This window comes from Furipterus horrens, unplaced genomic scaffold (assembly GCF_987537825.1).
Source record: "Furipterus horrens unplaced genomic scaffold, mFurHor1.1.pri manual_scaffold_10, whole genome shotgun sequence".
NCBI lineage: Eukaryota > Metazoa > Chordata > Mammalia > Chiroptera > Furipteridae > Furipterus > Furipterus horrens.
The window spans coordinates 2,176,010-2,237,764 of record NW_028327180.1 but is presented as its reverse complement, the minus strand read 5'-3'; the positions used below and the strand labels follow the sequence as shown (position 1 = coordinate 2,237,764).

Below are 61,755 nucleotides of genomic sequence, written 5' to 3'. Positions count from 1 at the left end.
CATAGAAGTGAAACCAAACGGTATTTGTGTTTCTCTGAGGGAGTGATTTCACTGAGCATTGTACCCGCTAGGTCCATCCATGTCACAAACGGTAAGATTCTGTTCTTTTTTTTTTATAATTGAGTAATATTATATTTATATAGGTACCACATCTTCTTTTTTAAAAGATTTTATTTATTTTTAGAGAGAGGGGAAGGGAGGGAGGAAGAGAGAAGAGAAACATCACTGTGTGGGTGCCTCTCACGTGCCCTCAACGGGGAACCTGGCCCGCAACCCAGGCCTGTGCCCCGAGTGGGACTCGAACTGGTGGCCCTTTGGTTCGCAGGCCAGCACTCACTCCACTGAGCCACAGCAGCCAGGGGCTGCAAGGGCTGTACTGTATCTTCTTTATTCAATTGTTTATCAACATGAGAGAGACTCTGGGTCCCTTGGAGATGAAGAAACTGCTCAGACACAGCATCTGGGGAAGGAAGGGAGGGGGTTTTCTCTGAGGACAGTCAGCCCGTTTCTTTATTAGCCAGGGTTTTTATCTGCTTTCTCCATGGGCAATGCATGAGGAAAACCTGCAGCCCTTCCCCAAATGGTTGGGGGTCATAACAAAGGGAAATGCAGATCCATACAGGGTTGAAACGCCCAGGTATTTTACGCAAGTTCGAAAACATTTCCTCTTACTTAATCGTTCTGTTCTTCACATCCCTCTGACAAGGATTTGGGGCTATTCAGAGAAAAACAGCAGGTTCCCTTTTCCTTAAAAGCCACTTTGCATTTCTGTTTTATCTTTAAAATCCCCTGGAGGGTGGGACTCATCGGAAGCATGAGAGACAGAAACCAGCTGGTTAAGGCCCAGGGTGGCGGCCCATGCAGAGGACAGAGCCCAGGCCTGCGCACGCCTCCCCGTCGGGGACGCTGACGACTGCATCCCTCCCGGGGCTGTTGTAGACAGCGCATCACTGACCCTAGCGGGGCTCGTATCTTTTCACGTCCGAGTTTGTACTTCTTCCCATAAATCCCCAGAAGCTAACGCACGGCCTTTCCTCTGTATTTACCTTTCCCGTGAGAGTTACGTTCTCATTTGATTTCTTGTTCCTAATCAGTGCCCTTCCTTTTCAGCGGACAGGGTCCCTGTAAGGTTTCTCGTAAGCCTGGCTTAGTGGTGATGAACTCCCCAGGGTCTGCCTCTCCGGAGACCTCTCTGTCTCTCCTTCGATTCTGAGGGACAGTCTGCTGGGTATTATTGGGTGGCTGTGTTTTCTTTTTTCCCCCCAACCCTTTGAATATGTCACGCCCCTTCCTCTGGCTGCGAACTTTCTGCCGAGGCATCTGCTGATAGTCATGTAAGGATTTCTTTGTTCCTAAATTGTTTTTTTCTGGCTACTTTTAAGATTCTCTTTGTGTCTCTCACTTTGACACTTTAGTGATAACGTGTCTTGATGTGGGTCTCTGGGCTCATCTTATTGGACACTGTTTGGGCCTCCTGCACCTGCTGGCTGTTCCTTCGCCCAGGTGAGGGGAGTCGTGAACTGTTTCTTCAAGTACATTTTCTGCCCCTTTTTGTCCGGGACCGCCCCCCCCCCCCCCATGCTGGTCTGCTGGGTGCTGTCCCGTCAGTCCCTTAAGCTGTCTCTCCTCGTGTTCGTGCTCCACTTTTGCCGCTCGGAGTCCCGGTCCTTCCCGTGCTCCACCGCATCTGCTGCGGAACCCTCTGCTGGCGTCTCTCACTCGGCTGCTGCGTTCGGCAGCTCCCTGCTTCTGTTGGGCACCTTCTGATGCTCTCAGTTTGAACTTCTCACTTTGTTTTTTCATCGTTCTGAGTTTGGTGAGTATCTTTAGGACCCTTTTTGGGGGACTTTATGAGGGAAGTCACTTACCTCCACCTCTTGAAGGCTGATTTCTCAGGTTTTCTCTTGTTCTTTCGCTGGGAACTTAGCCTTCATTTTCCTTGACTCTGTGTTGGGTTCTATGATTAGATACAACTGCCACCTCTCCTGGTTCTGTAGGAGACTCTGCCCTGGCTGGTGGTGGCTTCTCAAACCTCTGGGACTGCCCCAGCCATGCACCTTACTCCCAGGGGGCGGAGGGTGTGCCCAGACCTGCCAGGGTCCCCGAAGGGGAGGGCCAGCACCCAGATTCAGGCTGTCTGGAAGCCAGGACCGCCCTCGGGCAAACGCACCTCTCAGGGCGAGGCTGGGGGATGGGCTTCCACGTGCACCCTCTGCGCCGAGTCTTGGGGCGATGGCCAGTTAAGAACACTCCTCGGTTTGCTTCTCACTGAACCGGTGAGCCTAACCCCCATTGGTCACTGGAGCCAGGTTGTCACGGACGTGTCCTCTGGCTGCAGCCATAAAACCTGGGGGCAGGATGTGTGCACACGCTCCCTTCCCCAAGAGACACACGCCGCCTTGCAGGGGAGGGGCTGGGTGGGGGACAGGGAAGGTGGAGGGAGGGCGCAAAGATGGCCCCCCCCCAGCCTCCCTGGTCTCCGGAGAGGACTGCAGTCACCCCTAGATGCCTCTGCAGGAGAAGCTAATCGGCCCCCTTCTGGAGAGACCGGGGTACGTCTAGTGTGCTGCCTCTGCGCTGTGCCCGGAGCTGGGGAACGTCTGTCCTGTTTCGTGACTGTCCTGTGGGACCCAGGGGCACAGCCCTGCTGTCCGCCAGAGCCAGAGCCAGGCGACGAAGAGGCGGCCCCTGGGTGGCAGCGCCCAAGCCTGCTGTGCTGTCCCAGAGCACGAGCTCCCCGGAGATGCCGCAGTGACCACCAGAACGACGCCGAGCGCGGAGATGGCCCCGCCGGCCTGCGTCCCCGGCCAGCACCCCCGTGGCCCCGTGTGAGGGTGCCTGACAGAAGCCTGTCCCCAGGACGAGCAGATAGGCCACGTCCGCGGACAGGCGCTGGCAGATGGGCTGGGTGTGTTTCAGCCGCTGTCGGTGCCGTGTCCCGGGGGTGGCTCTTGCCAGGAACTGTCTTCATTTGTCTTGGTCCCAGGGGACCCAGGCACACCAGCTGCACTGGCCTCCAGAGCCAGGTGACCAAGGGGTGTCCCCTGGGTGGCAGCGCCCAAGCCAGGGCACCGGGTGCATGCGCAGGCTCCCTGCTGGGAGATGCTGGCACCAGGGTGGCCGGGGAGGGCACGCAGGGGAGCGGGTTGGTCAGCCCTGCCCGTGCGTGGAGGAAGAGGCCTCCCCTTGGGCTGGGGCTGTGAGGATAAGGGGGACAGTTGGGTGCCTCAGCCCGTGGGGCTGGAGGGTGGGGGCTGCTTAGGGACCCTTTCTCCACTCGTCACAGTTCTGTGGGGCTCGTGAGCCCAAGTCCACTGGCCCCCAGAGCCAGGTGATGTAGAGACGGCTCCTGGGTGGCAGCCACACACGTCGGCACCAAGCGAGGGCACCGGCCCCTTTCCTGGAGACGCCAGCGGCCTCTGTCTCGGCAGAGGGTTTCAGAAGGCGCCACGCCCGGTGCTCCTCCGATGCCCGCCCCTCGTGCTGCCATGCTGGGATAAGCATACAAGCCTCTTTCATGGAAAGTGGGGGCGCCTTTCAGTTGGTGGCTCTGTGCTGGGCCCCAGGGTCGGGGAGGCGGTTCGCCAGGGCCTTGCGGGTCCCCTGGACGCAAGCACTGTTGGTTTTCAACACTGGGAATTTGGGGGGCCTATATCTCAGGTGTGGGTGTTAAAAGTTGGGGGCCAGATGTGGGGTTCAGACCTTCCCTCCTAAGGGAGAAGCTTGCCTCTGAGCCTGAGGCAGCCACCGTGCAGTTTATGGTGAGGTTGCATCTCAGCCTCTCCTGCCGCTTTGATGCGACATTTCCCTCCCTCCTCTGGCGTGTAGTTTAGTTCGGAAGACGTCGTCTGCCCCTTGCTGCCGGGTTTGGTGTGTCCGTGGAAGGAGGTGAGTTCCAGGTCCTCGCGGGTCACCACCGTGAACTCCACGCTTGTTTTTCTCCTTTTTCTGTTGGTGAGGCAAATTATGTCCATTGACCCTCGCGTGCTGGACAACGTTGCATTCCCGGCGTGCATTGCACATTGCTGGGATGGGCTGTCATTTTCATATGTCACTGGGTTTGTTGTCTGTTTTATTTTTGAGGATTTTTGTTAATGAGGAATAGTGGGCTATAGCTTTTCTTTTTTTTTCCTTGAAATATTTTTGTCCAGTTTTGGTATCAGAGTAATGCTGGCTTCATAAAAGGAGTTGGCCTCATAAAGTAGTATTTCTTCCTGTTCCACCTTGTGCAAGACTTTATATAGATTTGGCGTGAAGATTTCTGTATATGTTTGGTAGATTTGCCAGTGAAGTCAGTCATGAGCTTTTTGGTGGGGGAGGGGATCTTAAACTATAAATTAAAAAAAATATATAAACAGATATACTTTTATAGATATCACATATGTATTTATCCCTCACAAATTTATCGGCTTAAAATAACACAGTTTATTATCTTAGCGTTCTAGAGGTCAGAAGTCCCAAGTGAGGCTCCCTGGGCTGCAGGAAGGTGTGGGCAGGGCCGTACCCCTTCTGGGGGCTCCAGGGCACGCCCCGCCCTTGTCTGTCCCAGCTGCTAGGAGTCACAGCGCCCCTGGCTCCTCCATCTTCAAAGCCAGGAACCAGATCACTCCAGTTTCTGCTTTCTGCCCTCACCTCTGTTCCGACTGGGATTCTTTTCCTTCTAAGGACCCCACTGGTTACGTGAGGCCCACCTGGGTAATGTAGGGACTCTTCACCTGAGGGTCATGCCTGCAAATCCCCCTCGGCCACGTGAGGCCATGTGATCACAGAGTCTGAGGATTAAGACGTGGACATCTTTCTGGGGGTGGGCTGGAGCATGTTCTGCCTACTCCACGCGGTTTCAGGAAAACCCTCCTGCTGTATGCACAGCGTTTTCTCTTCGGCAGGGTGGGAGCGATGCTCCCCGTTCCACGTGTAAGCGGAACTTCCAGATAATGCACCCTTACTTCGTGGACTTAGCGCGTAAGCCGGGAGGGAACGAGTCACTCCCCGGGTCTGTAGTCCTGACGCGGGCCCCGCGCCCGGTCTGCGGCAGCCCCCCTCATGCCCAGTAGGTGGTGCCCTTGGCATAAACGTGCTAACACGACATTCAAACTGCGCTTCTACAGGAAACTACAAAATTTCAGCCCCAGAGGGGATCCCTGCATCGTCTTCTGCACGCACCCCTCAGACAGAAAGCACACCCAAGCTTTACCCCCTGCTTGGCTACTCATCTGCACCCTGGTTTAGGACGTTCAGGCCTTACCCCCATAAAAAAAACAAAACCCACTTGTTCCCTTTACTGATAATATTTTACAGTCTGCCTCCTGTCTGCTCCTGCTGAGGACCTGTGTCTGGAATTACCTTATCTGGGCTACCTAAGTGACTGCCTTCTGTTGAAAGAAAAAAATGCCTTCTTATTTTTCATCAAAGCAATGAAGACACCCGTGTAAAAGCCAAACAGCATGACCGTTTAGGGAAAAGCAGCCTCTCCCCCGCCTCCCCAGCCCTCCCGTGCCCGCTGGGGTGGGGTCACAGCGTCATCACGTCCCCCATGTTTCCCGGCAGTGCCGTGGGACCTCCGAGCGACGTGCCCGCAGGTGGGGACGGTTCCGTCCTCACTCGGGCGGCCCCAGGCTCCCTGCCGTTCTCCTGCCGCGGCTGATGGAGGTCAAGCTCAGCCCATGCGGCACCCGTCTCAGCTGCCGTCTTGGTTTCGCGCTCCTTTCTCGTTCCAGCAACGGCAGAAGCCGTGTCTAGATGCCTCGGCCCTTCAGTTCCCGCCCCTTTTCACCTGCCGACTCCTGGCAGCTGTGGCTTTGCTTCCTAAAGGGTCAGGGCGGAGTCTGCTTGCACTGCGGGTGATCCCAGCACGTCCCTTATCCGCAGGGTGGTTCTAGAGTTTGCGAGTAGAAAAGTAGTGACCACTGACTAATACCTGATCTGTGACTCCATTTCCCTCCCTGGGCCCTGGGACCCCACCCCAGCCTTGTGGCACCTGCCTGTATCGTTTCCGTCTGTGGAAGTGCAGCTCGTGTGAAGTCCGTGGCACCGGCCCCACGCCATTTCCTGCAGTTTCTCTCCTGGAGACCCCATCCTTTGACCAACGGACTCCCTCCAGGCCACACTGGGGACCCCTAACACTAGCGTGGGGTGGCCCAGCTCCAGGGGGGCTGACTCATGTCCACACTGACATAGTTCTCCTGAGACAGGGTGTTCAAGCTTTTTAAAGGAGACCTCCCTCCCTCCCTTCCTCCCTCCCTTTCTCCCCGGGGCTCGGGTAGGGGAGGCAGTTGGTCAGAGGCGCTCTGAGCTCCAGGGGCACTGGGCCGGGAGGGGGGCGAGGTGTCAGGCCACACGGTCAGGCACTCACTTCTTGTTGGGTTCACTTCGACCGTGGACAACGAGCCGACGACCGAGTGTCGGCTGGACGGCGATATGAAAATGTGCCTGGTGACAAATGATAGAAAACCATTATTTGAGTTTCTTGGCAATGAAAAGGCTGCTATTTTGCTTTATGTAATTCGCTCTCCTGGAAGGGAAATGAAAAACCGTTTATGCAACACGGCTTCCCACACAATGTCCCAACCATAAATACTTTATCCTGAAATTATGGGACATAATAACAGCGTTATTATTTTAAGTGGGCAGCCTATTGGAGAAGAGAGTCTCGCTAAGTGTGGGGTGGAGAATGTGACCAAGACTTAGCTTTCATACTGAGCAGCTAGGCTGCCGGCTTTTTTAGGGAAGGGATTAGAAGGCTGTGATCTCCCTCCATGCCCAGGGCCCAGCACTGCGCCCGGCACAGAGGAGGTGCTGATAAATCTTTGCTGCTTTACCTCTAGGGGGCAGATTCCTCTTCAGTGCAGAGGGGCCAACTTCATGACCTGAACTTGGAAGTTAATTTCAGCGAGGACTCCTCAGTCTTTTGTAGACGATTTCCTAATATTACTGTTTATTATTTTGGCTTACCTTATTCGTGACTAGCATATATTCAATGAATCTGTTGAAAAGGGGTATTTGTGAAATATTTATAGTCTGTGCTTTCCTGGGAATGGCATTTTGCTGTCTTCCCCTGCAAAACCACCTGGTCGTTTAGAAAATGTTTTTTTTCAACAGCGGTAGATGTTCCTTTTATTCGCTTAGTACTGCAGTCAGGGCACATCAGAGAAGGAAAACTCTGACTCCAAAAAACCTCCGCTGCCTTGCGGCATACCTCTTCAGGGGAAAGGCTAAGGGAGTAAACCCCGACAGAAAATCCGGAGCCGGAGTCCCTAAGGCGGTTTGACATTGTAGTCAACACCGGCAACTCCTGCGGCGCACCTGAAGCCAAGCTGTATTGACTCGTCTTTCCCTTGGACCCTTCAGCTGCGAAGAGAGGGGGGGTCTGCTGCATGGGCAACAGCAGACCCTCCATATCACCCTGCCCAGGCTCTGTAGCTTCAGCTTCACTGGAGAGGACACTCCAACGTCATCGCAAGATGTCGACTCAACACGGGAGGAGACAGATACCATGTCACTCCCGAGTCGGACTGCACAGCCATTCTCGGCGGTGCAGATAGACTCTTAAGAAGCTACACCATCGTCTCCCGAGACGGACGGCTGCCAACGAACGACTGCAGGAGAAATAAAAAAACAGAGGCCAGTCTGTGTAACTTTGCGCTGCCAAATCATGTCAGAGAAGTTTTCAGAACGGTATTCTAATTCTTCCTTGAAGCTCTCTCCGGAGGGATCTGTGGCATTTTACTAGCGGGGATGGGCTCTGGGAGAAAAGAAAACGCAGACTTTTGGAGGGTTACTGCACACCGGCTCTGAACTGTCACTAAACCAGGGGAACCCAAGTGCCACTGTGCCCTGCTAGTCAGGGGAGGGCTGTCGGCGGCCCGGTGGCTTACGGGGTTTGGCCTCCCTGTAAATCACTGCGGGCTCGAGGTTCCGCAGACTCCTGTGGTTACTGCCTAAGTCACCGAAATTGTCAACTGGAAGAGCCATCACACACAAAGCAAAGACATTGGGTAGGAAGGACCCGGTGGCTGCCTGGGGAGCGTCCCCTCCCCAAAGGTCAGCAGCCGCAGCAGGTCCCTGGAGACCTGCACAGACTGTGGCCGCCATCGAAGACTTGGACGTGCAGGTGTAGTGATACAAATCCCACCTCTATTTACTGTGCTTGTTTGGACCCTGCAGAAGTGGGGGGGGGGTCTGGGAGAACAACTACAGAATGTTCTAGGTGTCATCAGGTGCTGACTTCAAGGGCAGCTGTGTGAGTTGTGGTGTCCATTACAGAAGCCAGTCAGCCTTGACCTTGGAGTTCTCTTGCTGCTTATGAAAGTTCAAATGTATGCATTGGGTTGGCCAAAGAGTCTCTAGTTTTTTCTGTAAAATAAAAGATACATTTTCATGTTCACCAATAACTGATTGATCTGGGTATTCTGAGTATGTTGGCTGTCTCCCGCTATTGGCTGCTAACAGATAGAGGCTGGGGTGCTGCTAACCACCTTCCAATGCATGAGACAGCCCCACAGCAAGAATTATTTGGCCAAAATGTCAGTAGTACCAAGAAACTTTGCAAACCACTTCTGACACATTCAATCAGTCACAGCACCTTCTCCACACACTGCATAAATCTTTGTGTTTCAGTTGCATTTTTTAACCTTTCTTGAAATAATAAAGCATAATATGCCAAAAGTGTTATGTATTTTCTTTCACCTTCAATATTAAAATGGCTGCCCCTAAATTCACCAATTTTGATCTTTTTTAATGTATGCTACGTGACAGCTGTCACAACAGAATCTAACAAAATTGTTTCAAATGACGTTAAAGACAGCTGAGCACTACTAGAGCCGTGCTCCAGAAAAACTAAACGAGCCTCTTGGCCAACCCAAAAGGAAGCGTGGGAGTGGATGCTGAGCAGCCAGAGGGGCAGATGGCACCGGCCACTCGGCGGTGGTGTGGCAGATCCTGGACTCTGCTTCGTGGCGTTAGGGCTGGAGTCTGCAAACGGGATTCTGTTAGACTCTGACACGGGGGTGCTAGACAGACCTGGAAATTGGAGAACCAAGAAAGGGGGTCCTTCCTGTTGGCTCTCCGTTGGGTTCTTGTCATAGTATCACAACGGCCTCATGTCTTCAATCCGAGAGTGGCGCTCCATTTTTATAGAAGCCACTGGATTCACTTTGGAGATTTCCAACCTTTGCAGAACTAGGTGTCCTTATGTCCCTCATGGATACCAGCAGGTGCCACGGGGCAGCTGCTTCCTGCAATTGCTAGTTTCATAACACAATTTTTTATTTTTTGGTGTTTCGTTTTCTAGTTAAAAATTTATTTTTACTGAGTTTAATTCTGTGCATTACACTTCTCTGTGAAAATTGCATGTGCTTGTGTCCCCTAACCAAGATCTATACATCAGTGTGTAAAAGAAAACAAAACTGTATTCAGTGATTTTTAACACAGAGTAGACTTAAAAAAAAAACAACAACCCAGAAACCTGAATTGACCAGCCCTTGGGAATTTATGTTACTCACAAACCACTTGTGATCCTCGGTACTTGCCCCGCCCAGGGTCAGCCCTTGGAGACACGTGCTGCTCATTACCACCGGGTTTCCAAGCAGAAGAGCATTTTAATTGACAGAGTCGGTCCAAAGCCTCTCCGGCTGGCCTTTCAGATTTGGCAAGTAGAACCATTCAAAACGAACAGAAGCAGAGTTGGGCGCGGGCTGACTTAGATCAAGCAAGAAGCCCACTAAGGTAACATAGTGCTGACCTTGGCTTTCATTTTTGACCTTTTAGAACAAACAGAGTGAAACCGCAGGCTAACTGCTTCCGGGAAGCCGGGCTGACCGAGCACGGCTGCTCTGGAGAAAACAGTGTTCTTTGGTTTGCTTCCCCGTGGCTGGTGCTGTGAAACAGGACAAAGGGCCCAGGCATGTGCGGATAAGAACACAGAGGGGCCCAGGGGACGGTGGGTCCGGAGCCCTGAGAGAGGCCCCTCCCAGCTCACCCCACCCCACAAGCAGCCGGTGGCAGGAAGACACCCAGCCCCAGTGACCAAGGTGTCGAGGCTGCAGACCTCGCCCTGCGCTCTCGGAGGCTTCCCCTCTAGGTTCCAGGAAGGCAGGAGCGGACAGACAAATGGGAGCCCCAGGGCGGAGCTGCGCTTGGAGAACGCGTCTTCAGGAGCCTCCGAATGGCTCGGATCCTCTTGCCAACTAGCGCGCCTTTGCTTTTCGGCTCCCCCACTTCAGGCAGACGGGGGACATGATTGTTGCCTCATGCAGCTGGCGCTGAAAGGGACCTCCGCACAGGGGGCAGCTTCCGTCAGGTCCGCAGGGCCCGTTGCCAGACTGGGCTTGAGCCCGGGAGCCAGAGCTGATGGTGGGGCGGACACAAGCCTCCCGTTCTCCTGCAGCTCCCCTGGTGGATTTTCTCTGTCCCAGGAGGGGGAAGGACAGGGGAGTCGGGGACAATCAAGGCAGCCCGCGGACTTGGGAAACACGGGTGGGCAGAGGACAGAGAATTGCTGCGGTTTGGCTCCGACAGGGTCGGGAGCATCCGCGGAGCCCGGGAGCCTTCGGGACAGTGGGGAGGGGTGGACATTTAAGAAGCGTTACTATGGGTCATAAATCCCGCCTCGCTTCGTGTTCTCAGGTGCGTGGAAAACGTGGATGACTGCTAATGTGTGTCTGGGGTCTGAGTGTGATGTCATGCAAGGACGGGCTTGTTTGGGGCTCCCTACGGGTTACAGCTTGCTCAGCTTTGCCCTCCTCTCTGGCCCCGTGTGATCAGGTCACAGCAGACGAGCCGGTGCAGGCTTCGTTGTTGAGGGGACATCTTTCAGGTGCAGCCTTCTTCCTGCTTCGATTCACTGAAATGCAAATCGGTTCTCCGAGAACCTATTTTACCCTCACGCTAGGACATGCTTATTGATTTCAGAGAGAGAGAGACCTGGATCCGTTGTTCCGCTTATTGGTGCATCATTGGTTTCCTGTATGTGCCCTGACGGGGACTGAATCCACAGCCTTGGCGGATCAAGGCCACAGGAAACTTTAATTTATGGCTCTGTCGCTGTGTTTACTCCCTCCCCTTCCTCCGGCGGTGACCCTCCAGCCTCCATTTTTGCCTCCAGCTGGCGGCTTCTGCAACTGCTCTGGACCTAACACGAGTGCTCTCCTTAAAAAGAGATGATCAAGTGCTAAAGACAGCTGTTACAGGCCCTTAATAGCTGCTTGCAACTCCCCTGCGCATGTAATGAGGGAGGTTTGATGAAGCTTTGATAAAAGCAGAGCCGGAGGGATTCCCGAATCTCCCTGCGGGCTTCGGTGCCTTTGTTCATGGGTCCTCACAAAGGCGACCTGCCCAGCATTGCTGCTGCATTGGGGTGTGTGTGTGTGTGTGTGTGTGTGTTGGGGCGGGGAGTCCAGGGCTTCTGATCTGCCCTCTTGCTGACGTTACGCCTTTGCCAGCCATTTTTTTTATTACATCACCTTTTAAATTTCCTTTATAGCTTTTTCATCATCTGAAATTAACCTGACACATAAATATACTTGGTTATTTCTGTTTCTCCTCACTAAAAATATTTAGAATATAGAGGTAGCCAGGATGCAAACTGAGCCAGGACAACAACAGGTTTTGTTAATCAAGCCGGTCAGAACAACATCAAGATGCAAATGATCTACTGAATATGCTAACATGGCAAACGCATCCTCGCTGAACTGTGTGGTTGGCAAGTTTAAGAGCTGTGCCTGCCGACGTCCGGGTGGGACTCCTACGGGCCCTCTCGGGGGACCGGGAGTCCCCGTTCACTTGCTCCCAAGGCCCTCACGTCGGCCTGGGAGGGGCCCTTCCCCTCCAACCCTCGATAAACCCGTTGCTCGCTCCCACTTTGGTCTCTGGGCGATTTCTTAGAGCAAGGCTGCTCTGACAAAAATCACAAGCTCTCCCAGCGCAGGGATCTAATTTGTGGAGCCTTTATGTCTCACGCGTCTTAAACTCTGCTTCGTCCAGGGCAGAACTTCAATAAATCCTTATTGGATAAGTTAATTCAGCAGTATTATGTTACAGTTGCCTCTCTGTGCTCCAAAATCAAATAGCATTTCCTGCCCTCAGTGGCGACAGCACCTCTAACCTGTGGGGTGATGGCCGGATCGGGTCCTGCCCATTTTCCTTCCAGCATCTTCCAAGCCCTTTACCCTTCTGTACCCTGGGAGGCTGAGTTTGAAGTCCTCCCATCCCCACGGCAACAGCATGAGGTCACGGTGAAATAAAACCACTTCTGTAGCCCTCTTAGACAAAACTCACTGACAGCCAGACGCAGTGTAAGACCACCCTTCCCATCGGCTTCAGGCTAGCAACTATTTTACGGCCCGACAGAGGGTCGTAGGGGCAGGGGTTGCAGCTGCTGACATACTCTGGGCCGCACACATTCGGTCCACGGGCACAGGGGGCGTCTGGCAATACCGTATGGGAGCTGCCCCGCCCCTCCCGGCTTCTCTGGGTCAGCACCCCTCGCCGTCGGCATGCCGACCCCTCTGCCACATTGTCGGGAAACCTGCAGTGAGAAGTGGGGCGTGTGGTTAGCTATTACTTAACATTTGCTTTATTTTTTATTAGTGAAATCTCCATTAAAAAAAGACATACAGCTTCTGTTCATTATTAAACTAGGAGTGCATTGCCAATAATTGCACTCTCTGGTCTCCGCGCCATTGGGATAAATGTCGCATCTGTTATCTTACTTCTGTACTTAATGATTCTGAAGGAGCTGCTATTTTCACCGCTGTTATTTCACATTTGTTTTTCAGTTACAGTAGACATATAACATTATACTCGTTCCAGGTGTACTGCATGGTGATTAGATGTTTATGTCCCTTACAAAGTGCTCACCTGCTGAGCCTAGTGCCGCGCTGGGTCCACACCCCGTTACAATGCTCCGCACTGTGTCCCCTAGGCTGTGCTTTACATCCCGCGATCAGTTTCAGAACCGCCGGTTTGTGAGTCGGTGCCATCATTACTGCCGTTTTGCATAAGAGATAATGGAGGGTTAGACAGGTACATTAACGTGTCCAGGGTCACCCAGTGCAAAGCTGTCTGGGATTGAAACCCAGCTCAGAGGTCACAGAGCCTAATGCCTGCAGGGTTTAGACAGAACTGGAATAGATGAGCCCTCTGTGTACGACCCAGAGCGAGTAGCAGGTACTGTGGCCACACCAGCAGGCGGAAGGCCCTGGCGAGAGGCACCCCAATTGAAATCAAAGAGCAGACGTCAGAGCAGAGCCTGGGCGCTGAGTGCGTGACGCGGCCCCGCCGTCTTAGCGACCGCACTCCCCGGCTCGTGCGTCTTTGCGCTGACTTACCTACCGCTCGTGTGGCTTTACTCTATGAGAGAGACGCCTGCTGCCGGTTGGGAGATAATTGTTTATCATAGCGCCTTTCTGTGCGCCCTAGCTGTTGGTAAGAGAACAGAAGGGGCCTGCAGAGGAGGCTGAGGGCCCAGCAGAGGCAGCGCCCGACTCTCCTGTAATTAGAACTGTAGTTATAGAAGCAGGCAAGGCCTCTCTGGGCAGACGCGGGAAGCCTGGGCTCGTTGTCGAGGGAACATCTTGACCGTCTTTTATTTTCACTCCTTTTTTAAAGGCGACATCACCCAAATGAAGCTACTCTATTGATTTCTACAAAGAAAGGAAATATTGATTATTGAGGGAGAACTCAATCTAAATGAAATAATTTATGCACTTGCCAAAAAAATCCAATGGATAATTTTTAACAAAAAACTGTTATTGATCTTTACCATAGAAGGATTGAATGCTCTTCACAATTTGCTATCATGTGCTTCATTTTTAGAAGGTACCTAACTTAAAAGCAGTGTTGGTTTAGTTTTTTCAATAAATTTTGCTGTGATAGTAATGAATTATATAGTTTGGTGCAAAAGTAATGTCCAACTTTTTTAAAAGGAAGTTTTAGGTAGTATTTATTAAGTTTCTGCCTCTGCTTATAATTTTTTGATGTCACAGTGACTTTATACCTTATTTTTTCAGCTTATTAAAGTATTGTTTGTAATCGTCCGCAATATTTGCACCCATGCTCGTCCCATCTAATGACCACATTAGAATTGTTTTCCTCTATGAGCTTCATGAAGGTGCCCATGCGAGGACAGCAGTGAAGTCTGCTCAGAGCGCTTACGGGGACGATGCAGGGACTGAAAGAAGTGGCAGGATGTGGTTTTCCCGTTTCCGAAGTGGGTATTTCAGTCTGAAAAACGAGCCAAAAGAGGGTCGTCCAAAAACACTTGATCCTGAAGTTTTGGAAGCTGTTGTCATAAAAAACCCCACCGTTACCTCTGGGGAACTTGCAGAGCAATGTAACGTAGCCCACACAGCCATGCTGCGCCAAAGGAAAAGGATCGGGAAGGTTTCACTAGTTGGAAAACGGGTCCCACACGAACCGTCTCCAGAGAATCTGCAACAGCGTGTTGCTTGTTGTGAATCACTGCTTTCATGACACCTTCAGGCACCGTTTTTAGGTCGGCTTGTTACAGGTGCTGAGAAGTGGGTCCTTTACCATCACGTTACACGCCGCCGATCATGGATCAGTCGAGGAGGAAGGAGAGTTCAGCCAAGAGGAGGCCTTCATCCAAAGAAGGTCATGTTGAGTGTGTGGTGGGAGATGGAAGGGACTGTCCATTACAAACTGTCAGACAACAATCAAACAATTACCGCTAATCTTTCCTGTGAACAACTTTGTCCTCTGAAAGCAGCTTTGAGCCAGAAGCGACCCTCCTCAGTCAACAGAAAGGGTGTCGTCTTCCATCACGATAACGCTCATCCTCACACAGCTCGAGTCACCAAAAATTCCTGAAAAAGCTTGGTTGGGAAATACTGCTTCACCCTCCACATTCTCCTGACCTTGCTCCTTCTGACTGTCCCTTGTTTCAGGGACCACAGCCATTTGGATGGTCTCAGGTTGGCATCAAGAGAAGAGGTTGAAAATGAGTTGAATTCATATTTTGCTTCAAAACCTAAAGAATTTTACAAGCGTGGCCTTTATAGGCTGGTTGACAGAAGGAATGAGGTTCTAGAAAGCAAAGGAGGTTATGTTAACGAATATATATTTTCATAATCATGGGCTTTTTCATTTTTAAAATAGACCTCAAAATCAGACATTATTTTTGCACCGACCTTATAGTCAGCACCTACACAATATGATGGCCATTCTCTGCGGGCTAATGTATAACATTTAACATATACAAGCAAGGACCTAATGCCATTTTTGTTTCATCTTCATATCCATTAGTAAGTTCAGAGGAAAAGACAAATTTTATCAATCTTATAATTCAACAATTAAGTTTCAAGTTCTAATGAATCACATCAAAGTGAGAGAAGCTTCTACAACCTCAAGAAAAGGGACCGTTGAGAGCTGACTCATGCTTTGAGCTGACTAATGACTCCAAGTGCTTAAGCCGTGTCGGCTGGACTGGACAACTGAGCTGGTGTTGTCGCCAATCTGAATGACTCACCGTTAACCCTGGCGTGTCCAAGGGCTCCTACACTGAGGTGACAATGCCAAGAGGAGAGGACCACTTTTTATTTGATCCAAAGGACTCACTGTGGCACTGGATCCGAAGAATATCAGCCAGAAGAAAGTGCACTGGAAACAGGGGTTTACAGAATATTTTAAACTGGAACTGAGCTGCCTCTGATAGTATGTAGTTATGAATGAATGCTATCTGTCTTACAGCACGCTCTTAGGATTTATCTCTCAAAAAATAAATATATGGCTCTTCCACAGGAGGCCTACACGCCGCTGCAGCCATGTCTCTAGTGATTCCTGAGAAGTTCCAGCACATATTGCGAGTACTCAACACCAATATTGATGGGCAACGGAAAATAGCCTTTGCCATCACTGCAATTAAGGGTGTGGGGCGAAGATATGCTCATGTGGTGTTGAGGAAAGCAGACATCGACCTCACCAAGAGGGCAGGAGAGCTCACAGAAGATGAGGTGGAACGTGTGATTACCATTATGCAGAACCCACGCCAGTACAAGATTCCAGACTGGTTCTTGAACAGACAGAAGGATGTGAAGGATGGAAAATACAGCCAGGTCCTGGCCAATGGTCTGGATAACAAGCTTCGTGAAGACCTGGAGCGGCTGAAGAAAATTCGGGCCCACAGAGGGCTGCGCCACTTCTGGGGTCTTCGTGTCCGAGGCCAGCACACCAAGACCACTGGCCGCCGGGGTCGCACTGTGGGTGTGTCCAAGAAGAAATAAATCTGTAGGCCTCGTCTGTTAATAAATAGTTTATACACCTGTGAAAAAAAAAATATATATATATGCCTTTCAATTCAAAATATTTAAGGTTACAATGGCGATGTAAAGCTTTAGTGTCTGATTGTGGTTTAAGCTGACACTTTAGACTCACGGTGACCCAGTCGGTCCCCAGCTCCCCAAACGCCCGTTTGAATGGCACCCAAAGAAGGAGAGAGGGAAGCTTCAGATTAAGACGGCAGATTCAATTTCACTGCCTGCTTCCTAAACCTCCACTGCAGCTCTCGGAAGTCATTTCTTAAGAGACATAACTGGTAAGAAAGGCGGTAACAGGAAAGGGGGAAATTACAATAAAGTTCGGTATTTAAAAAGCAGATCTGCAAATAAGTGCTTGAGCAGCCCCGAGAAGCCGCAGACCCCCTTAGTGGTGGGGGTCCCATGGCAGAAGCCCCGGAGGGCCCGGGAGCAGCCCCAGGCTCCTCTAAGACTGGAGGTGGGTTTGTCTGAGCCAAGGCCGATGAAGAGGCTCGGAGCAGTGAGCTGCTCACCCTTCTTCTGGCCTCTCAGGGGGGCCTTCCACTCCGGCAACTGATGTGTTTCCGTTCTGGAAGAATTCTTCTTAGGTTGTTTTGTTAATGACTTTCCCCCCTTGTATTTCTGTTCTCTCTCTGAAACCTCTGGATATGGCAGGCACCTCACACCCATGGCCAGCCCCCTGCCCGTGCCCCACCCGGCAGAAGTCTGGAATGTTACCCTGGGGACGAAGCAAGAAGGAGGGTCTCTAGGCGAAGAGAATGGGTATTATTCACACAAAAAAGGATTTCTGACTCTACGCCTGGTCAGTGCTGGGTCCACAGCTATTGCTGTCCTCCCCCAGAGCGGGGAGCTCGGTTCTCACCCTCCGGGGCCCTCTGCGGAGGGGACAGAAAGCTCTTTTCTTGGGTATTTGACTGGCTCAAGAAAGGAAGATTTAATAATAACATTAACAACAAAGTTTTTCTCCCAAAGCCTCTCCACCACAGTGTCTCGGAGCACTCCAGCCTTGCTCTCCAGACATAAGCAGATTTCCCCCGGGGTCCGCTCTCCTTGGCAGGCTTTTAGTCTGGAAGATAACCACCCAAACAGATGCCCCAAAGAAGCAACTAGAAACAGTTCAGCAGAAAGGAAAACAGCAAAAACAAAAACCCTGTAACCGAGAGATAAGAGGAAACCGGGCATGCACGCGGCGAGAGCAGAATGAATTAAAAGGCATTCTGACAACCCAGAGCGCTCACAGACCTTAAAAGCCTGGGAGAGATGGGAGAACAAAAGGCTGGAAGAACATACCGAGGATATCTTTAAGAAACGAGGAAAAGAAGACCAAGACAGGAAATCGCTGATACAAGATAAGAAAATAGAAACAAGTCCAGCAAATCTGAAAGAGGAATTGTAGGGGTTCTAGAGCATGGAGGGGGGCAGTGGGTGGGTCACTGACAACAGTGTGAGCACCCCTCCAGGCTGACCGGGCACTCAGGAGGCAGGCACTGAGGTGAAGGAAGGGGTTTATTTGTGGATGCTGCTCATCGGGAAGATGGGGGACCCACGTCCCAAAGCCCATCTCCTGGAACACGGGGGACTCACCTCTCAAAGCCCAGCTCCACCTCTCACGGAGGCAGAGGTGTTTATAAGGAGGGAGCGGGGAACAGACCGAAGATCAAGGGAGGGGGTTGAGAGGTTCTCCCTGTGCGGACGAGCACAGTCCATTCCGATAACGCACGTGACGGTCCCGTGCGCGCCATCCCGGCTCCCCCGTTGAAAGTCAGCAAGTCTCCTGGAGCTGAGACGCCTGAAGGTTGGAGTCCGCATCATCTGACGGTGGTTTCTAGGATCTTAGGCACACAAACATGCTGTTCACCCACAAGCCACACGTTAGTCAGAGTCGGCCCATGCAGGAACTACACAGAAGGAATGATGGGCCGGGTTACGAGTTCCCACCATACAATTCCCCACCGTTCCAATGGCTGCGAGGTGTAAGGACAATGGGGATGAAAAGAAGATGCTACAAACTTCCAGACGGAGGAAGCAAGTCACAGACACAAGATCGGGAACAAAATAGTTTGGTATCTCAACAAAACCACGGGAAGCAGCAGGCACAATTCTGAAAAGAGCATTTCCAACCAGGCCCGTACAACCCACGGAGCTGGCATGTCCCCATGAGGATGAAGTAAAGACATTCTCACATATGCAAGTCCTCAGCAGCTAGACCTGCCCTGTGCCCTTTACAAGAAGCTCAGGCCGGCTGTGCTGTATCTGCCCAAGAGAGTGACCCAGGACAGGGACCGCAGGAAGGGCACCCCAGCACCCCGAAAGCTCACGTGTGGAGCTGTAGAGCATGCAGAAGGCGGGCACCCCCGGGGCAGGGCAACCCCGCCACGTGTGCCCGGGCTCTCGGCACCGTCCGGGAACAGAGTGGGCAGCGCTGTGTGCACCCCTCACGGGGCCTCCGTGCTACTGAGGGCGGAGGAGGGCCAACGGGAAACAGTAAGTACATGATGGGCTGGCCCTGTGACATTTAGGCCCGATCGTGTGACCTCTGCCCACGAGCTTCCAGAAGCTTCCCACTGCACCCGGGGCCCAGCCGGAGTCTTCCCAGGCCGACAGAGCCCCCGCCTTTGCTCCTCTGACGCCATCTCAGCACCCGCAGCGCGCCTCAGGCTGGTCACAGTGGCCTTTCGGTGGCCGCTGGGACATCCCGGGGTTCTAGGTGTGCCTGCACCCAAGGTGATGCTGCAGCTGCTTCAGCCAGAACAGTCCTCGTCTCGGATGCCCCCCCCCCCCCGCCCCAGTCACACTGCCACTCAGGGGAGAGGACTTCCCGGGGAGCAGGCTCCCCCAGTGGCAGGGGCAGCCGGCCGTTTTCCTGTCTGAGCAGCAGTTCTCACCCACAGCTGGGGGGAGGGGGTCGCCCAGGACCCTCGGAGGAGGCCGTCTGAGAGAGGGGCCACGCGGCTCCGTCCAGCCCCTGAGCCCAGCACCCAAACGGGAAACTCACGGGGCGAAATAACATTGGAATTCGCGTTTTCAGAGAGATTATTATGGCTAACTTGTAACAATGCATTTGTGTACACAATGAGAACTCAAATTATCCAGCAGTTCCCCTCCCAGGCCCACGTCTTCGGTGCTGCCAGACACCACGACCGTTCCTGTGTCTTCCTTATGTCTCCGGAACGGCCTCAGGCCTGTGTGGGAAACCAAGCAGCAGCCTGCCGCGAGCCGAGGCCAGAGCGTAAACATACTTCAAAATTAAAGTTAAGACATACAAGTTCCAATATATTCGGTATAGGTATCAACAGACAGAGCTCGGGGAGAGTTGGGAACAAAACTGGAGGCATCTCCTGTAGTCTGGAGCCCAAGTGGCAAATATAAGAAAATTGCTGAGAGCCACGGGGGGTCGCGCCAGGAGCGCGGGTGTTTTAAAGCCGTTCCAGACGCTCAGTCAGAGGAGCTAATGGTTCGGCCAAGTTCAGGCACAGCGGGAATCCGCCGCCCCCGCGGGGGAGGGGCTGCCCCTCCCCCTCTGCCACTTCGTCCAGCGAACTCGGGCTTTTGGACCCCGCATCTGGCGCCTCCGCAGAACTTAACAATGTGTATTTAAGAAGAACAGAGCTCCAAACCGGTAACCTAGGAAACCAACATCGTAGCTGCCTCAACCTGGATCCTTCTTGTGGCCTCTATGTGTATTAATCACGTGGGGGCTTCAAATAACTGTGATCAGGTGCGAAAGAAAACAGGGGGAGTGGAGAATTTCTCCAGAGGCCTGTGCGCTACAAAACACAGCGAAGGGAAATACGAGAACTAGAACTTCAATAGTGGAAATTAATAATTCAGCACCGAGGTTTACTAAGAGACTGCGCACAGCGGAACAGAGGACCGGTGAGCGTGAAGAGAGGCCGAAAGAGGGGCCTCCGCGCGGAGCACAGAGGCACGGGCACAGAACAAAACATCAGGACCCCGAGGAAAGAGCGCGGAGAACTGTGGACAAGGGGGCGAGGGCCGGCGTGCGGACGAGTAGAGCTTCTCAGGGAGTGAGGATCCGGGAGCAAGGGGCCGAGGATCTTCCAGATCAAGGAGATCTCAGAGACGCTCCAACTCCTGAGCAGGGCAAACTCTGCTAGGCAGGAGGGGCCGGCTCCCTTTCAAAGACAGAAGACAAGGCGCAAAGCTCTGAAGCTGAAGGGCTCAAACAAACCAATGAACAGCGCGGCCCACCTTCGAGAAGGAAGCCGCTGAGCGTCGGCTGAATGTGAAGCAGGGACAGCAGAGCTGGGCTCCTCGGAGGAGGTGTCATTAACGTGCTGAAAATGGCCAACTTGGGCCTCTCTTCGGAAGGACGGATGAAGGAACACGAGCGGTTGTTCCTGCAGACGTGCCCTGCGAGGGAGTTCCCGGGCAGCGGGAAAGTGGAGCCAGGCGGAGCCGGGGCACGCAGGTCGGCGTCCGAGAAGACCATCAGGATGGGGCCGCCGGGTTATACGCACAGATGTCCCTACACATGGCTCCAAACAACACTCAGGTGTCTGGTCGCGTTGCACACGTGCAGGGAAGCAGCAGCCGTGACCCCCACTGCCCCAGCGGAGACCTTGGGCCTCAAGAGCTGCGGAGGGCTGACCCTCCGGGGACGCGTGCCTTGGGAGCTGGCGTTGGAGTCCCTGTAGCCATCACACGCCATCACACGTCCTCCACGTGGCCGGTGAGGGCAGCCTCTGCCCTCACTGCCGTGAGCACACGCCCAAGGCTGCGGGCCACCTGTCAGCACTGTGCTCTGTGTCCTGTGACGGGACCCACCCTTTCAGTGTGTCCCCTCCAAACAGTGCCGTGAGTTCAGTGGAGGGACAGGAATATGTGTCCTTGCTCCACCCTGGAGACCCCAGGGGCCTGCCAGCCCCTGCGCCCCCTCTCAGGCCCCCTCCCGTAGCGTAGGAAGCAAGGAGACGTTCAGAGCACCAGCGATCAACCGGAGACAGCGGAAGGGATCCCAGACACTGAGGAGCTGCAGGTGGGGTGGAGGGGCGTTGTTTTTAGTTTTCCTTTGAGGCAAAAATACTGAGAACATTCTAAGTATAAATTACTAACGCGAACACTTCTGTTTATGGAACATTCTAAACACCTCTCCGGTCAGATGGGGAGGCATAGGAATAGATCATTGGTGCTGATTTCAGTATAAAAATAAACTGAGACATGAAAGGTTGCTTTAAAGATGTTCTTACGTTGACTTTAAAAAATCTTTTGTATCTTTAAAGCGATGCATACCAATGAGTAAAGTAATTAGCTTTTCCTCATAGTGTACAAAATTTAATTAATGTGCCAGCCATTTCCCCTCGTCTTCAGTCTCGGTAGAAAGGAGTCGCTCCCGTGATAACCCGGGGAGAGGGTATTTTGATCAGCTGCATTTTAGTCTCATGTCTGTGGATCCTCTGTCCCGCTGAACTGCTGATCAGTTTTATCAAAGCTGAGACCCAGTCTGTGAGAAAAATCAGGGACGATGTAACCACGGCAGTTAAATTCTCCCCTAGGAGAAGAAACAAAAGACCTGGATTTAACTGCGGATTGCTCCTATAATAGCCCCACAGCCTCAAGTACACTGAAAATACAAAGGAACCCTGGTTGAAAATTAAAAATACAGCTCATTGCCTGTTTTAGGGTTCCCTCCACTTTTCTGCAGGAACATGGGGAGGGTTCTGGCGTCAGGCAGCTGAACACAGGCCCTTAGTCCCCTCTCAGGCCTTTACACCCTAATTCTGCGCAGCGTGTGTGGGACGCCTACAGGCAGCCGGGAAGCTACCTGTGTGGGCAGGTGGGACCCACTGTGTCGCCTTTGACTGTTAGGGATCAGTCCCCCCGCCCCCCGCCCCAGGGGGACAGGCAGTAAGAAAGGTCTGAACCTTGGGATTGGAAGGCTCTTTCTCCCTTCCTTCCAGACCTTCTGCCAGGCCTCCCCAGGCCCCTCTGAGCAGGCAGGTAGGGCGGTGGGGACAGGAGAGGTTGGGGCCACGCAGGCTGGGCTGGCGCCGGGTTACAAGACTCGGCTTTCTTAGTGGAAAAGAAGAACGGTAGTTTCTGGCTTGAGAGGCGGGGACTGTAGACAGGAAGCGGCCGCTGTTTGAATGTCGCGTGACACAGACACACCTGTACTTCCTGTGACCCGTCTCCGGCCCCAGGACCCCCGGCTCACACTTGGTGCTAACTTCCTATTGGATGCAACTTTGCCAAACCCCTAGGATGCAGTGTAACCGGGTAGTACCGCGTCTCTAGTCTTACATTTCGGGTCGACAGGTGTGTCTTTGGGGTTATCTTTCTCACTAACAGAGGCCGTGAGTGTGCTGCTATCCCTGAACGTCAATGACCTGAGTTCAGTGAACAGTAGAGTTTGCTGTGTGGAGCTGGAAAAAGATGACAAAGTGTCTTTCGAGGGGGCGGAGAGAAGAGGTTCTCGATGGTAGAGCTGGAAAAGAGGCTTTAGAAACATACCCCCTCCCCCCGCCGCCCCCCAGCTCCAGACGGGGGATGTAAGCCAAGGCGCGGGTTGCCTCCGCCTCCAGAACTAGCTTCCTGCCCACGCCAGGGGCCTGGGTCTGCGCCCCGCCCCCGTGCCAGGCACGGCCCTATTACCACAGGAGGCTTCCCCCCAGTTCAGCTGCTGGAAGGAAGTCCCAAAGGGCAACGTAGAGACCGAGGAGAGGGCGGCTCCCGTCCCAAGCGCCACACAGACGTCCTCCACTGTCCGAGGCTTGGGGAGTGAGTTCCCTGATGTGGGAAAACGAAGAACTAACTCATCGCGGCTGTGAGTTTGTCCTTCCTGCTTCCCCGGGCAGCCTTGACTCTTCTTCTGTGCAGATGGCCTGGCACGTGTGGGGCGCTTGCTCTTGTGGCCCGGAAAGGTTTGCCTGCTTGGTTTTGATTTTGATTTGTGGGCCGCCAGGTGTACGCTGCGCTCACACCTATGGACTGTGCGGAGAAAGCACAGCCGTCTCAGGGCGGATGGGGCCGGGCAGAGGCCCCGCCTTCTGCTCTTCACATCGGGCCACTGTACCTGGAGGGCTGACACGGAGCCCGAGCAGGGAAAGCCTCTGGGGGCCACGAAAATGTCAAGTGCAGTGGAAGAAGCCGATGACTAAGAGGTGGCCTTTCTTTTCTGTGACCTTATTTCTTGTTTTTAATTAAAATATTTTTCTAAGTGTATTGATTTGAGAAAGACATTGAAAAGCCACCTCAATGCCCGGCGCCCCTGTAAGAGGCGCACAGCTGTGTCTTAGGGCACCATGGGGCCCCCCTCCTCCCGTCTGCGTGGGCTACCACCATCCAGCCTCGCCCAGGCCCCTCCCTTCACCCCTGCACCCCCTCCTCACCCCCCTCACCAGGCCGATTTAGCACGTGACCCGTCACCTTAGTCACGGTTTAATTACATCGGCGTCTGCACGGGGCCTGGGCGGAAGTCCAGTGTGCCTGGGAGCCCAAGGACTGCTGACTGGGGACAAATTTGGTTTCTGTGCCTTTTACGCAAAAGGCAAAAGCCTCCGCCAGCAGAATCCCAGCGGCTGCAACTCGTCCCTTCACAGTGAGTGCGTCACGCAGCACGTGGCACATCCTCGGAATGATGCATTTGAGGAATAAGGAAATCAATGGGCGTCTGATGTTCCCCGAGGCTGGAGGCTGTGGTTCCTGTCTAGCGAACCCGTGGGTGGCCCAGCCACCAACTCTTTGTGAGAGAGACACTCTGCAGGGGCTGGGGAGAGAGCAGTGAACAGCAGGCCGGAACCTCTGATGCTGTGGTTTGCAGTCCAGGTAAACAGATACAAGCCGATGTATGTGGTGTCCCAGCCTGCGTGACTGCTGAGGAGAAAGTCAGGTACACGGGAGAGGAAGCGCTGAGAGTGGGGGCAGGGTGGCTGCTGCTTTAACCAGGCCTCACTGATCTAGTGGGTGTCAGTGAGACCGAAGGCGGCAGGGAGCACCCCTGCAGGGACTCGAGGGAGAAGCCTGCAAGGCAGAGGGGACAGGCACCTCGGCGTGAAGGCAAAAGCCAGTCTGTTTGGTACCGGAGTCGGGGCGAGTGGCTGCTCATGTGGTCAGAGGAGGGAGCCCAGCCAGGCTGGCAGGAGGGACCTTGGAGGCAGCGTGGAAGAGGCCTTGGTGCCAAGACAGGGAAGCACACTCTCACGCCTTATCTGATCATTCAGGGCGAAGGAAGTTTTATCGGACGCCTCACCCATCCCAGGAGCATACCGCCGGGAAGGCTGGTTGGAGATCACTGAGGTCCTCGTTCACCGGAAGCCCTGGGGCTTTGGTTTTCCAAAAGCCAGTGAAAAAGAAAGACAATTCAAACCAGTGCATTCCGTGAGCATTCACATCCAAGTACACAAATTTTAGATCTCGACATTGCTGATCACTGTCCTTTTTAAATTTCAGTATGTATTTCCCTCAATTATATATAATCATTGTGGAAAAAAATAGGAAATACGTACAGCCAAAGTAAGTAAAAAAAATCTGTTCTCACAGCACTTGGAAGGAACTGCTGTTCACCCTCTACGGTGTGTCCGTTGACACGCATGTGCGTTTGCGCACACATGACATGGAGTCATGCCTTGTTCAGCAGCCGAGTGTGGACAAGTCAGCGCACCTGAGGGAGGAGAGGGGAACGTGCAGGTCCCCTGGAAGGCCCCGGAGGCCCCTCGCGTCCCCAGGACAACGTCACTGCTGCTTGAACCCTTAAACGGTGTTTGCGTTGGAAAGCATGAACTCGGGAGTCTGTGAGAGAGGGAGAGAGACCCTCCGCGACTGTCCAGGGACGTACAAAGACGCGTAACCCAAGCGATCACACTTCCTGAGGCTTGTGGGCGCTGAACTCCTAATGCGCTTTGAATTCCATGCCTGCTGTTTCGACAGAAGAAAACCATAATAGCTGATGTTTATCAGCCGTGTTTTGTTAGTCCCCGTGCTGAGCGATTTACACGAAATTTTTAATTAACTGCTCACCAGAGAACCATTACTGATAAGTAGGCATTGCAACGGCAAGGTTATAGCCATGGAAACGGAAGCTCAGGCAGGTGACGAGCGCCGGCGGGACCCAGAGGCAGGCAGGCCGCCCCAGCCCGGCCCTGCGTTCCGCTGTGTGTCTGGGACACGTCTGAAGAGCGCAGCGTTTCCACCGAGCTCGCTCTCGCCGGACATCCCTGCCGATGGCCGCCCTGTCCCGATCGGTCCCTCTGGCATGTTAGTGGCCTCACGCGTGGGGTTGAAAACCCCCCTTTTCCTTCCCCGGGGGACGGACCATGTGCCCGCGCTGAGCCGACACAGGTTCCCTTGCTCTCCTGACGCCCTTGGGGGCTCCCGCTGCTTTGGTGAAACTAGCGCTCTCACCTTCCGGTCGCCCAGGTTGTCACCCGCCTGCTCCGCATCGGAAGGTCCCCCTGAACGGCAGACAGCGCATCTGAGCCCTCGGGGTCCGTGACGCACCCACTCCACTCCCCGGTGGATGCAGCGCCCGGCACACGTGCTTCCTCCTCACCCAGCCGCAGACATCCGCGCACTCGTCTCAATGCGCACGGGCCGCTGCGGAGCTGCAGAGCCGGTCTTCGTGAGCCCCGGTGGTCACAGCCCCCCAACCTCCCTCCCGGGAGTCCCGTCACCGGGGAGCAGCGCGCCTGCGTTTTGTTCTTCCGGCTCTTCGTACAAATCCCTGCACAGAACGCGGACTCGAACTGGACCACAGCCGGCCCCGTGCCCCCGTGTGAGTGGCCGCGGGCAGGGCGCTCACTGCCGCTGAGCCGGGGGGCGCACCGCGTGCCCCGACATTTCTCTATGAAAACCGACGCACCGCATCCCTCCCGGAGCCCAGCGAGGGCAAGGCCGGCCTCCTCCGCCCCGCCCCTCTGCTTGCTTTCTTCCTTCGGTCCTGAGGACTGCGGGGCTCCTTGAGATCTTCCCTTGCGCCCCGGCTCCCTGGCCGTCAGGAAGCTGGCGGCTCCCGTTCGCGCCCAGTAGCCCGCGTCTGCGTCCGTCCGGCTGCCTGCCCGGCTGCTGCTGCGCGATCGGCCTCCGTTCTCCGTCCCCACTCCCCTCTTCCTGTTTCGTCCCACTAGGTTTACACCTCCTGGCTTCGTGATAAAAACCGCGTGGGCTTCAGAGGCCGGCTGCCCGGACTTTTGAGACACAGGCTCAGAGTTTTTAGCTGCGACACCCTGAGCGAGTTTCATAAGATTCCGCCTCTCCTTTTCACTCATATGCCAAGGGCAGGGAGGGCACGTGCCGAGACAGTCATGGTGCAAATGAAATAAAGCCACACCTGGAAAGCCCGGTTCTCAGTTGTTATTACCACAGTCTCCTCCTTTCTAAAAAAAACTGTGATGAAATACGTGTCACAGAAAAACCATCTTCACCAGTTTTCAGGGCACAGATCAGTAGTAACTGCATTCCCCTGGGTGTGCAGAACTCCCTCCTCTTGCAAATCTGAAACCCCCCCGCGCATCAAATAGCAACTCTCCAGGCCTGCAGCCCTGGCAACCGCGTTCCACTTCCTGTCTCTGGGACCCTCCCCTCTTTGGGGGCCTCCGGGACATGGAGCCCTGTGGTGCCTGTCTTTTTGTGCTGGTCCATTTCACGGAGCACAGTGCCGTCCAGTCTCGTCTCGGTAGTAGCCTGCGTCGGCCTTTCCTTCCTCTTCGAGGCAGAACACCAGGCCTGGCACGTCTGTCCGGAGCACTTTGGGTTGTCCGCTCAGCCGCGGATGGACGCCTGAGTGGTCTCCCCCTTGGCCGCTGTGGACGTGGAAGCGTGTGGACTTCATGCCCCCCCTGGCCTTCCGTGCCTTGTTTTGCTCTCTTTGTGACAGACACTCTGCGACTTTGCTGTGAGAAATGTACATTTTAGAGCCTCTCGACCCTCCTTGGTCTGTTTCTGTTTTAGAAACTCAGGCCAAGAGATCAGAGGGCCTTTATCAACACCGTTAGCTTCCTTTCTTGGAGCGTGGAGCCCTGTCTGGCTGTATGCGGTGTCTCCTGCTTCACCTCCCGCTCGGCGTAGACGGCGCGTTCTGGCCCTCCCACCTGGCCCTCCACTCTGCCCACGCTGGTCGGAACCAAAAACAGAGTTCCAGTTCTACCGGAGCCTGACTTCTCCCTCCTGAGCAACAACACTCCCAGTCGAGTGAAGCAAACATTTACATGTGTTATGGTTTCTCTTCTGCCAATGTGCGGTTAACGCCCCACCTCTGACAAGTTCGTCATTCTTGCCAAGGAAGACTTGATTATTACTGCGCGCTCCGGCAGCATAAACTCGAGAACACCCCCCAGAAAGCACCGCCTGCCTCTTTGTGGATGTTTAGCCAAATCCATTCGCCCACATTCCTGCCCCCCCAGGGCAGGGCGCTCCTCGGCACTCACCTTCTCTGGTCAGCTTGCTTCTTTTGGACAAGGGGCCCCCCTTTACTGCACTCCTCTAGTCCTGAGTATGGGCAACAGTGTCATACGCCAACCCTGCGTTCCCGGTCCCCAGTCAAGTCGTTTCTGCCTCCTCGTGGTGTAAAGGAAGCAGCTTTTCTTTCCCCTGCACACACCTGCGCCCACGTGCTCCCACATGTGCCCACCTGCACACACCTGCACACACCTGCGCCCACCTGCACACACCTGCACACACCTGCACACACCTGCGCCCACGTGCTCCCACCCGCGCCCACCTGCACACACCTGCGCACACCTGCGCACACCTGCGCCCACGTGCTCCCACCTGCGCCCACCTGCGCCCACCTGCACACACCTGCGCACACCTGCGCCCACCTGCACACACCTGCGCCCACCTGCACACACCTGCGCCCACGTGCTCCCACATGTGCCCACCTGCGCCCACCTGCACACACCTGTGCCCACGTGCACACACCTGCGCCCACCTGCACACACCTGTGCCCACGTGCTCCCACATGCACCCACCTGCGCACACCTGCACACACCTGTGCCCACCTGCACACACCTGTGCCCACGTGCTCCCACATGCACCCACCTGCGCACACCTGCACACACCTGCGCCCACGTGCTCCCACATGCACCCACCTGCACACACCTGCGCCCACGTGCTCCCACATGCACCCACCTGCGCACACCTGCACACACCTGCGCCCACGTGCTCCCACATGCACCCACCTGCACACACCTGCACACACCTGCGCCCACGTGCACACACCTGCGCCCACCTGCACACACCTGTGCCCACGTGCTCCCACATGCACCCACCTGCGCACACCTGCACACACCTGTGCCCACGTGCTCCCACATGCACCCACCTGCGCACACCTGCACACACCTGTGCCCACCTGCACACACCTGTGCCCACGTGCTCCCACATGCACCCACCTGCGCACACCTGCACACACCTGCGCCCACGTGCTCCCACATGCACCCACCTGCACACACCTGCGCCCACGTGCTCCCACATGCACCCACCTGCGCACACCTGCACACACCTGCGCCCACGTGCTCCCACATGCACCCACCTGCACACACCTGCACACACCTGCGCCCACGTGCACACACCTGCGCACACCTGCACACACCTGTGCCCACGTGCTCCCACATGCACCCACCTGCGCACACCTGCACACACCTGCGCCCACCTGCACACACCTGTGCCCACGTGCTCCCACATGGACCCACCTGCGCACACCTGCACACACCTGCGCCCACGTGCTCCCACATGCACCCACCTGCGCACACCTGCACACACCTGTGCCCACGTGCACACACCTGCGCCCACCTGCACACACCTGCGCCCACGTGCTCCCACCTGCGCCCACCTGCGCCCACCTGCACACACCTGCACCCACCTGCGCCCACCTGCACACACCTGCGCCCACCTGCACACACCTGCGCCCTTCTGTTTGAGCCCAGCCACACCCCGCTGTCTCGGAGCGGCCTCTGTGGACCTGGCCTGGCTGGCATGTCTGCAACCTGCCTTTCTGTGTATGGATGTGGCCTTTCCCACCTGGCTCTGGCCTGGGGATGCTGGTGTCTACCTGCCTCTCTGACACGATCAAGGGCTGGCAAACTTTCCCTGCACAGGTCAGGCAGCACATGTTTTCTGCTTCGAGGGCCACCCAGTGTCTGTCCCGGAGATGTAACTCTGCTGCTGGGGCCGAAGCAGCTGTAGGCACAGTGGAGACCAGCAGACATGGCTGTGCTCCTGTCAAGCGCTCTATTTTCATAGACCCAGAAATGTGAACTCCGTACAATTGCTGTTCGTCATGAAATGTATTCTCCTTAGGATGATTTTTCGCCCATTTGCTCATGGGCTGTACAGAAACGCGTGATGGGCCGTCCCTGGCCAGGCTGTGCTTCGTGCCCTGGTGCGCAGGCGCGCGGACTACCAGGAGCACCGCCTCAGGGCCGGCTGCTCTGTGGAGCTGCCCTCTTCTTCCGTGACATGACTGTCTCTGTAGAAAAATAGAAAAATCCCAAGAAATCTACAAAAGTCCACACAGACACACACGCACACACAGCCAAACTTCTCCTCAAACTAATAAGTGAATTCAGCCCCATTGAAGGTTTCAAGATCAATGTACAAAATAAATCACATTTCTACACTGGCAACGAACACATGGAGCTTGACAGGGGAAATGCAGCACCATGCACAGATGCTAAAAAAACAAAACCAGAAAACAAGTGCAAATCTAACAAAACATATAGGACTTGTATGCTGAAAACTATAAAATGCTGATGAGAGAATTCTAAGATCGAATTACATTCACAGATTGGAAGGCTCAGCCGAGTGAAGATGTCCATTCTTATCCCCCACAAAGCTATTTGTAGACATAGGCTCATTTATTGTAAAATTTATACAAGTGGCACAGACCCTAGAATGTCTGCTTTTGAAAATGAAGTGGGAGAAATCTCTCTGGCTGGTTTCAGCTACAGCGTTGTAGACAGTGCAGTCCTGGAGGACAGACAGACCCCCAGATCAACAGCAGAACAGAGGGCTCAAAATGTCAAATCTCAAGCTGCAAAACCTTTAGAAAAAGACATAGGAGAAAATTTGGGGCCCCTAGGACTTGGTGAAGAGTTACCCTGGACATCAAAATTGTAATCAATCAATAAAAGGAAAAATGGATAAATAGGACTTCTTCGAAATTAAAAACTTTGATCTGTGAGACCCTGTTAAGAGGATAAATATCAAGGTAACAGGCAGAAGAAAATATCTGCAAACCACTTACTTGGCAAAGGGTTGGTATCTAGCGTATAAAAGGAACCCTCAGAACTCAGCAGCAGATGAACCAAACGATTCAAGTAGAATGTGGATAAAGTAGACGCAGGATGCCTGGAACGACGAGTGAGCACACGGGGACGTACAACACATTGCTCTCAGGCAGGTGCAAAGCGGGGCTCGGTGAGACACACCGCACGCTTAGAACAGCGAAGATAAAAAAGGACAGCGTCACATGCACTGAAACTGACTCTCATTATGTTGCTGGTGGGAATGCAAAGTGGGGCAGCTGCTCGGGCAAGTAACTTGGCAATTTCTTAAAAACCTAAATATACAAACCATGGACTCAGCAACCAAACTTCCTGGCATTTCCCAGAGAAATGGAAATGTATGTCTACACAAAATTCCAGACCTGGTTGGTCCTAGCAGGTTTATTTGTCATAGCCCCAAACTGGAAACACACAGCATGTCCCGCCGTTGGGGAATGGCTGAAGAAAGAGTGGTTCATCCTCAGCAAAAAAATATACAAATAAAAATAAACCCAATAATAATAATAATAAACAACTATGGTTATACCTAATGACTTGGATGGATCTGAAGGGCAGCTTGCTGAGTGAAAAAAGTCAATCTCCAAAGATTATCTACTGTGTGGTTACCATGTATATACCACCCTGTCAAAAATGGAACTGGAGGGCAGATGAGTGGTTGGGAGGGGTTGGGGGTAGTGGGGAAGCGGCAGGGGTGGCTGGAATTGGGGGCTTCCTGGTGATAGACGAGATTCTACCTTGATTTTGGTAGTGGTTCCAGGGATCTTCATTTGGGATAAAATGGCAGGTGTACACCTGGGCGCACGCACACACACACACATGCGCACACACACACACAGTTATCAAGCTCTGGTTTTATAGTCTCCCATAGTTAAGATGGTATCAATGGCGGAAATACATGGGACTTCTCTGTGTTATAGTTCTTTTTTAAATAACAGAAGCAGATGTGGCCCACATTATCTCCTAAGATAGTGGTTCTCCACCTTCCTAATGCCGCGACCCTTTAATACAGTTCCTCAGGTTGTGGGGACCCCCAACCATAAAGTTATTTTCGTTGCTACTTCATAACTGTAATTGTGCTGTTATGAATCGTCATGTAAATATCTGATATGCAGGATGTATTTTCATTGTTACAAATTGAATATAATTAATGCATAGTGATTAATCGCAAACACAATATGTAATTATATGTGTGTTTTCCGATGGTCTTAGGCGACCCCTGTGAAAGGGTCGTTCGACCCCCAAAGGGGTCGCGACCCACAGGTTGAGAACCGCTGTCCTAAGAGGAGGAACCCAGAGACGGTGGACAGCGCCAGTGCTCAGCTCTACCCATCCCGGGACTGGGGGCCCTAGGAGGGCGCGGAGGCCGAGGGGAGAGGCGCCTCCCTGCCCGGTGGGGACCGCTGTCCCTGCGGCGAGGGGCAGCGCTACCCTCGCGGCTGCCAGGCGCCCTGCGGAGCTGAGCGCGCGCGGGCAGAGCCGGGGCGCTGGGGGCGTTGCGCGCCGTCCGGAGCAGGAGCAGGGCGGAGCAGCAGCACTTTCCTGGGCGTCCCGCCCCCGCACCTGCCGGGGCCGCGGTGGAGCCCGCGCTGCCCAGGCGCCGGGCGTGGCGGCGCGATGCAGTCGCTCAACATCACCCCCGAGCAGTTCTCCCGGCTGCTGCGCGACCACAACCTGACCCGCGAGCGCTTCATCGCGCAGTACGGGCTGCGGCCGCTGGTGTCCGTCCCCGAGCTGCCGGCGCGCGCCAAGCTCGCCCTGGGGCTGGCCGGCGGGCTCATCTTCGGGCTGGCGCTCTTCGGCAACGCGCTGGTGGTCTACGTGGTGGCCCGCCGCAAGGCCATGCGCACCGTCACCAACATCTTCATCTGCTCCCTGGCGCTCAGCGACCTGCTCATCGCCTTCTTCTGCATCCCGGTCACGATGCTCCAGAACGTCTCTGACACCTGGCTGGGGGGTGAGTGCGCTGTCCCCAGGTCCCCGACATCCAGGGGACCTGCCCCTGTGCGCGCGCGCGGACACACACACACACACACACACACACACACACACACACACACACTCCAGGGCTCTGACCTCCTGGCGTTTCTCTCTAGCAAAGGTGTCTGGCCTTTCTGAGAACTTCCCTGCCTGCGCTCACTTGCAGGTAAGTTTTTTGCTGCTGGTGATTCTGTGGGCCTCTCTTTGTTGCTTAGAGACGCAGGTCAGGGGACCACTTGGGAAAGAAAGATGGAGGGCAGAGAGGTCGAAGATTTGTTCTACTTTTCGGTAAAAGATAAAAAATATCCCCACGTTCCCAGCCTCCCGGCTCCCTCCCCACGGGTGCCTGCCTGTGTGGCTTCCAGACAGGTATCTGCAGCCCAGGCATAGCTACAGACTTAAACCTTAGACAAACAGAAGCCGTTTGCAGAAAAGACTGTGTCGTGCCGGTTATTAAAAAGGGGGGCAGGGTTAGCAGAGCCATGGGGTGGGAGAGGGAACCCCAAACCTTGGCCTCCTGGCAGACAGGAGGCAGCTCCTCTCCTTCCTGAGTGGGGCTGAAAATGGGGCAGAAGATGCTGGAGTCACAGAGTCCCCACAGTGTGTGGGGGTTGGGAAAAAATAAATATGGCCTTTCGTGGAAGGATCCCGTCCTTCCAGTGACAGCCGCTGGGGAACTGTCCTTGGTACCCCTTCCCCTGCCACCCTCCCCTGGGGTCCGCCTTGGAGGGGAAGCATTGGTTGCACCCACATTGTGTGGGTGGGTGCACTCCTGCGGCCGCATCGACGCCCTTCTGAAGTGGCTGGAGAAGAAGGGGACGGGGGATGGGGGGAGAAATGGGTTGTTGTGCCTTCAAGCCCTGCCACTGCCACCCCTTTGCTCATTCCTTTATTCCCATGGGGTGGGGGGGTCCCTTCCATCCGCTGTCACCAGTCGGAGACCTTCACATTCCCTCCCTCGCACTGCTTTTTCCCAATAATTTGCACCGGGTGTGTTGTTAAGGGATCCGGATGCTAGACTCCTGGATTCCCAGCTCATCAATAATGAAATATTTCTCCCAATACATGAACATTCGGGTATGTAACATTGGCTGGAAAATGACATCTGATGCAGAGAGGTGGGAGTTGATTTATGGACTGGAGACTTCCTTAAGCACTCAGTGAAGTTGGTGGGCTTGAGTATTTTAAAGTTGCCCAGTGCGATGAAGTCCATCAAATGATTGTGAAAATGTTTGATCATCCTATACAATTTTTTTTTTGAGAAAAAGACGCAGGAACTTTGTTTCTCGATGTTTGTGAAGACAGATGCAGGCAGCAGAGCCGCAGTGCTGGGTGCGTGGAGCCCCATGTTTAAAGGACAGTCTCCCTGAGCAGAGGGGGACGTCTGCTGGGAACCCAAGGACTTCAGAGCAGAGGGGTTAGACTGGAACCTCTTGGGGTCTATGTTATTGATTAGTGGTTAGAAAATGTCATTTGTTAGCATGATTTTTCCCTTTTTCATACCATTTTAGAAACTTTAGGGCTCCTGGAAACATCTGAGATGGTGAAATTAATGAAACATCAACAGTACTACAGGGCGGATCAAAAATCTTTTGAGAGGAATGATGGAAGCCATTGGCGAAGCATAGTCTCGGGAAAGCAGAGGTGTACAAAGGAATAAAGACCGTGGTGGTGGTGGGGAACTCCACAGCGACAGTGGTTTGGAAGTAAAATGAAACACCGTACCTGCGGCCAGCCTGCAGGCCATCTACCCTCGAATCAGTTATGCAGACACCGTGAGAAGGCAGGTACAGAGGTCCGGGAAAGTAGGAAGTTTTCTTGCCAGGCAGCAGTAGCAGCAACAGGATTCATATAAAAGATTCTCTCTGCTTAGCACGACAGTATTTTACAGTTAATTTATTTGGCCATTCTGCTATGTTTGGCATTCCTTTACATGAATTTGAGGTTATTATATATACATTTGGTGAGAAACTGAGTACAAAAATTACATAAATATTCCACAAATGTTATTGTTTCTGGGGAAGGACACTAGATAATGCTTTCTTTTTTGTGCCTGATGACCTTCACGTTCAAGACCTTTTTCCTACTCTCTGCCCTGACCTCCTACATTTCTTCTCTAGTATACAAAGAAAAATCCCTCCATTACTACTTGGCAGGGATTTATTTTAACCTTGTAAACACCCTGAAACCACATTGCTCTCTGCCTTCTTGCCCTGATGTTTAATCTGGACTCATTTCATTCTGCTTTTTCAAGTCTGTTTCCATGGGTGGAGAGTAAAACACCATTTCAGTGATTTTTCTAAAACAGCGTTTGTAGCTAATGGGAAGTAGGAAGCAGCACCAGGAAAGAAGAATTTTTCCTCGTGTGTCCTGACAGACAGACGCCGGAGGTTCCTCGTAGGAGGTGACGGAAGGGCGCCCTTGGAGGAGAACTGGAGGACCGCGCGGGCCGCAGCAACGAGGCGTTCCCGGCAGCTCGGGTTCCAACACAGATGGTCCCAGAAGGACGAAAGGGAAGCCCAGCGCAGCCAGCAGTGCCCGTCACAGTTTAAAATGACCCTCTCCAGGAAGCAGTGCCACAAAGGACATCGTCCTGCAGCACAGCTTAGACCTGCCCGAGTCGCTCTGGGAGGGGGCGGTGTAGGAGAGTCACCGGAAAGGAGAGCTAGAAAGGCAGGCATTTAGTAAAGGGCAGGGGGGACCCTCAACGCCTATTTTGCTTCCGGCGTCTAGACCTTGAAAAATGATCTCTCATTTAAAAAGGGCAAAGCAAAGAAGGTTGGACTGGAACTAAAGGTCAGGATACATTAGTAGGCAGCAAATGAGCATCCATCTACTCTTGAAGGAACTCAGATCCTCAGCGTAGATGGACCGCACGCCGGCGCTTGGATGAACCTTGGAGACGGGGCCAAGGAGGCCGCGGGCAGGTCCTTAGGCAGCGGGCTGGCGGACGTCAGGAGGGAGGGGCGGGGCAGGTGCTCCCTGGCTTCCTCCCAAGGACGAGATGACAGGTTACAGTCTCAAGTGGATCCTTCAGCGGGTGGTTTGGGAGCCTGTAGCTCCGAGGGCTGCCCCGGAGTGCGGGGGCGTTGAGATCGATGCGGTGACGGAACGGAAGGAGCTGGGGCCAACGACCCGGGCCGCACCCTCCTCCTGTCCGCACACAGCTGTGTGGGCCGGCGCAAGCCCCGGGGCTCCTCGGAGCTGCAGCATCCTTGCCTGGGAAACATTGTTAAAGCGCGTGACGCCCTGTAGCGGGCCGCTGGGCCACAGACAATCTGTTAACTTCAGATGCACCGAGTTCGCCTCAAGTCTTTTAACCAGCTGCCTGATGATTCAAAAACCGTTGCCTTTATTGAAAACATATCCCGTCCTGGCGGCTTGCGTCATTGTATGGAGCGGTCACATTGCACTCACGTGACAGGTGGGTGTTACTCAGCCCTGTCCCAAGGGGTGACGCTGAGGCTCAGGGTACCTAACAAACAGGCCAGATGAGTCAGGGCCACAGTGTATGTACCCCGATATCAGGAAGTCAGGTGAGCAGCGTCCCACGCTACGATGACGGACGAAATGGCGAACACCACAATGAGATAACTCCGCGATGACTGGTCTCGTTTGTTTGGATACTTAGGTCTCAATGTGTCGAATGGATCCAGATAAGAGATCCCTACCCATTTGATGGAAAGTTTTGTCTGGTGTTCATGTAACCTTGACCCGGCCAACTTTTTTTAAAAAAAATAAATAATTTGGTTGAATAGAAGAAATTCTGATCAAAATTTCAGAAAGAGAAGCAATATCCGGATATAGAATTTATTCACATGTTCATTTATGCAACTATCACGTCTCACATAGGAGCCGAAGCTGGTAAGTGTCAATAAATCGGACAGGATGCTGGCAGGTGAGAGAATCGGGGAGGAGCGGGGACCAAGAGAGGATGAGTGAAGGGGAGGCAACAGGCTGCCATCACACAGATGGGTGTCTGGTCAGTCGGCCTGACCGAGGGGGTGACCTCTGAGCAAAGGCTTCGGTGCAGGATGTGAAGGTGTCGCTTGGGAGGAACCGTCCAAGCGGACGGAGGAGACCCCGACAGGGCTGGGCGGGGCGTCTGCTAGAGAAGGCAGAGAGCGGACTTCTGCTTGGCTACAGCTCGGACCTCGTGACCTCTGAGGTCTCCGCGGACGGTTACTCTGGCAGTTCAGGATCATTAATCTGGTAACGATGAGCACAGCAGATCCAAGAGCAGAGAGGCCAGGGCTCATAAATGCAGACAGTGAAGAAGCCAGACAGATACAATATGGGCATTGAATTCAAATAGTTTTGAAAAGATTACATCAACCATGTCTGCAGACCCACTCTTGCCCAGAGGCTGCGGCGCTGAGACCTTTGCCCGAGAGAAAGTGGAATCGGCGGAGAGAGCAATGCTGTCACCCAGGTGGGAGTTCTCGGACGGGAAGTCAAAGGAGAACAGAAGGTAGAAGAAGAAATGTGGGCATCCTTCCTGGGGACTGTTCTTTTGTCGTGACCTGACAGGGGACCAGAGAGAAGATTCAGAGGCTCCTCTGTAATGTAGGAGGCCCGTTTCCAAGCAAAGGTCACGTCGACCTTTTTCTGCCCATTTTCAAAGGCCGGAGACTCACTCGCCCTGTCATTGCGCGGGTGCACTTAATTACGCACAGTTGAGGAACTCAGAGACGGCCAGCCAGCGCCAGCTGTCTCGATTACTTTGATCTGGCCTATGATTACTTTGGGGCGTAAGGCTTTGGGGCAGACGCTCACAATGAATGAACCGCGATCACCACAGACAGACAGACAGACCCTCCTTCCTTGCGCTGCCTGACCTGTCGTTTGCTGCCGCAGGTGCCTTCCTCTGCAAGATGGTGCCCTTTGTCCAGTGTGCGGCCGTGGTCACGGAGACCTTGACCATGACCTGCATCGCCGTGGAGAGGCACCACGGGCTCGTGCACCCTCTCCGGATGAAGGGGCGCTACACCCACCGGAGGGCTTTCGCGATGCTAGGTGAGGGCGTGCCCGGGCCGGGATGCCAGCCAACCCTGTATAAACTGGGGGCAGCCTCTCCTCCAGCTGTTGGCGTTGGGGTGTAACGCAAGGGCTTCGGTCCTCTCCTTGCCTGCCCTCCCCCCACCTCTCCCTGCTCCCCCCACTCCTCCCAGCTCTGACAGCTCCCATTTCCCAGGTCCTTCTTCAGTTTAAGTCTCAGCCCTTGAAGCCTAGCGTCCACAGACTTCAGCCCACCCATCGGTGGCTTTGCCACCGTAACATTGATGAGGTCAGGAAACTGCCCATCCCGACCTAAGAGGGTCACTGAGCTGCCTTTGTTAGGGCAGGCAGATTTTCACAGGAGGCAGGAAGGGAGTTTTCAGGAAAGCAGAGAACAGGGGTGCTCTCTGGAAGGCTGTGGGCCCCTGGGAAGGAACACTGGGTGCTGCATGCTGGGCCCTGGTGACACCCGACAAAGACGCAGCCCGGCCACTTCCCAGCCTGCCTGTGGCGCTCCTGAGTGGGCGGGCTGGCGAGCAGGGGCCTCGTGAGACGTGTCCTGGAGCCGAGCGCAGGCAGATGGAAGAACTCTGTTCGATAATTACCGCTGAGCCGTTGGGAAGCCTTACTGCGCCCGGCGGTGGTCTGAGTGCTTGACAGCCAGGTAATCGGAGCGTGAGGAGGGGCAAGGCAGTCATCGGAGGGAACTGCTTTTCCTAACCTCTCCTTTGAAAGCAGTGATCCTGCCTCTCTGGCTGCTGTGAGCGAGGCCTTAGCCAGCGTGGGGCCGCGGGAGGACCCAGCGCTCCTGAAAGCTCGGCTGCGCTGCGCTCGTCTTAAGTGGCTTGGAATGAACAGACGAACCCAAGGGGGGTGGGGGGAGGGACGGTTAGTTTCAGCGAGCTCAGTGTGTGGCGTCCTTCCAACAAAGAACCCAAGGACCTGTGGGCTTTTAGTAACGGACACCCGTCCACCCTCAGAGCATTTAGAGACAGCAGGCGGGTGGGGAACGAGGGTGAGGAGAGAAACACTTAGTGGAGGGGAGTCAGTTATAAAAGAAAGAAGAGTTAGAGGAAGTCTCAGCATCTGAGGCAGCGTTGGTCCTTGGCCGGCCCGGCAGTTTCTGCTCAAAACAGTCACAGGACAGGAAGGTTTTTTAGTCACATGGGCTGCCCTTCCACAGGGGATTCCACGCAGGGTTGCCTGGCGTCCCCCTCTGGCTCTGGGACGCTCAAGCAGCGCGTCTGCCATAACCAGGACCGCGTGGCCTTTGGCTCAGGTCTGTGTCCCAGAGCAAGCGTGGGCCCAGGAGGACGGGCACTGAACCGAGCCAGCGGGAATCACCTCCTCCCCAAATCCCACTGAAGACTAGGACATGGTGGGACCTAAGTAACAATACGATGAGGAGTGGCCTAGAGCAGCCGTACGTGGGCCGTGTGCAGAGAGGCGGGGGCATTCGCGAGCCTCAGTCCTGCCCTGGATCACGCTGGTTCATGTGTGTCTTTATAATAAGCACCGCTATGGCTTCAGTGAGTCTCAGGCCCTTGAAACCCCAGATAGTACATAGTTCTCCTAAGGGTCCCCCTCAGTCGAGAAAGAAGCGGAGTTTGAGCTGGGAATTTTCCCTCAGAATTGATGTCGGGGCTCTTGGTTCTGGCCTCCTCCTTGGCTGTTAAGGTGGTCTCTTGTTCCGTGTAAGGACACACCATTAAAGCAGTTCTCCCCTCACGCTCTCTGGGTTCTGAGGCTGTGTTTCTTAGGCAAATAAGAAAATAAGGTCCATGTCACGATGGTTAGGGCGAAGGTCCTTTCTGTTTGAAGCTGAAACTTTTGTGGGTGATCTGTACCGTGTTTAAGAGTTTCATTCATCGGACAAAGGTATTTTTGCTGATCAAGCACCTACGAGGGGACCTCCTAGGAACATCCGAGTGGCCAGTTCTACCTGGAAAGTGTGGTGGCCTTCAAAGCAGCGTTTCTAGGGAAGGGGACTCCTGAGTCCTGGGAAATGAGAGCCCAGGCCGAGGGGGCGAGCACGCCCAGCCAGGGTGAGCGCAGGGAGGCACACAGAGGCACAGCGCCTTCCGGGGTGTGGGGACAGAAGCCACGCGGGCCAGGCCTCAGTGGAGGACGCGGGGTAGGGTGCAGGGCTGGGGAAGAACACGGACCGACACGTGGAGGAGGGAGAGAGGAGGTGAGATCATGGGGAGCCTCGGGAGCCGTGCGGGGAGACGGGCTTTATCTCAGAGGCAGAGCGACACCAGGAAAGACTGACAGACGTCTGTGTCGTGTTCTGGGAAGACTCTTCCCGCAGGAGTTTTGCGGGTGATGAGAGGGTGGAGGTGAGAACTGGGGAGGGGCCCACGGCAGCCCCTGGGATGCAGGGGGTGGTGCCCCGGGCAGAGCAGCCGTTCAGGCTCAGACGAGTCTTGTTCTGACGACGGGAACATTCTTCCAGGTGTGGTCTGGCTGGTGGCGGTCATCGTGGGAGCCCCCATGTGGCACGTGCAGCGACTCGAGGTAGGTCCGGGACTGGGCGTGACAGCGAGACCGTGGAGAAGTGTTTCTGCTCTCCTGATTGTAGTCACTGTCCTCCCTGCCGGGGGCTGGTGACAGCAAATGTGCCCGATCTCAGCAATTTCAAGGGAGGTCGCCAACAGGACTTAAGTCACGTGTTCAGGTTCTGCCCCCCTGTCCCCCCGTTTTCTCTGGCTCTTTCTTGATCTTATATCGGTCAGATTTTAATGCCTAAGGTGCACTTTGTCAGAGTCACGTCTACATGCTCCCGCCAGCTGGGCACGGCTTTCCTCATGTGCCGCGGCGTCTAGTTACGTTGTAAGAGTCCGGGGGTCGCTCCAATGTTTTGTTTTTTTACTTTTAAGTCACATACAAATTTTAAACTGTGTATCCTCGTTTACATTTTGAAATCAACCTAGGCATGCAGTGCCCATCGGCAGGGAGATCAGGGGTGCTCTCCGGCGAGGGTGGTTTAGGACGGGGCGTTATTTATGTACTTCTGTTTTTTAAATTTCCTTTTTTAAGCGTAGTCGGTATACAATCTGACATGATGCGCATTTCAGTACACAGCAGTGAGTCAGCGTTTTCCTCCTGCACCGTGTTATCCCCTCACCAGTCTAGTCATCATCGGTCACTTTGCACGCTTACCACTGTGGTGGTGACTCTTATTTCCCTTTCCCTTTTCCACCCATCCCCCCGACCCCTCGTTTTCTTCAACTCAACGCCCAGAAGGGAAGTTGCTGGATCATAAGGCAGCTCTGTGTTTAGCATCTTGAGGATGCTCCACACTGCTCTCCACAGCGGCTGCCCCCGTCTGCGCGCCCCCCAGCAGAGCACAAGGCTCCCCTTTCTCCGCATCCTCGCCGGCACTCGTGGTTTGTTGATTCATTGGTGACGGCCGTTCTGACTGGTGGGAGGTGGTGTCTCACTGTGGTTTTTATTTGCATTTCCCTGTTGATGAGCGATGTTGAGCATCTTTTCATACGTCCGTTGGCATCTGTGTGTCTTTGAAATGTCTTCATTTCCTCTGTTCATTTTTCAATCAGATTGTTTACTTTTTTTGTGAGTGAGTTATATGAGTTTCTTTTATATTTTTGAAACCAACCCCTTATTGGATACATCATTTGGGAATATATTCTCCCAGCCAGTCGGCTGTCTTTTCCTTTTGTTGATAGTTTCCTTTGCTGCATGAAAGCTTTTTAGTTTGATGTAGTTCTACTGGATTTTTTAGAATTTTGTTTCCCTTGCTTGAAGGGATGAGGCCGAAAGGGTATGACTCAGGCTGACGTCATATAGTTTACTACCTACACTTCTTCTAGGAGTTCTGTGGTTTCAGGCCTTCCATTTAAGTCTATAATCCACGTTGAGGTCATTTTTGTATATGGTGGAAGGGAGTGGTCCAGTTTCTCTTCTTTTCTTTCTTTTTTTGGCGTGTGCCTGTCCAGGAACACGTGGCCTGGCTTGCTGTGTGAGTGGCACACGGAACAAGCTGGACCCCGCCGGCGGGTGCAGAGGGCGGTCGCATGCTGTTCCTTGCTGCCTGTGAACATGCCGTGTCTGAGCAGCCCTGTAGCTCTCCCGGTCAGCCAGGGGATAAAATTCCTCTGGGCTCTGTCAGTCGCGAGAACAGCGTCAGCTTTGTCATCGAACTGTCCCAGTCCAGTGTCACAGTCCAGTTGTCTGAATTCTCAATGAACTTAAGCCGTCGCCTTCCCCAGTGCTATGGAGAGAGGATGTTCTTCTCTGCTCCCTCACCTGTTTCCCTTCCTCTCCCCTCAGCCAGCCAGTGCCCCTGGGCCCTGGGGAGCTGCCGAGAACAGTGGGGAGAGGACGGGGCAGGTGTGTACTGGCCCCGCTCGATGTCCTGTCAGTGTGACTGTTGCCTGGGATTGGTGCCTAAGGTAACACCACCGAGGTCCGCAGCTGCTCCCTCCTCCGATGCTGCTCCCGAGGCAGCCGCTCCCTCTGCTGGTGCTGCTCCTGAGGCAGCCGCTCCCTCCTCTGACGCTGCTCCTGAGGCAGCTGCTCCCTCCTCTGATGCTGCTCCCTAGGCAGCTGCTCCCTCCTCTGATGCTGCTCCCGAGGCAGCTGCTCCCTCCTCTGACGCTGCTCCCAAGGCAGCCGCTCCCTCCTCTGATGCTGCTCCCAAGGCAGCCGCTCCCTCCTCTGACGCTGCTCCTGAGGAAGCTGCTCCCTCCTCTGATGCTGCTCCCAAGGCAGCCGCTCCTTCCTCTGATGCTGCTCCCGAGGCAGCCGCTCCCTCTGCTGGTGCTGCTCCCAAGGCAGCTGCTCCCTCCTCCGATGCTGCTCCCGAGGCAGCCGCTCCCTCTGCTGGTGCTGCTCCCAAGGCAGCTGCTCCCTCCTCTGACGCTGCTCCTGAGGCAGCTGCTCCCTCCTCTGATGCTGCTCCCAAGGCAGCCGCTCCCTCCTCTGATGCTGCTCCCGAGGCAGCCACTCCCTCCTCTGATGCTGCTCCCAAGGCAGCCGCTCCCTCCTCTGATGCTGCTCCCAAGGCCCCATCTGCTCCCACACCCACCGCTGTGAGCAGGTCCTTCTCAGAGCCTTTTCTCCAACAGGAAACCATAGTGACAGGCCTTTCAGAATCGGCCCAAGCTGGTCCCGGCTGGGGGTCCATTTCCCACCCACAAACTCTAGGATGTTTGTCCGTTTTTTAAATGAAAGTATTTCAGCATGTGCTCTAAATGTAGTTTAAGTAGATAGAAGTCATTTTATGGGCAGAAAACGCATCTAATCTAATCGGCAAAGCCAGTCCTCACTGTCGGGTGCAGGAGCCAAATCAGATTTGCTTTCAGTCCGGAAAAGTGTGATTTCATGTTTCGAATCAAATAAATGTATTTATATGCACCTCACAGCCTCCTTCTTGCCCCTGAGTCCTGTGAGGGACGGTGCGTGCCAGGAGGACAGAGGCCTGGATTATCACTGGCACCGCCGCGTCCTCTTCTCTTTGCCCCCACGGGGCTCCCTCTTGGGACTAAGACAGCTGACAGTTTTCAAGGGCTGGAAGCCGCCAGGTGGTTCAATTAAAATGGTTGGCACTGCTGCCCCTTTGCTGTGGGACACTGCCCAGGAGCTCCACGCCCGTGAAGGTGCCTTTTGTTCTGACGTCACGCTGTCCCTGAGTAGAAGCATGTTTAATGCAGGGAAAAGCATGAAGCCCTGGCCAGCAGGGACCGGCGGGGCCTCGATCAGGGTGGTTCCCCAGACACCTGCAGCTTGAGCGTGTCCTTCCCTGGTGCTGCAGGTCAGGGTCGGGTGGGAGGACTGGGTAGACTGGGAGAAGGGACTGGGAATGCAGACCCAGTGGGGCGTGGCCACCCAGGCCAGGGTCGGAGGCGGTGGGACTCCGGAGAAGGCTGTGTTTGGAGGTAGCAGAGCTGACACTGGTTTTCATCCAACCCTGGGAGGGGGCGGGCTCTCAGGGAGCGTGCGTGGTGCCAGGACAGCCGCACCTGTTCCCGATCCGCCGCCCTGCTCACGGTGAGGCAGTGCGGGTCTGCTGTCCCCATGGCCGTTGGCCCCGGTGGCTCTGTCTGTGTGGAGTCAGCATGCCCTTCATTTCCCTCTCCTGTTTCCAGGGGCTTGGGGTCTTGAAATTATTATTCACTGAGTGTTTTCATTTCGAGTTGATTGTATTTGTAAATCACACCTAGGTCAGGACTTGACATTTATCTTTGGTGGGTATACAGAAAATCTTCTCCCATTCAACCGGCACTGAAGGTTGGTGATAAAATTTGCTGGGAATGGAGGCATTTTTCACCTGGAAAGCTCTCGAGTTAAGTAAAGTGGCAATAGTTTTGATACAGTCTCTAATTTTTATTCTTATTATCCAGAGAAATGACTTCTGAATATATGTCAAATGTTCACTTTGTCCCTTATTAGCATTTGCTATTTTTAGGAACTCAGGAGTCTGTCGGAAATGCTATTAATAATAAGACATTGATGTTCTATAAAATAAATGCCTCAGAGGCTTATAATTGAGTCTGAATATTTATAGATTAGCCAGTTTGAATCCCAATTGCCCATTCATCTCAGAATCTAGAAGCTACCGCTCGCCTTTCTAATATCTGTGCGAGAGACCGGAACACGGTGATCTGAGTGGCAGCAACGGAATCCAGACGCCGGTTCTTCGTGTTCCGGAGGGTCAGGTGCCTTGTCAAAATCTGGCTCCTCCGCCACGGAGGAAGCAAATAAGGTAACATGAAACTAGCGGGCATGCCGCATAAAATGTTATTTTTGTTGCTGCTCTGGTCATTGAATTGCTCCCGCCCCTCACTGAAGACCCCTGCCTGGAGTGGAAGAAGTTGAGAGGGATAAAAAAGGGACAGGCACCGGACCTCTGTTCCCTGTGAAATAGGAAAGAAAGAGTCCAGAATGCTGGAGAGCTTCAGCAGTGATGTGGGAAGAACCGCACTTCAGAACCAAGGCCCCGTGGAGATTGCGTGTCCTTTGAGGTCAGGTAGCCATGGCATGAGGGTCTGAGAAACGCCGCGTTCCGACAGCCCCCCGGCTGTTCTAACGGAATCGTTTTCGTTTCAAAGATTAAGTACGACTTCTTGTTTGAAAGACGACACGTGTGCTGCCTGGAGGAGTGGGCCAGCCCCGTGCACCAGAAGGTCTACACCACCTTCATCCTGGTCATCCTCTTCCTCCTGCCCTTGGGGCTGATGCTCAGCCTGTACAGTAAGATCGGCTACGAGCTCTGGATCAGGAAGAGAGTGGGGGACAGCTCAGTGCTTCGGACCCTCCACGGAAAGGAAGTGTCCAAGATAGCCAGGTCCGTGTAATGAACCATCCCGCCCAGTTTAAACTAGTTTTAATTCGTTGTGCCGGAAGGGGCCGCTTCCAGGATCTCAGAGTCCCTGGGTGATTTAGGCGGAATCTCTCGTCATTCACAGGCGTGGCGTGAGAGTCTACGGGTGGCAGGAGGACAGAGCAAGCTCCCCAGCTCCCGAGTCCACCGTCACAGATAGAAATTTGCTTGAAATTTAGACACGGTCCTATTTTCACGTACACGTCAGCACAACAGGGTAGGAAGAGCTGCGGGCACCCCCTCTCTGCCGCTCGCCAGCCCTGTGACGTGGGTGGTCTCCTCCCTCCCTGGCCCTGCCCGCCTTGTGCGACCCCGGGAGCACATGCGGGGCGATGTGTAGGGAAGCCCTTTGGCAACCAGAGCCTGCTATTTCATGACGGATGTATTTTATTTCTACCTACGGGTATTGCTTTCTGACTGCATTCCTTCACTGAAAATGTAACACACGACGCACCGCTGTGCTACACGTAGTTCATACGGTTCATTTCAGAGCCGACCTGGAACGGCCGTTAGACACAGAACCCCCAAACCTGGTGGGACGTGGGGTGGGTTTGAGGAGGTTTCAGCCTTTCCCCGAGTGTGCGGCGCCCTCTAGTGCCCAGGCTGTGTGCTCAGCGTCTCAGACGCCCTGCTGACTCGGCTCTCCCGCCTCGGGAAGGAAAGGCTGCCAGGCCGAGATAAGAAATGAGGCTGTGACTTCTTATAAACGGAAAGCCCCACGCGAGCGTGCCGATTCCTCGCGTGGGCTTGTCGCCTTCACAGGAGTCACAGAGAAAACGCGTTTGAAGTTCTGGCGAATCACGTCCTTTAGAGAGATAGTAAAAGTCTGCATTTTAATTATATCCGTAGGGCTTCCCCTATTTCATAAACATTGGTATTTCTCTGTCCGAGGGAAGAGTGCTCCTCGATATAAATTGGATAAGAGCTGAGGCCCTGAAGTCAGGCTGCCTGAGTCTAAATCCCAACGAGCCCTATTCATTCCATCCTTTCCTTGCCAATCTGACTCTGCAAGTTACACAACCTCCCCTGCGCCTCAGTTTCTGCATCTGTCAAAGGCTCGTTGGGAAGGTTATTGACATAATCCATGCCAAGCGTCCCGCAGGAGGCTAGACCCACGGGAGTACCCATCCTGGGGTGTTTATGATGTGAGGGGGGGGCATCGGGGTGGGAAGATGACACGCGGCCCGCGGTGACCCCCCAAGCCCCCCGTGAACTTTAACATTGGCGACGTTATGGCTGAGAGGTTCAGTGGCCCTGGTATCAGCCTGATGCGTGCTCCCAGGAGAGGCTAACAGATGCCATGTGTCCTTGTGGGTCCAGGAAGAAGAAGCGGGCGGTCCTCATGATGGTGACGGTGGTGGCGCTCTTCGCTGTGTGCTGGGCACCCTTCCATGCGGTCCACATGGTTCTCGAATACAGTGAGTGCTGCCGGCCTCTCCTGGCAAAGTGCCGCTTTGTTGCTGCTGGTGTGGGCGGCAAATCACTGAAATTTGTGGCGTTTCACGTGGGTCATCAAGGGCCCACTGGTTCATGGTCTCCAGACCACGAGACCATTACCTGGTCGATAATTCTGAATGGCTCTGGCCAAATCTTTTATAATTCCAGAAGATCGAGGAAAGATTCTGAGATTCTTCCTCCATGCTCTGCCTTCTGTTCTCCCCGAGTTATTAACTATTGGGATCCGAGTTATTAACTATTGGGATCCAAGTTATTAACTATTGGGATTGAAGTTACTAACTGTTGGGATCTGAGTTATTAACTATTGGGAGAGGCAGGAGAGGCTGTGTGTTCCCTGTGTAGAACCCCAGTGGGAGCCGCGGGAATTCAGTAACACCTGGGATTTCCACCCCTTGGTGAGGTCTCCCAAATAATCGCAGGCTCACGGGGTTCTCAGGTGACTGTGTTCCCGAAGGGCACCTGTGGATCCCAGATTACCTGCGGCTTAGAACCCAGTTGCAATGTGGGGAGCCCCCAGCAGGTCCTGGGCCCCAGGCTGCGTCTGTCAGACACCGTCAGCTGCCCCCAAAGTTGCCTGGAGAATTTTCCCCACCTTTCCCCACTTTCTGAGTATTTGGTAAGGACAGATGATAACCAGAAATTTTAGTTTAGGGTCATTGAAACACATATGCACTCTCAGGTATGTCTTTTCATTTCAGGCAGTTTTGAAAAGGATTATGATGAGGTCACAATCAAGATGGTTTTCGCCATTGTGCAAATAATCGGGTTCTCCAACTCCATGTGTAACCCCATTGTCTACGCGTTTATGAACGAAAACTTCAAGAAGAACTTTCTATCTGCCGTCTGTCCCTGCGTCGTGAGAGAGCCCTGCTCCCGCACTCGGGGGCGTGGGGGCCCCAGAAGGGCAAGGGCACAGAAGGGAGCCGTGTTTTGCTGCAGAGAGCACCCAGTCGAGGAGACCAAGGGAGAGGCGTTCAGTGACGGTCACATCGAAGTCAGGCTGTGCGACCCGCGCAAGGAGGGAGGCATCCCAGGGGACGGCTTCCCCGGCCAGGTCTGATGTCTGAGAATCTGCCCCGGGCTGTGGGCCTTCCTTACGACAGTGTGTTGCTCATTCCTGCCGGTCACCTCTGACCCTGAAGAGAAGGTTCTTTTGAGCAAAGGCCAAAGACTTTTCATTTGTCGAATGATGAAAAGAAGGAAACTTAAGTCATTGTTTCCGTAAAAAGTATGACATCGTACCTGAACGCACAATTTTGAAAAATTAATGAACGGTCCTTGTAGATTGTAAGAGTGGATTTTGAAAAGTCTTGTCCACACTCGGCTAGCAGCTTTCCCCCACCCAGCCAACGTGACGTGGCTTTTCTGTGCTGGGCAGTCGGACGAGAACAACGAAGCCTAACATCTGCCCCCTGGAGGAAGCGGCGCATCTGTTAGCGTGAGTTCGGGGCCCTGTGGAAACCAGACTCGGTGCTGTGTGTTTCGCGGACGAGGCCGGTCCAGCCATCACAGTGTTGAAGGAGGTGGGGACGTGGCGAGGTGACAGATGGAGGTCTAGGGGCAGACACGCAGTTGGGCTGCTCACGGTCCTGCCAGGTGGCCCTGCTGGGGCGTCCCTTCAGCCCCGTCGGCTCCAGTCCTGCCGCGGGGCCGCGTCTGCGGAACTGTGTGCCGGGCTCTGGGCCCTGCCCTGGCTCCTCAGGGCTCAACCTGCCTTCTGTCGCCTCTGCCTCTGCTACCCGTCCTCAGCCCTGCCCCCCCCCCCCAATGTGTATGCGGTGGTGGCTTCTCTGCTCAAAAGGAGGCGGCTTCTCTGTTGCGTGAGATGTAGTTAAACCTCTCCATCTCAAATATCTGTATAAAAAGCCCTTCCTCTCACCAGTGGGACGAAAGACTTCTTGCCACATAAGAGGGCTGCTCGTGTGTTTAGTAGGTAAGAGAGAGTCAAGCCCCGGCCCCCGACCTCACTGCGCGCCACACTGGCCCCTGCGAGAGGGCTCAGCAGACCCACAGGCTCCCCTCTGATATGGCTCACCCCAGCCCCCCTTCCCCTCTGCCCCTCACTTCTCAGTCTCCTCCTCTTCCCCCAGCGCCCCGCTGCTTCCCCGGCAGCACTCGAGACTCCCACAGTCTCTGCTGCCTCGTTTGCCTGCCCCGATCCCTGCGGCCGGGTGACAGAGGGAGGGCAGAGCTCAAGGACTCTCAGGGACTGCCGCGTGTTCCGCTTCAAGGTTTGGGAACCAGACAGCTTAGGCCATTGGGATCTTTCAAGAGGCAGGCATTTTACGTGTGTTAATATTAGCGTGAATGAAGAAAAACACATGAAAAACGTGTGCTCGGCACAGGAAGATGAGGCAGTCAGGAGGAGAGCTGAGGCCCTGGTGTGTGTGGGAATGGACGCCTTCTGGGTGTTTCTGTGCCCTGTCCCGCTGGGAGGCCCAGCTACCCTGTAGCCAGACAAAGATGACCACCCCTCATTAAACCGTGACGCATGAGTCAGATTCACTGGCTTCAGTGGTTCTTATTTGATCAGCACACATCCATATGGCTCTCCCTACATTTGATGTATACTGGCTTCAAATATGAATTAACGAGAAACAAAGGGTCAGCACGCTTGCTAACCACTTAATGGTCAAAATGAGGGTTTTAACCACTGCAAAGCTTGATCTGGAACATTTAGATATTAGATAATAATTTCAGTGTTTACTGCAAAATGTCCAGATAGCCTGTGAAAGATGTCCTTCCTTTCCTTCTTTTCCCCTCACGTGGTGTAATGCTTCAGAAACAAAAGCAGTTCCAGCGCATTGCTTTTCCACTGAGCAGACAGGATCTACTGTAAAAGTTGGGCGGAGGAAGCCCATCACCGGGCAACCCCGCCTGTCGGCCGGGGACCTGCGTCCCGAGGGGCAGTGGCAAGTAGCAGTGCCCAGGTCCTCGGGGGTCCCAGCCGCTGACAGCCGGTCTTTCTCTTCCTCCTGATGCTGCCTCCCTGCCCTGAGTCTTCCAATCCCCTTGGTCTTCTGCCCAGAGATCTGCTCTCCCCCCGTTTCCTGCTCTCATTTTATTCCGTCTGGTTCTCCCTTACCTGGTGCTTGGAGTGAGAATTGAAAAGGTCTCTCTGGGTCCAGGAGGTGGGGCTGAGGAGGGGGGACAGAAATCAAGTCTTCCACTTATCGAGGTAAAAGGTCTGTGAAATCAATGAAAAGATCAGATCGCTGCTCAGGCTGCTGAGCCCTTGATTTCAGGATGGATCATTTTGCCAGTAAGAGCTCTGTGTCCTTCCTCCCACCGGACCAGAGAGGGCCCCTCCTCCCGTCACAGCTCGCTGTGGGTCCGGACACCTGCCTTACGCACGCCGGTTCGGCTTCCTACAAGTGCTACGTCCAAAAGAACTTCCAAAGCAAGGGCCGGGCTGCAGGGCCTAGTCACCTTATTTGAAGGCTCACGAGACATTGTAATAATCACGGGAGTGTGTTAGATGAAGATGCAAAAGAACAGACATTCCAGAAGTAGAAACACATGGTAAGGACCAAAGTGGCAACATAATTCAGCGGGAAAAGGGAACTTTTTCAACCAAATGGCTCTTGGAACAATTGGACGTCTAAGTACCAAAAACAGGCCCTTGATTCTTATACTGCACATAAATAACTCATAATACCTCCTAGGCTGCAATATGAAAGATAAATATATAAAACTCCAAGATAAAACAGGGAAGAAAAATTTTGTGCCGTGGAGCAAAGACTTCACAGCCAGGGCACAAAAAAATAGAAACCTAAACGAAAGAACCGATCAAATAAACTCCATCAAAAATCCCCCCCCAAACGAGCAAACGTAAAAGATCTGTGTGTGAACGTTTGTAGCAGCTCAGTTCAAAATGACCAAATACTGGGAACCCCGAATGTTTATCAGCTCATGAGTGAGTAAGCAAGTTGTGTTAAGGCTGTCCCCCTGAAAAGTTACTCAGTAGCTCAGCAATCAAAAAGAATTAACTCTTGCCACAACAAGGATTGATTTCAAAACTCTTAAGCCCCGTGAAAGGAGCCAGGCAGAAGAGGCCCTGCACCCCCTGCTTCCATTCACGTGGAACTCCAGAAAAGCCGGAGGTGCCAGGCCAGAGCCCAGACGCGGGGTTGCTGGGCTTGCTGCGTTTCGGGGGCCCAGTCGGGAGGGCCTGCGTGAGAGGCTTTTCTTGGGCGGCAGCAATGTTCCTTATCTTAATTCTGGTTCCTGGACTTTATACCTTTGTTAAAATGTATTGCATTGTCTACTTTAAAAGGATGAATTTGTTGTATGAAAATTATACTTCAGTTTTCAGAATTACGTGAGGGAGTTTCACTCTCCAGTGCAGAATTCCGAAGCCTAATGTTGGCTCCTTGAGCTGCAGACAGGCTCTGGGGAGGAAAGGCCGTGGGAGCCTCTGAGACCACCGGCGGCGAGGGAGGGAAGGACAGCTGCCGGCCCCGGGTGTGCAGCGGAGACTGCGCTCAGAGGCGTAAATGACGCGACGTCGGGACCCGCCGTGTCCCCGCCGACTTTGCCAGGCGGACGCCCGCACAGCCTGGCTCGCTCACAGGGAGTGGGGGTGACGGCGCAGGCTCCGGTGGCCGTGCCCAGGGCTGCGGCTGGGCTGGGCGTGGATCTCCCGGAGCTCACGACCGCAGCCTCCGGTTCCCTGTGTGCGGCCACGGACCGGACACGCGTGCTGTTTCCAAGCCCACGTAGAACGAAGGTCAGAGATGGTCTATGTTCACATGGGAACCAAGACGACGTGAATGTGTCTGTTACATCACAACGCAGCTCAAAAGGACGTGAATTGTCTGGCGTTTGCACAGGACATCACTACATATTATCACTAAGATTTTATTTATTTATGTTTAGAGGGGAAGGGAGGGAGAAAAGGGGAGAGAAACATCGATGCGAGAGAGAAACGTTGGTCGGTTGTCTGTCTACGTGTCCTGACTCGGGGCAGAACCTGCAGCCCAGGCCTGTACCCTATTAAGATCTGCTCTATGTAGAGAAACCATATACTTTCTTTTATTTTGGGGGGAAGGAAAAACCTTCCCTGCAATGTTCAAAGTAAGAAGAGAAGCAAAAAGGGCTAGTAGGCACCCCCTGCCCACCCAACCCTACGGAGATGCACAGCACCCCCCGCCCCCCCGGGGGTCCGCTGTCCCCCATGAGGCTTGCCAGGGGTCAGCCCGTTGGGGGCTTGTCCCCATTCTGGAGATTATTTTCTCAAGGCACCCCAAAATTCATGAGTGGTATCTTGGGTAAATCCTTGCACGGGGAACCCTCGGCTCTCCTGCTTAGTGCCTGCCGCCTGGTAGCCTGTCTCTAGGCAATTGGCACCCAGGGCTGGGGTCCCAGCGAGGTCTCCCAGGGACTAACCCTCTTCCTGTCTGCCACTCTAGGCTTTATGTGGGTCCCTCTGTGTCTTTCCACGGGACGACATTTGTGGGGTCTGCACAGCCGTGCAGGGGACTGTTTACACTGAGAATACAAATGGGGTGTCCCTCTCAGCTAAGTCGCTGGTTACCCGTGGAGCCTGGAACCCTTCAACAACGCCCCTAAAACCCAGGCAAGCCTGGCTCCTAGGCAACCATTACCATGGACACGAGGGGCTGCCCTCCCACGCCCCTCCCTCGGGAGGCCAACCCACGGGGGGCGCACAGCACCGCTTCCCCCACGGGGGGCTATCGGAGCCCACTAGAACCAGAGAGGGCGCTTCACGTCTGGGAGCTCTGTACGGCCATGATTTTGTCGGGGTGAGCCACCCCAATGTAACAGGTGCCTGTTTCACAACATGCAAGGGTTTGGGGGCACCCTAGGTGGGGTCTTCAGGATCCATTCCACCCTGACTTTCCTTCCAGAGGTCGTGACTTTGGACATGAGGCCTAAACCAGATAAACGTGTCCCAGGAGAGAAGGCAAAGGCGCTCTAACTCCATAGTGACAAGTGGATGACGGACTTGACCTTTGGAAAAACTTCGCAAGGAAGAGCTCTGATGCAGCAGAGGCAGACACGGGGAGGGTTGGTTTTCTCAGCCAAACAATGAGCCAGCCTTTCCTGCAGGTGATACTCCTTGGTGTCCATCTGAGGTCGGGCCAGGCAGCCCTGACGGAGAGGGAGCCAATACCAGAGGCAGGATAAACTCGCCTCTGTCCTGTGGCCAAGGCTTCACCGAGGACGTCCACCTTCTGGAGTCCCAGAGAGCAAAGACCAGAGCTTGCCCTTTGGAAATGTCAAGAATTATCAAAATCGTAACACAAGGGGCGTCCTTTGTATCCTGGGGGAGAGCCTCGCCTTATAGCTGAGCTTTAAATGTCAAGTTGTTCTGAAAACACACAGCAGCGAAACCAGCAGCGACGTGGAAAGCCCGCCTTCAGGAGCCTTTGAGGGGAAATGGCTTCTTACTAATTTTAATGCAATTTTGACTGGTTCCATTATGTAATGAGGCCTAATTAAGGTGGCTCCGAACCACGGACAGGAAGAGGTGACTTTTGAAAGACTCTGTTCCACTTTCTAATAAGAATCAAATAAACCAAATGTGATTATTACTGACTTACTTTTAAGGGGAAACAAAAAAAGCTTTCGTTGTTTTTATACACACCTTGCTATTGCCAAGTGCCTACTTCAGATCACTTCACAGTCTACAAAGTCCGTTCATCACCACGAATCTCTTTCGTGAGTGCGTACACCCGTCTGGTAAGTATGGCCCACGCTGTGGCTGCAGTTCCCATGAGGAAGCTGAAGGTCTGTGATGTAAAGACCACTGGCGAAAGGCCGGGCTGGCCCCGGGGGTTCTGTCCCTCAGGCCGGTGACCACACGGCGCCCCCTTTGTCCTTGGGACCGGCCTTGCTCACTGTCCTGGACCAGCAGGGGGTCCTCTGCAGAGCCCCCCCCCCCCCCCCCCGGGGCACGCAGGCCCCGGGCAAATACCTTCCGTGGATTCCTGTGTCGCCATTTGGATTAAAAATGCATCATAAGCTGCAGGGCTGGGGGGAGGTACAGTGTTTCATTGATGAAGGGTTAGAATAATGAGCAGGAAGAGGGACCCACGCTGGGCGTCCTGTCGAAGCAGCTCAGAGGGCTCTTGGTGATGCCCAGGGACCTCCTGAATTTCATGTTCTTTATCGACAAAGGTGCCGTTTCTGGCTGGTGACAGGTGTCTCCCCACAAGGAAACGGGAGCGACGCTGCTGGACGTCACAGTGGCAGGGCTCTCTTGAACCTGTTTCTTTGGGGACGATGGCTCTTCTGCCTCTGCGGCTGTCCAGTGCCGCTGATGTGATGCCCGTTCCCGCGTCCCTCTGGCCCTGCCGTCGTAGCACGGCCTGTGCAGTGGCCTCCAGGGACCCTCGGGAAGTCTGTCTCTGGGCTTTGTCGAAGGAGCCCGTGACAGAGGCAAGTCTTACCCCATCTAAGGAGGAGAATGGGGATGGTTAATCGGTTTGAAGGGGATGTAGAATTTGCCATCCAGGACCGTGTAGCTTAAGTACAGAACAGCACGTCTTCCACCCGCAGCGTCTCTTGGACGCTTTACACCAAAATCATTGTATTCCTAGAAAGCGCCCCTCCCCCCTTGCCTCCCTGCACTGTCGCTTCGAGAAGGTGGACCGGAGGCCAGTGAGCGGGCCGAGAAGGGCAGTCCCCCTGCACGAGGACTGCGCACCTTGATCTGTCGTGGCCGAAGGCAGACCCGTGAGCAGGGCAGCGTGGTACCAAGTAAGGCCTGGGGACAGCGTGGACTGGAAGGGCGCTGGGCACTACAGTGCGCGGGTCTGAGCAGTCAGTCGGTAGGTGCGCCTTCTCTGGGGCATTGACCAATGTATGGCGTGGAGCCTGCAGGGGCGTCGGGTGACGGCCCTGAGTACCAGCACTGGACAGGGGACACACCTGAAGGGTGTCTTCTGCCATGCCTGCCACCGTGAGTTCTACAGATGGGAGATGGCTCCCGGTTGGAACACAGCCCCGTGGGAACCACGCCGCAGGCCGCAGGTGCAGCCCGAGACCCAGGCTTGGTGGCAGAGCAGGGTCCTGAACTTCTCCCGTGTCCGACCTGAGTGTGCGTCACGCTCAGTCACTGTGTCACCGCCTTGGATGGAGACGCAGGGGCGTGAGCACATGCGGGCTGGGCAGGGCGGTCCCAGCGCCGTGCCTGTGAGGTCACGCTGGCTGTGTCTCTTCACCCAAGGCCACCGCTCCTCTCTGGCAGCTACGTCTCCACTAATCTCTCTCCGAGACTCTGGTCACCAGCCTCTCAGGGGTCCCGGTGTGGCTGCTCTGCCCCCAGGACACCTGTTTTATCTTGCTCAGCCCAAACAAGGCTGGGAGTGTCACGCGCGGGACCCGAAGGGGTCATCCCCACATTCAGGTGTCCTGGCGAAAGGTCCTTCCGTTGCCATGTGTCCTGCTCACTACCTGCCCTGGCTCCTCAGACAGAAATGAGCAGTGATCATTTTCTATTTCTTTGATGTTCACAACAGCTCTTTAAAAAATCATGGCTTGACTAATAGACGGAAAGGGACGGCATTGAGCAGAATTGCTCTTTAAGATGGTCATTCCTACCAGCGACAGCAAGAAGGTTTCCGTCACCCTGGTGCCTCCTGTGAACTGGGTCCTCTCTCTTCCAGGAAATAAAGCAGGATTATTAAAGGTCTCTAAGAGTTGTCATGACATATGGAAATACTGTCTTCTAATACTACAGCAAAGACCAACACCAACAAAATAACCTGCCTCGACACTGCCAGAAATATCACTTATCCTCTGCATGTGGGGGTGGGGGCGCCTTCTAGGCCGAGGGGGGCCCAGTTTGCAGGCACCGCAACGCCTGTAAGTGTTGGGAGTCGCCCTGCTTCCTCCAGCGGTTTCAACTCCTCCACCCAAAGATGGACGGGGGGCAAGAGGCCCCAAGTCCTCCAGTCTCACTGCTGCAATGGTTTTATGTAGCAGACTTTGCTAAAATTTTCCCAAGACATTGCAGCCTACCAGCAAAGAAAGGCCCACATCAGATATAGGACTGAAACTGACCCCCAGCTCAACATAGATATTTGAGGCCTCTCTGCAGAGAATATTTCTGAACAGCCAAACAAATGGACAAGTCTCTGAAAATGGGCCAATGATTGATGTCTGGGTCCGGGCGGATGTCATTGTCCCCAACATGGGTTATTGATATTATTCAGCATCTGTATCACCTGAGAGCCTGGATGTAACCTAACATGCAGTGAAATAACATTGGGACCGAACTGCCCGTGAGGGCTCTTTGAGGATCTCCTTTTTCAGAAGGAAAAATGATAGGGAGAGGCAGTGACCTGGCCCGTGCCGCCGCGCTGGGTCTCGGCAAAGGTGAGGATTGCAAGTCTGAGGGTTAAACATTGTGGTTATGGGCTGCAGCCCCGGCTGGCCACGTCCGAGGTGACGCTGGGGCAGCCTCGTCACGTAACTCAGCTCCTGCAGCCGCCGTCACGTTTTCCAGGGGGACTCGGGACACCTGCCCACGGATGAAATGAAACAGTGCAGACGGGGCCTTGCACCTAGCACAGGTGTTGGGGACATAGATGACCTTTTCCTTTCCCCAGTCGGTCATTGTCTGAACGACATACACTTACAGATGGCCCACTAATCAGGGGGAATGTCTAGTGAATTTAAATTAAAAAAAAATCCCTGACCTAGCACGTCCTCACTTTCAAAACAGTGGGCGGCCGTGAATCAGGACTAAGCACTCAGGGGCAGGATGGAGGTGGGGGGGGGGCCCTATGAGACCAAAACATAGAACACAGGTGAGTAAAAACACACATGTACATGTTTTACAGACGCATACTAAATAAGTCTGCCCAGAGGCGCAACTCACTGTGAATTCAGCCGGAACTGGTTCTCCCCGCCTCTGACTCAGAAGCAGCGCTAAGCAGCTTCCTGTGCTCTCCCCAAATGAGTGCGCTCTGCCCCCCGCCCCCAGCCCCCGGCCGCTGAGAACGCAGCTCTTCTTCGGAAGTTGACTCATTGCCTTGAGTTCAAAGGCTGTTTCTGCCAACAGGTTTCTCCATCCAATTTCAGAACAGACTCACAAAGGCAGCGTGATTGCCCCATCCGCGCAGAATCTTGTTTTCCTTGGTGCAGGTAGAATGCCATCGGAGGTGTAAGGTTGACCTCAGAAACAATAGAGAGGCAATTCTGATAAGTCAGGGAATCACAGGGAAGTACAAAAGTCGAACTAAAAGAAACATACCAGCCTTTCAACCTTTCTCAGTTGAATTCAGCTGCACTTTCTGATGCAGAAGGAAGTGGTTCATCTTTGCTCATCGCGGGCCCACAAAGGGCTGCGTTTCCCTGTCAGATGAGACTCCAGGGCCTGAGAAGCGTGGACGAACAGTGAGGACACATGCCATTGCCTCTGGGCCCCTTCCAGTTCGAACGGTGAGACTCTCTGACCCTTCATTAAAGTAGTGGATTGCGAATGGGAAAAAAAAAGATAACTTAGTTAAAATAATTGCACATTCATATGGAATTAAGAAATACAGACATTGATGATAAAACCTTGACTTGTTACCTAAACCAAAGAGTCAGCTGTGGTGAGTGAAGTCAGTTTCAATATTTTGGAAACCGCCCCCAGAGCGCTGCTTTATTACAAACGGGACGCGCGGCGCACGGGTGTGGAGCGAGAGAGCCGGCCGGACGCGTGCGCTCACAGCAGCGGCTCCCGCCCCTTGCCCCTCGGCCAGCTCCTGCTCAGAGGCCCGCGTGGGGTCTGCACGTGGCTGCTGCCTGCCCCTCCGGCCGTGAGACTACCATAGGCCGCCCACCAGGAAGCCCTTGGGGATGGCACGCACACGTGTGTCCTGGATGTGTGGGGAGACCAGGGAAGGAGGGGTGATGGGAGGCTCCCCTGCGCCTTGGCCCAGAGGCCCTGCTGTCCCCTCAGCAGAAGCCAGCGCGTCCTGCCTCCCTGACTGGCCCCCCATGTGCGTGGTCTCTGCTGTGGAACACACTCCCTCCACGTTCAGGGGCTGGAACAACCCACGCCTAGCCTCACAGTTTCCTTGCTCAACAAGTCAGGCTCAGGGTCTCCCCGCCGGCGCTGCGGTCAACAATCCTGGAGGGGTTGGTGGGGGCTGGAGACGTGGCTGCTGGCTGCGTGGACAGACGGCGGCTGCCCGCCCGGCCGCTGGTGTTCCCCAGGCCTGTGGCCGAGAGCGGCCGGGGCAGAGGGGGCAGGCGGGCAGCCACGGTGCCTTTGGAGCGTCGCTGGTGCCGCGAGCTCTCGGCGCCACGGACTGATCCTGGGCCCCGTGGAGACGACACAGCGTGAGGACTGAGCGGCGGGAGCACTGGGCCACCTGGCAGGCAGGCACCACGCTCCCTGTCCCCTCCTTCGTGGTCTCTGCATCACCGCAACAAGCTGCCTGGACAGAAGCCTTTATCACACGCAGGTGCTGCTCTTGGGCAGAAACGAGGCTGAAACAGTGAATGATGTTTCTCTCTATAACTTTTTAACGAGGCGGACCTCTGTGCGCGTGGATTAATTCAGAAAGATCTCCGGGATAAATGAGGGGCAGAAAGCAAAGCGCAGAACTGAGCAGTAGACGCGCACAATTGAAAGATGGTAAAGGACGCTGAATAGTCGGCGGCGGCGGCAGTTGGGGGAGAAGGAGGGCTTATTAATTTTCATTTGCGTATCCCCAGTGCTATTTCAATTTTGAAACACATGGCTGGCTGTCTTTAAAAAATACCAATTTGGGGGAGTGGTGAGATTAGGGGTCCTTTTTAATTTCTGTGACTGTGTGTGTTCCGAGTAGGCGGCGCTTTCTTTCACCCGTTCACAGGCGGAGCAAGGCTTTCCCGTCGGGAGCGCAGGGGCCGGCGCGCGGTCCCTGCCGGAGCTGAGCGGCGGGGTGCACACCCCTGTTTCACAGAAGGAAACAGGCGGAGGCTTTCCCTTGTGCGAGGGACACCGCCTGGTCCCTGACCCGCAGGGTAAACCCGGAGCCACACGCGGAATCTCGCTCTCGTCCTCTGGTACCTACTTCTCCTGCGTTTCAAACGAAGGTACAATCTTTTACCAACATGGTACCAAGAAAACGCCAATTCCTCTGTAGAGCAGTTGACGGTTGCTTCCTATTATTTCCTTAAAGAACACATCAGCGGTTCTGGACGGGGAAGTGACCGGCGAGGCCGGCGGCGAAGTGAAGAGTGTCCCCCTGCACCTCCAATGCAGCCTCCTGAGCCCATGTCCCCTGTTCCAGGCGGGGGGGCCCCTCCCGTCCCCCCACAGTTCAACTGTTACTGAGAGCTGCCACGGGGGGGCGCAAGAACTGGAACTGGGGTTGGATTTGGGTTTAGCTGCCAGAGCTCCCGCCCCTGGGCGCGTGGGCCCGGAAGGCACTTAGTCCCCGGACCTCAGGTAATGCAGCTTTTTAACACCCCACCTACATGGTCGTAGCAAAGTTTTACTCTCGTGAGTAAGGGTGTCTCCTGTAGCCCAGTTCATCCATTACTAATGTCAACTTTTATGAAAAGCAGATAAGCATTTACATTAATTTATTAATGACTTTGAGTCGCCTTCAAGGAAAGGAAGGGACAGACCAGAAGCTTACCGTACTTTCCCAAATCGTTTTTATTGTTGTTGTTTTCCTAAAGAAAAATAAAAACAAATTTCAGAAAATAAGCATCTTTCCTGATTATAAGAACACGTCTCTGATTGACATTAAAGTGGGGTGTCAGAGCTGCTCACCCTGTTCCTGCTAAAACGTTAATGACGCCCGAGCCAAGGCACCTACAAAGGGCTCGTACGGTATCCAAGGGGGCAGTTCCAGGAAAGGGTCATTTCAATCAGCGGAGACATGGAAACTTACTTTGTCCTAGGGAACGTATTTCATCAAACTTCATCTATAAACAAATTAAATCAGCTTGAGATTTTCAAATACGATTTTGTAAAATATACCCTGGAGCCTTTTTTCTGCCACAGAAGGAGGATTTGCGATCACCTTCTGTGGGCTCATTTTTGATCATTGGAGGCTGCCACTGAGACTCTGCGGCCGAGGTGGCTGACGGAGGGTCAGGAGGGCGAGACACGCGGCAGCCGGCAGGTAAGCCCCAGGGGCACGTCCCCAAAGGTCCTGTGTCTGTGGCTGTTTCCGTCTCCCGCCCCTGAGGCTCCCAAGAGCTCAGAGCCCCTGGGACACATGAGGCAGTGCCTTCCTGCTTGTCCCCGTCCTTTGTCTCGGCCTTGGCTGACCCTCCTAATAATACCTTGCCTTTCCCAACTGCACACACAGCCACACACAGCCACACACAACTGTGAACACACAACCACACACAGACACACACGGACACACACAGAAACATACAACCACACACAGACACAACTGTCTACATACAACCACACACAACCACATGACCACACACAACCACACATGGACACAGACAACTATACACAGACACACACAACTGTGTACACACAAACACAAACACATACAACTGTGTACATACAACCACACACAAACACATACAACTGTGTACACACAACCACACACAGACATACACAACCACACACAGACACACACAACTGTGTACACACAACCACACACACATCCTATGTTATGCTTACACATATATACATTTTATACTATATTTGTTTATGGTACCTCTACAAAAATCAGTACCAATAAACTAGTTTATAGACCCTAAGATTAACATTGGCAAAAGCTGAAAATGAAATATTAAATTAACACATTACAACTATACCTCAATAAAACTGTAAAAACAAAATACATATTCTTCAAACTGAAAATCAATCAAGGCAGGATTTTAAATGATGTGTAATTTATTATTGCTGGATCATTGAAGAAATAACACTATATGCTAGGACATAAAAATAAGCGATAGACTATGATCTGTTTGAGAATGTTATTTGTTGAAAATACTTTTTCTGGAGGGTTTAAATTTCCTTTCTCTCATAAGTTTGGTTGATGGGGTTTTTTCTTCAGTTCCTCTGACCATTTCCTCTGCCTCCTGAAAACTGTAGCGATTAATATTTTACCCAAGCTCCTTCTAAGTCTCTCAACTGGTCGTTCGCCAGACAAGGGAGGTGCAGGGGTGTGTACAGGAGGCTCAGCCCAGCTGGGCCTCTGCTCTGGCCTCTGCTCAGTGTCCCCGGCCCGGGCTGTGGGGACCAGCCCCGGGTGCAGCATCCTCGCCCTGCAGAGGGAGGCCGTGCACACAGATGTCCCCACATCGAGACCCCGGGGCGGACACACAAACCCTCACACATGGCCATCGGGCCCGCTTCTCCTGCGCGGTCTTTGTGAAACTGCCAGCCTTGATGAAAGAGTGAGAAAAGCAGTCACACTGAAAAGGCCCCCAAGGTCAGCATCTCGTCACAAGTTTCTCGGGCATCGGTCTGGGGGCGCGGCAGCCTTGTGCGGGTCTCCCGATTTCTTCCGCTGTCCTCGCTACGTCCCTAGTCCATGGGTCCTTTCCTGTCGGAAATGTCTTCTGTTACTTTGACAGCCGTTGTAAACGTCTCGGGGTGTTTTGTACACTGTGGCTGGTTTTGAAGGACCTTTTCCTTTTTAAGTGCCTTCCTAGAGGGGGCAGCGCAGAAACAGCCCCCAGAATTCTCTAGGTCCCTGCCGAGGGTTGGGTCCCCAACGGGAAGGACTAGTTCCTCTGGAAGGCGCTGCTGGGATGTGGCTGAAATGCCATGAAAGCAAACTTTGCACAGCGAGAAGACTCCCCGAAGCGACCTGACAGATGCTTACTAGTTAAGTCTTTCAAGTGTGAGTCATGGCGAGTGAAGAGTTCCTCCTCAGCTTTCAGTAACCGTGGGGGTAGTTTTTACAAAAGTAGCTCTTACCCTGCCCATAGTGATAGCTAGAAAAGAGACACCCCCACACCAGGGTGCATGGGGCAGTGTCGGGGGGGGAGGCGGGGGGTTCCCACCTACGTGGGAGGCTGTAGGCGGCCGAGGAAGCTTCATGGCCAAGGTCAGCCTCCCACGCATGAAGCTTCAGCACCCACAGCTGCTCTTGAATTGTTCACTGGTCTTTCCTCCCCGCCCCCAATCCGACACACAGATTCAAGAATCAGCTTACAGTTCTTGCTAAAACAACACGAGTTTGTATCAGTTTGCATCAGCAATGGAATAAATTACGAAGCCCTTATTCACACACAGTTATTATTCTAGCCAGGTGTTCCCGTAAACACCTCACCACGTCGTACCGCTGAGAAGGAAGGCGGCTGTGCCCTTCCGTGGCTTAAACTCAGCATTTTACGTGAAAGTCCCCGAGGCCCTGGATCGCACTCTTGCCAGCTTTCCTGCAGGGAATAGTTTCTGTCTTTGCGCCGTTCAGTTTAAGATGCTGTCTCAGAACCACGTTAGCAGAAAATGCACTTCCCCACAGAAGTACTTACCAGACAGGAACTGAAATCTGAGTTTCCTTTTTTCTCTTAAACTTGAGGGAATTCATGCTCC

General features: G+C 53.9%; 2 protein-coding genes across 2 annotated transcripts; both read left to right on the top strand.

The window, feature by feature from the left end:
• The first annotated feature begins 15,749 nt into the window (after window positions 1-15,749).
• On the top strand, window positions 15,750-16,275 carry LOC149999171 (small ribosomal subunit protein uS13). The gene has a single exon (XM_090288514.1). The coding sequence runs from the start codon at window positions 15,780-15,782 to the stop codon at window positions 16,236-16,238; it is 459 nt and encodes a 152-aa protein (XP_090144640.1). The 5' UTR covers window positions 15,750-15,779; the 3' UTR covers window positions 16,239-16,275.
• A 15,847-nt stretch (window positions 16,276-32,122) lies between these two features.
• QRFPR (pyroglutamylated RFamide peptide receptor) lies at window positions 32,123-47,933 on the top strand. Its single transcript, XM_090288718.1, has 6 exons — window positions 32,123-32,462; window positions 37,343-37,501; window positions 39,939-40,000; window positions 44,557-44,792; window positions 46,149-46,246; window positions 46,985-47,933. The coding sequence occupies exons 1-6, from the start codon at window positions 32,123-32,125 to the stop codon at window positions 47,344-47,346; spliced, it is 1,257 nt and encodes a 418-aa protein (XP_090144844.1). The 3' UTR covers window positions 47,347-47,933.
• Window positions 47,934-61,755: the final 13,822 nt, after the last annotated feature.

Bases quoted from the DNA above. Each gene is read 5' to 3' on its own strand.
- LOC149999171 (XM_090288514.1), top strand. From the start codon at position 15,780: ATGTCTCTAGTGATTCCTGAGAAGTTCCAGCACATATTGCGAGTACTC.
- QRFPR (XM_090288718.1), top strand. From the start codon at position 32,123: ATGCAGTCGCTCAACATCACCCCCGAGCAGTTCTCCCGGCTGCTGCGC. The intron at 37,502-39,938 runs GTGAGGGCGTGC...ACATTCTTCCAG, and splicing joins GAGGGCTTTCGCGATGCTAG to GTGTGGTCTGGCTGGTGGCG. The intron at 40,001-44,556 runs GTAGGTCCGGGA...TTCGTTTCAAAG, and splicing joins GGCACGTGCAGCGACTCGAG to ATTAAGTACGACTTCTTGTT.